This window comes from Sceloporus occidentalis, unplaced genomic scaffold, assembly GCF_023333645.1.
Source record: "Sceloporus occidentalis isolate IW3139 unplaced genomic scaffold, rSceOcc1.0.p SCAF_244, whole genome shotgun sequence".
In the NCBI taxonomy this organism is placed as follows: domain Eukaryota; kingdom Metazoa; phylum Chordata; class Lepidosauria; order Squamata; family Phrynosomatidae; genus Sceloporus; species Sceloporus occidentalis.
Genome location: NW_028317224.1, coordinates 732,197 through 804,285, shown reverse-complemented (window position 1 = coordinate 804,285; position 72,089 = coordinate 732,197). Strand labels below are relative to the sequence as shown.

At 39.9% G+C, this 72,089-nt stretch overlaps 4 protein-coding genes across 4 annotated transcripts; all 4 read right to left on the bottom strand.

Annotated features, from left to right (window-relative positions):
* Positions 1 to 28,498: 28,498 nt before the first annotated feature.
* On the bottom strand, positions 28,499 to 29,428 carry LOC149276240 (olfactory receptor 10A7-like). Its single transcript, XM_089503852.1, has one exon. It carries the CDS (start codon positions 29,426 to 29,428, stop codon positions 28,499 to 28,501), a length of 930 nt encoding a protein of 309 aa, XP_089359978.1.
* Positions 29,429 to 34,267: 4,839 nt separating this feature from the next.
* On the bottom strand, positions 34,268 to 35,188 carry LOC149276239 (olfactory receptor 11L1-like). Its single transcript, XM_089503851.1, has one exon. It carries the CDS (start codon positions 35,186 to 35,188, stop codon positions 34,268 to 34,270), a length of 921 nt encoding a protein of 306 aa, XP_089359977.1.
* Positions 35,189 to 39,605: 4,417 nt separating this feature from the next.
* On the bottom strand, positions 39,606 to 40,541 carry LOC149276238 (olfactory receptor 11L1-like). The gene has a single exon (XM_089503850.1). It carries the CDS (start codon positions 40,539 to 40,541, stop codon positions 39,606 to 39,608), a length of 936 nt encoding a protein of 311 aa, XP_089359976.1.
* A 12,988-nt stretch (positions 40,542 to 53,529) lies between these two features.
* On the bottom strand, positions 53,530 to 60,562 carry LOC149276237 (olfactory receptor 6B1-like). Its single transcript, XM_089503849.1, has 4 exons — positions 60,463 to 60,562; positions 58,321 to 58,397; positions 57,964 to 57,987; positions 53,530 to 54,471 (listed from the first exon to the last, which is right to left on the bottom strand). Exons 1-4 carry the CDS (start codon positions 60,560 to 60,562, stop codon positions 53,530 to 53,532), a joined length of 1,143 nt encoding a protein of 380 aa, XP_089359975.1.
* Between the last annotated feature and the right edge of the window lie 11,527 nt (positions 60,563 to 72,089).

Here is a 72,089-nt window from a genome sequence, read left to right as displayed (position 1 = left end):
ATGATGTCATGTATTTTACACAGTATAAAGACCCCCGCAGCAGGTATTGACTGTGTATTCCTGTTAGAGCCCAGGCCAGTAGGCCAGTCCACTCCATAGGTTCTTTTTATTAGGAATTGCTTCCTCCACCCTATTCTTTATGAACCACTGCGTGACAGTATAGTGTCATCTTCTAGCTTTGAATCCATGTGCACCTGAATTTGCATTAGAATTGCTGCTTACTTTCTCCTGCTTGGATTCCTACTTCCAACTGGATCCCAGTATTAACCTGTGGACTGTTTGGCTGCTGGGTCTTGCTCTTCCTCCTGCTAGGACATCTGTTTCTTGCCTTCTGAGGGTTTCCACCAGACTTGCTGGACAGCTTTTGATTGTTCCTGTTACTCATCTTGTTGAAGAAACGCTACTATCTACTCTACTTACTGATTGAACCCCTGAAAGGACGCGGGCTCCAAGGTCACAGGTTAGTGTTATGTCTCCCCATCTCTGTCCAGGGTAGCCTAGTGACAATTCCACTCTGATTCTACTACAGAAACTATGTGGGCACATGAGAGTACTTAAAAAACCCAGCCAGGTATTATTCAGATAGAAATGGACATGGAGATGACTCAGGAGGACAGTGGGACCCTTGGTACAATGCCAATGGTCTATGTGGGGTTGTGCGTGGTCGTATGAACTTGGAGTATGACCTAGACCCAGCTCTGCATGTTTTATTCCACAACCAGCTCACCCACCTCTACCTAAAGAATTTAAAGAAATGCGTGCATATAGGTTTGTGACACATATAGTCCACTTTCCATAAGTATTAACAGCTAAAAAGTGGTCACAGAGTACATTGGGCATTTTAGATTGATGTCAGCAGGACAAAACATTGTATGTAGAATTCATAGTTTTGTATATAATGGTGCCTGCTGTAAAACAAATAATTAATATAGTATAATAAATGCTAACTAAATAATAATAATAATAATAATAATAATAATGTAAACTGCATATCAACCCAGCAAATTGTATTATTGAATTATTATTATTATTTTTATTTTTTATTGTTTCTTTTTCAAAAATATAAAAAATTACAAATATTAATAAGTTTTATAAATACATTAAACATTGTATAATTATTTCCTCCCTCCCCACAAAAAAAAAAAAAACAACACAAGCTGGTATTTACATTTTATAATCTCTATAAACTATTTCTAACCAGTCTTTAATATTCGGGGGTGTCAGGGAAATCCAACTCCTAGTAATCATAAGACGATCACAAAACAGTAATCTATGAGGACATTTATTGTTATTATTATTATTATTTGTAGGAACTTTGTATTTGTATAAATTAATAGAATATGATTATTGTTGCATTATTTTTCTTGTAATATTAAAGAACAAATGTTAAAACTCTGTTGCCAATCTTTTATTTGGTCAACAAAAATCAATAGCAACGATTATCAATAAAAGCCTCCTAAAAGTCACCATCCACAGTATTACTGGTGGCATTAAATATAAAATCAATGATCACAGGATACCAGCAGATATTGGGCTTGTATCTTAAAGCTAGACCTTACGAGAAATGATTGTGTAATGAAAATAGACTCACTAGTGATTTTTTGAAAAAAAAATAGGGCACAAAGGCACCAAATAAGGACTAACTAACCCGCTCAGATTCAAGTAATCATTTAGTGGAATCATTGCTTAATTACAGCCATTCCTCTACTCTTTCCATTTCAAGTTTTAGGCAACTACATTTAAATTGATTGAAAAATGTTGTCAATATGATGTCCTGGGGATCTAGTTTTTCATTTTTATTTTTTCAATTATTTTTATTTTTATGTGTGTGGGGACTTGGAAGAAAGCCTTACAATTTTTTGGGGATACAAGTTGATATTTTCTCCACCCTTTTTTTGGAAGCGCTCCAGAAGGCCTGTTTAAAGAGAATCAATACCAGGGAGAAGAGGGAAAAGAAAGAAGACACAGAAAAAAGAATAGCAAAGAGAACAAGCGGAGACATGGACATGGAAGCGGTGAGATGAGAGGGTAAGGAGACATTGACAAAGAACGTATAAGAGAGCATGAGAGAGTGAATGAGAGTGTGAGAGCATGAAAGAGCATGAGACAGAGTGAGAGAACATGAGAGAGCATGAGCCTGTTAATGAGAGAGCAAGAGTGTGAGTAAGAGTGAGAATGAAAAACCAATGAAAAACCAACGAAAATTTGGAGTTGTCCGCTTCATTTTTGTTTGTTTCCTTGAGGGACCCTCCTTATATTGGGACATTCATACACATTTACACAAATCTGGATGCACAAGTCTAATATCCAACATATGTAAGAGATACTTCAATATTTACAATCGCACAAATAATACTAAAAAATAGTCCTTATTTTAAGCTTAAACTATAAACGTGTCAAAAAGATTTTTCTCCCAACTCTTGGTATTATTAAGCTACCTAATAATAAAGAAATGCATCTTAACCCTTTGCGGTCCTATGTCAGAATATATCCGACAAAATATTTTACCGCTTGTGGTCCAAGGTCGGATTTACTAGTTGCCCGCTAGATGTCGCTATTATAGAAAACTTTTTTTTTACAAATTGTGGTTCAGTGTTGGATTTCCTAGTGACCGCTAGAAGAAAGCATTCGCCATATTATTAGTACAGAGTGATTCTGAATGTGATTTTAGTGATGAAGATTATTATAAAAAAGTTTCATACTAGACTAAGATATAGTTTTAGAATAGTATTTACTGATTGCTTTGTAGTTATAAGGAAATGTAACTTTTTTTCCAAAATATAAACCGGACCTGCTTAGAACACTTAGTGAAAATGTATTGGCCAGCAAAGGGTTAAAGTTCCTAATGTGTTGGATGACCGTTCATCCTATTATTGTAATGTTTTGGTTTAGCTAATATGTTTTGGTGTTTGTGCAGGTTATAGATACTGACTGCATAGCTCTGATCTCATCTAGTGTTTGGAGGACTGAAGAGGACAACATAACCTGAGAACAGCCGCTTTTAGATGATCTCCATTGCTTTTCTTCTTTGTAACAATCACTACCCTTAACTTCGTCTTGGTTTAAAACCCAATTATCAGCTTATCCCTATGTGTCTAGAGAAACATATTGCATTCACAACTGAATACTACAGTTTCTAAAATATGATTGAAACGAACCGGACGAAACTGATGGAGATTCTGCTGTTGGGCTTTCAGAATCCTCCAAATTATAACTCTGCTATATTTCTTCTGTTCCTTGTGATCTACATCTTTATATTAGTCGGGAACCTGATGATTATTATATTGGTGTCAAGGGTTCAGAGTCTGAAATCTCCCATGTATTTCTTCCTCGCTCAGTTATCATTGTGTGATATCCTTCTATCTACAGATATTGTCCCTGAGATGCTCCATATTGTAATTAATGGAGGAAGTACCATACATTTCAATATGTGCATCACACAGTTTGGCATTTATTGTGTTTCAGAAGGTACGGAGTGCTATATTCTCGCGGTGATGTCCTATGACCGGTATTTGGCCATCTGCCGCCCACTGCATTACACGTCCATCATGAGTTTTAGGCTCTGTTTCCAATTCACTCTTTTTTGTTGGGCTTTATCAAGTATAATAACATTTACGATTACATACCTGCTTTCATCTTTACAGTTCTGTGGTCATATCATTGACCATTATTTCTGTGACTTTCTTTTCCTTCTAGAGTTGTCTTGTACAAAGCATACTGCTGCTGAACAATTCGATTTTGTGATAGGCATACCCTACTTAGGTGTCCCTTTTTTCTTTATTATTTTTACTTATGTCTCCATTTCTATCACAATCCTTGGAATCTCCTCCAACACCGGGAGGCAGAAAGCCTTCTCCACCTGCAGCTCTCACATCACTGTAGTGTGTATCTTTTATGGGACGCTAACAGTAGTTTATATTGCACCTACAAAAGGATATTCCTTTAATGTTAGTAAGGTTTTGTCTCTTCTGTTTACGGTGATCTGCCCATTTTTTAACCCAATTATATATAGTCTTAGGAATCAAGATATCAAAATAGGTTTGAAAAAATTGTTAATAATTAGCCTACGAGGGATTTAGACTAACGCTCAGAAAATAAATTACCCTAGCAAACTACCTACCTTCTTTTTTAGAACCATTTATATACCACGGTGTCTTTACATTTGTTTATTATTAATATTATTATTATTATTATTATCATGCTTCCCATGAGGCAACGAGTAAAAGCCTGCAAATGACAAAAATAATCACTTATCTATTGAATAAAATATCCTAAAATGATCAGGGAAGCTATTGATTCTCAATCTTGGTCCATGGAAAGGAGTATAAGATTGAGTGTGTGTCAGTGTAAGGTTTTGGAAAGTATGTGTAAGTGTATAGTTATAGAGTGAGAGGCATTGACTAAGGATGGACCAGATCAGATGTCCACCAGTCTTGCACACAACTTGACTTGGTTGAGGGTTGAGCAGCTCCTCCTACAACACAGGTGCCTCATTAATAGTGTCCAAAAAAGGCTTTCAATTGCATGAAAGTCTCATTTGGTTTAAAATGCAGTGCAGTCTCACTGATTCAGCTCCTTGGTGAGCAATATAGCCATGTGTAACGTCCACCATTTGCTGTTAGGGATTATTTTCACTCTGTGCTGCTCGTTTCCCATTTTCAACCACTAGTGGCCGTTCTTGTCACTCTAAAGCACTCAGAGTGATTATCAAGTCCAGCTGCACTCAGACCTGATTGCCATAACCAGGAAACAAGCTGCACCTGGACATCACAGCCTTTATAAACCGGCCCAGCCCTTCAGTCTGGGCCTTGACATTGACGTTATAGGACTTCCTGCTTTGGTTCCTGCTTTGGTTCCTGCTTTGGTTCCTGCTTTGGTTCCTGCGTTGCGGCCAGCACCCCACAAGGGGACTCCCAAGCTGAGTACCCTGCAAGTGGGATTACCTGTCGTGTGTGCCCCTTCCAGAGGGCTTCCTGCCACGTGTGCCCCATGCAGAGGGCTTCCTGCCGCGTGTGCCCCATCCAGAGGGCTTCCTGCCGAGTGTGCCCCATCCAGAGGGCTTCCTGCCGCGTGTTCCCTATCCAGAGGGCTTCCAGCCAAGAGACTTTCCTTGTTTATATGTTGTACCATCATTTGCAATACAACTATTATCAGCATATTCTGTCTGTGATTTATTTCCTGCACCTGTCTGTAACAACCCCAAGCCATCATGCATCGTGGGGTACAGCCAGAGACCCTCGTATCCCCTGCACCTGGGCTCCTATTAGACCTGCTCACCCGGTCTGTGACACCATGGAAAATTAGATAGGATGCGCTAAACTTGGGTTACTTTGACATAGTGGTGGGCTATGTAATACATGGCCATATAATAAGACGGAATACCCAATATTTATGCCTTAGGTGTTTTTATAGGTTAATGCCAGAGGAGGCCCCTGCAGGCGACCAATAGAGTCTTTCGCACGAACCTATGGATTTCCGCTCCCGTTAACCAGGGAGATTAGTAGATTAACGAAGATGAACAAATTGTGTGTCTTCGTATACATTTTGCCGCCGCCATGTTCGTTCGGTATTCGGGCTGAACAATGAAAACGCACCCTTCGGGTTCGTTTTCATGTTCGCCCGAATACGAATGCACAAGTCTAATAAACATGGAGCACAGCTCACTCTCACGTGTTACCAGACATTCTTTCTTTGACCTTTCCTGTTCCTCGAAAATTCTGCCTTTCTGAAAAAATGTTTACTTTTGACACAATTATTATGATTATTATTATTATTATTATTATACCAAAGTATAGATGCTTTTTTACTAATAGATTAGATGTTTTGCATAGGTTGTATTTAAAACATAAGAAACTTCAGGTTAGTAGAGTTCGAAATGACTACGATGTCTTGGGATGTGTCGAGTTATTATTGTCGCACCACCTGGAGTTCTCTCTGTGATACACATCCCTGGAGTTCTTCACAGAAATGATGTCATGTATTTTACACAGTATAAAGACCCCAGCAGCAGGTATTGACTGTGTATTCCTGTTGGAGCCCAGGCCAGTAGGCCAGTCCACTCCATAGGTTCTTTTAATTAGGAATTGCTTCCTCCACCCTACTCTTTATGAACCACTGTGCACCAGCATAGTGCCAACATCTAGCTTTGAACCCACGTGCACCTGAATTTGTATTAGAATTGCTGCTTACTTTCTCCTGCTTGGATTCCTACTTCCAACTGGATCCCAGTATTAACCTGTGGACTGTTTGGCTGCTGGGTCTTGCTCTTCCTCCTGCTAGGACATCTGTTTCTTGCCTTCTGAGGGTTTCCAACAGACTTGCTGGACAGCTTTTGATTGTTCCTGTTACTCATCTTGTTGAAGAAACGCTACTATCTACTCTACTTACTGATTGAACCCCTGAAAGGACGCGGGCTCCAAGGTCACAGGTCAGTGTTATGTCTCCCCATCTCTGTCCAGGGTAGCCCAGTGACAATTCCACTCTGATTCTACTACAGAAACTATGTGGGCACATGAGAGTACTTAAAAAACCCAGCCAGGTATTATTCAGATGGAAATGGACATGGAGATGACTCAGGAGGACAGTGAGACCCTTGGTACAACGCCAGTGGTCTATGTGGGGTTGTGCGTGGTCGTATGAACTTGGAGTATGACCTAGACCCAGCTCTGCACGTTTTATTCCACAACCAGCTCACCCACCTCTACCTGAAGTGTTAAAAACAATGTGTGAATATAGGTTTGTGATCTCTAAGTATTAACAGCTAAAAAGTGGTCACTCTAGTACACAGTACATTGGACACTTTAGATTGATATCAGCAGGACAAAACATTATATGTAGAATTCATAGTTTTGTATATAATGGTGCCTGCTGTAAAACAAATAATTAATATAGTATAATAAATGCTAACTAAATAATAATAATAATAATAATAATATGTAAACTGTATATCAACCCAGCAAATTGTATTATTGAATTATTATTATTATTATTATTTGTAGGAACTTGGTATTTGTATAAATTAATAGAATATGATTATTGTTGCATTATTTTTCTTGTAATATTAAAGAACAAATGTTAAAACTCTGTTGCCAATCTTTTATTTGGTCAACAAAAATCAATAGCAACGATTATCAATAAAAGCCTCCTAAAAGTCAACATCCACAGTATTACTGGTGGCATTAAATATAAAATCAATGATCACAGGATACCAGCAGATATTGGGCTTGTATCTTAAAGCTAGACCTTACGAGAAATGATTGTGTAATGAAAATAGACTCACTTATGATTTTTTTTTTTTAAATTTAGGGCACAAAGGCGCTCAGATTCAAGTAATCATTTAGCGGGATCATTGCTTAATTACAGCCATTGTTCTACTCTTTCCATTTCAAGTTTTAGGCAACTACAATTAAGTCGATTGAAAAATGTTGTCAATATGGTGTCCTGGGGATCTACGTTTTCAGTTGTTTTTTCCCCCCAATTATTTTTATATTTATGTGTGGGGCGGGTCTTTGAAGAAAAGTTTTTGGGAATACGTGTTGATATTTTCTATTTTTCCACCCTTTTGTGGAAGCGCTCCTGGAGGCCTGTTTAAACAGAGTTGATACCAAGGAGAAGAGGGAGAAGAAAGAAAACACAAAAACATTCATACAAATTCACACAAATCACACAAAGTCTAAAAGGTGACTGGTCAACCTTTTATTGTAATGTTTTACTTCAGCTAATATGTTTTGGTGTTTCTGCAGGTTATAGATACTGACTGGATATCTCTGATCTCGCCTTGTCTAGAGTTTGGAGGACTGAAGAGGACAACATAACCTGAGAACAGCCGCTTTTAGATGATCTCCATTATTTTTCTTCTTTATAACAATCACTACCCTTAACTTCGTCTTGGTTTAAAACAACCCAATTATCAGCTTATGTGTCTAGAGGAACATATTGCATTCACAACTGAATACTACAGTAACAGGCTGAAGATACTGGCCATGAGAGTAGTAATTCCTGTATTATAGTTTCTAAAATATGATTGAAACGAACCGGACGAAAGTGACGGAGATTCTGCTGTTGGGCTTTCAGAATCCTCCAAATTATAACTCTGCTATATTTCTTCTGTTCCTTGTGACCTATATCTTTATATTAGTCGGGAACCTGATGATTATTATATTGGTGTCAATGGTTCAGAGTCTGAAATCTCCCATGTATTTCTTACTCGCTCAGTTATCATTGTGTGATATCCTTTTATCTACAGCTATTGTCCCTGAGATGCTCCATGTTGTAATTAATGGAGGAAGCACCATACATTTAAATATCTGCATCACACAGTTTGGCATTCATGGTGTTTCAGAAAGTACAGAGTGCTATATTCTCGCGGTGATGTCCTACGACCGGTATTTGGCCATCTGCCGCCCACTGCATTACACGTCCATCATGAGTTTTAGGCTCTGTTTCCAATTCACTCTTTTTTGTTGGGCTTTATCAAGTATAATAACATTTACGATTACATACCTGGTTTCATCTTTATGTTTCTGTGGTCATGTCATTGACCATTATTTCTGTGACTTTCTTTTCCTTATAGAGTTGTCTTGTACAAAGCATACTGCTGCTGAACAATTCGATTTTGTGGCAGGCATACCCTACTTAGGTGTCCCTTTTTTCTTTATTATTTTTACTTATGTCTCCATTTCTATCACAATCCTTGGAATTTCCTCGAGCACCGGGAGGCAGAAAGCCTTCTCCACCTGCAGCTCTCACCTGACTATAGTGTGTGTCTTTTATGGGACGCTAATAGTAGTTTATATTGCACCTACCAAAGGATATTCCTTTAATGTTAGTAAGGTTTTGTCTCTTCTGTATACGGTGATCTGCCCATTTTTTAACCCAATTATATATAGTCTTAGGAATCAAGATATCAAAATAGGTTTCAAAAAGTTGTTATCAATTAGACTATGAGGGATTTAGAATAAAGCTCAGAAAATCAATTACCCTAGCAAGCTACCTACCTTCATTTTTAGAACCATTTATATACCACAGTGTCTTTACATTTGTTTTTTATTATTATTATTATAATCATGCTTCCCATGAGTCAATGAGTAAAAATCTGCAAATGACAAAAATAATCCCTTATCTATTGAATAAAATATCCTAAAATGATCAGGGAAGCTATTGATTCTCGATCTTGGTCCATGGAAAGGAGTATAAGATTGAGTGTGTGTCAGTGTAAGGTTTTGGAAAGTATGTGTAAGTGTATTGTTATAGAGTGAGAGGCATTGACTAAGGATGGACCAGATCAGATGTCCATCGGTCTTGCACACAACTTGACTCAGTTGAGGGTTGAGCAGCCCCTCCTACAACACAGGTGCTTCATTAATAGTGTCCAAAAAAGGCTTTCAATTGCATGAGAGTCTCATTTGGGTTAAAATGCAGTGCAGTCTCACTGATTCAGCTCCTTAGTGAGCAATATAGTCATGGAAAATTAGATAGGATGCGCTAAACTTGGGTTACTTTGACATAGTGGCAGGCTATGTAATACATGGCCATATAATAAGATGGAATACCCAATATTTATACTTTTTTATAGGTTGTTGCTAGAGGAGGCCCTGCAGGCGACCAATAGAGTCTTCCCACAAAACCTATGGATTTCCGCTCCCGTTAACCCCTGCAATGCTGCATAGATAAGGTAGGCTAGATGGGGAAAGGTCCAGGGAACCTTTCATTCCAAATGGTTATATATAGCCTTTTTCCTTTGATGAAATAAAGGATTATGTCTACTTGTGGTACTCGTGGCCCTTAGTTTGGAGATACCAGGTTGTAGCTTTGGGGGGGTAGCCTAGAATGGCTGTTCTCCCAATTGTTAATGGAGTAGTAGCTGTGTTGGTGGAAACCTTTCAGGAGGGATAGTCTTCTGATAACCAACATGCAGATGAGTGGCCAGAACCCAGACTAAATGACTTTCCCAAGCCATGTGCTTTGAGGAGTCACATCATATTATGCATGTGTAACGGGTTTTTGGGTAGGCCCATCAATATCTCTGTGGTCCTTTACCCCAGTTATCTCTTTGTGCTCGTTGCCAACGAATTTCATTATCGATTAGTTGAATCGATTTTTATCGATTATAAAATGAGGGTTTTTTCAGGGAAAATGCTCTGAAAAATACCCCTCATTATATAATTCGTTTCAGTGACTCACAGAAGCAGCTCCTACTTACCAGTCCCTCCCTGTAATCACTGTGACAACTGGCCCCGCCCCCTTCCTTCTCCCAGAAAGCCATGGCTGTGACACTCATCTAACTGTAAGTATAAAATTAATATTTGGGCTGCTAAAAGTTAGGGGAGGTGGGGTGGCATATGTGGGAGGCAGCGTGGCATATGTGGGAGGCAGCGTGGCATGTCTGGGAGGCAGCGTGGCAAGCTCAAATGTGCATAAATTGGGGGGGCTGGTTGGGAAATAAAGTCAAGAAGTGCATTTTATCAAAGTTTTTTTTATTCTGCTGTTTGTATTTAACATCATTTGTTTATTAAATTATTTTAAATAAATGAAAAATTTACATTAATTTTTTTTATCCGATTAATCGATTAATCGAAAAAATAATCGGCCAACTAATCGCTTATGAAAATAATCGTTAGTTGCAGCCCTAATTTTGTTTTGATGATTCTGTAGATTAATAAAATAATGATTGTAGTTTAATTAAGGGAAACTTTTTATTATTTCACTTGAATCAGGACCAGTCTTTATACTTTGAAGGGCCGAAGCACAGCTCACTCTCACGTGTTACCAGATATTCTTTCTTTCACCTTTCCTGTTTCCTGAAAATTCAGAAAAAAATTTCACTTTTTACACAATTATTATTATTACTATTATTATTATAGCAAAGTATAGATGCTATTTTACTAATAGATTAGATGTTTTGCGTAGGTTGGATTTAAAAGATAAGAAACTTCAGGTTAGTACAGTTCAAAAATAACTACGATGTCTTGGGATGTGTCGAGTTATTATTGTCGCATCACCTGGAGTTCTCTCTGTGATACACATCCCTAGAGTTCTTCACAGAAATGATGTCATGTATTTTACACAGTATAAAGACCCCCGCAGCAGGTATTGACTGTGTATTCCTGTTAGAGCCCAGGCCAGTAGGCCAGTCTACTCAATAAGTTATTTTTATTAGGAATTGCTTCCTCCACCCTACTCTTTATGAACCACTGTGCACCAGTACAGTGCCAAAATCTAGCTTTGAACCCACGTGCACCTGAATTTGTATTAGAATTGCTGCTTACTTTCTCCTGCTTGGATTCCTACTTCCAACTGGATCCCAGTATTAACATGTGGACTGTTTGGCTGCTGGGTCTTGCTGCTTCCTTCTGCTAGGACATCTGTTTCTTGCCTGCTGAGGGATTCCACCAGACTTGCTGGACAGCTTTTGATTGTTCCTGTTACGCATCTGGTTGAAGCACCGCTACTGTCTACTCTACTTACTGATTGAACCCCTGCAAGGACTCGGGCTCCAAGGTCACAGGTCAGTGTTATTATTATTAATATTTATTGTTTTATATAGCGCCATCAAATTCCATAGCGCTGTACAATGGGTAGACAGGACATAACAAGTAGTATGCAACATAACAAATTTACTAACAGAGACAACAGGTGAGGAGGGCCCTGCTCAAACGAGCTTACAGTCTAGAGAGATTTAGGGTGTATTACACAATAGGTAAAAGGTAAAAGTGCCATTGTTAGGGATGGACCAGCCACACTATTAAAAGTATTGCAGGAGAGGGACTAGGAAAGGTGAGCTAAAGGAATATGGGAGGGCGTTAATGTGCTATGTTGTGCTATGTGGATGAGCGGAGTGACTGGTTAGGAGTGTATTTAGAGATGAGTGAGGAGATGTAGGGAGGGGAACCGCTGTGAAGAGCTTTGAAAGTAAGAGTGAGGATTTTGAAATGAATCCTGAAGTGCACAGGCAGCCAGTGAAGAGACTGTCAGAGGGGAGAGACGTTAGTGAAGCGATGTGAGAGGAAGATAAGTCTGGCAGCAGCATTCATGGTGGATTGTAGAGGGGTGAGACGGTTAAGAGGGAGACCGGCTAACACAGAGTTACAGTAATCAAGACGGGAGATAATCAGGGCATGGACGAGAGCCTTAGTGGCATGCTGTGTTAGGAAGGGACGGATGCGGGCAATGTTTTTAAGTTTCAAGAAATGTACAGACATCTAGGTAGACAGAGATGCAAGGCAGTTCGTTACATGATCTAAGACAGAGGGAGAGAGTGATCAGGGGAGGATAGATAGATCTGTGTGTCATCAGTGTACACAGGGTATTGAAAGCCAAAGGATGAGATCATTTTGCCAAAGGAGGAAGTGTAAAGAGAGAACAGAAGGGGTCCTAAAACTGAGCCTTGGGCACCCCAACTGAGCGAGGGAGGGGAAGTGTTACTGGAGACAGAGACTCTGAAGGTACGATCAGAGAGGTAGAAAGTGAGCCATGAGAGAGCAGTATCAAGGAGGCCAAGATCATGAAGCATTTGAAGGAGAAGAGGGTGGTTCACAGTGTCAAAAGCAGTGGCCCATGGAGTTAGCATGGAGTAGTGGCCCTTGGATTTTGCAGTGAGTAAGTCATTAGTAACTTTAGTGAGTGCGGTCTCAGTAGAGTGTTGAGGTTGAAGAGGGTCAAGCAGGGAGTTGGAATCTAGAAACTTAGTTAATTGGATATAAACAATTCTTCCAAGTAGCTTGGAGGTGAAAGTAAGCAGAGAGATGGGACGGTAGTTGGAGAGATAAGTCAGGTCGAGGGAGGACTTTTTCAAGATAGGAGTAATGGTAGCATGCTTGAAAGATGATGGGATAGATCCAGTAATGAGAGAGAGGGTGAAGATATGAGTTACACTAGTGACAAGGGTAGATGAAAGAGACTTGGTGAGAGGAGTGAGGGGAGAAGATGTCAGTGGGTAGGGGGGGTGCATATTCAGATGGCGGGTGAGCGCTGGGCGGTGACTGTGCAGATATGTCATCTCTGATAGTTTAAGTTTTATTATTGAAGAATGTGGCAAAATCAGATGCATTAAGGTTAATGGAAGGGGTAGTAGGGATCGGTCGAAGGAGGGAATTGAAAGTATTAGGGTTGTGAGACAGGGAGGAGATGAGGAAGGTGAAATAGGTTCCTTTAGGAAGGTTGAGAGCAGAGTAGTAGGAACATAGCATAAATTTATAATGCAGAAAGTCAGACATGGAATGAGACTCTTGCCAACTACGTTCAGCAGTGCTATGTCTCTCCATCTCGGTCCAGGGTAGCCCAGTGACAATTCCACTCTGATTTTACTACAGAAACTATGTGGGCACATGAGAATACTTTTAAAACCCAACCAAGTATTATTCAGATAGAAATGGAAATGGAGAAGACTCAGGAGGACAGCGGGACCCTTGGTACAACGCCAGTGGTCTATGTGGGGTTGTGCGTGGTCATATGAACTTGGAGTATGACTTAGACCCAGCTCTGCATGTTTTATTTCGCAACCAGATCATCCACCTCTACCTATTTAAAACAATGTCTGCATATAGGTTTGTGACACATATTGTCAACTTTCTGTAAGTATTAACAGCTAAAAGTGATCACTCTAGTACAGAGTACATTGGACATTTTAAATTGATGTCAAGGTAGTAATAATAATAATAATTATTATTATTTTTATTACTTTTAATTATACTTTGTAGGAACTTTTTATTCATATAAATAAATAGAATAGAATTATTGTTGCATTATTTGAAAAATCTTTTATTTGGTCAACAAAAATCAGTCGCAAAGATTATCAATGAAAGCCTCCTAAAAGTCACCATCCACGGTATTACTGGTGGCATTAAATATAACATCAATGATGACAGGATACCAGCAGATATTGGGCTTGTCTCAGTGACCTATCTTAAAGCTAGACCTTACGAGAAATGATTGTGTAATAAAAGCAGTGTGACGGGAACGACCTGTACCCCGACTGGATACACCCGCCAGACGATCCTTCCTTCTCCCCATGGCCATCGGGAACACAAAATCTCAACCGTCAGGTACACATGTGCTGTGTAAAGGACGTTCTATGGTTTGCCAGGAACCTCCTGGTGTTGAGGAGGGAGCCTGTCACAGTCTGTGACTGCCGTAGGCTCATCCACAGCCTGCTGAGAGACTACTCTCTCAAGGACAGTCTAGAGGCTGAAGACTAGCCCCATTCTCCTCGGCCCCCTTTAATCTCCCCCTCACCCACCCTGACCATCCCATTCCCCCATTTCCCCAGGCTGTGTTCCACTAATGTGCTAACCATATGTGCCATGTCTGGGAATGTAATTGTACACTGCTTCTACTGAGCTTTCCATAAACTGAAGTCGTACTGAAACATGCATTGCCCTATGCTGCGTTGCAGTACTGCTTATCGACTATCTGTACCAATGTAATATTTTCAAATCAAGCACAAAAATGTTTGTTTTAGCATAATCAGTTTTGTATAAATAAACTTAAGTACAAAATTTGTCCCCCCCCTCAAAAAATGACTCAAGTCAGTCTGTGTCTGCGCTATTCGATCAGATGTCCACACAGTTCCTGGACTTGTCCTGCCACTGGTAAGAAATGTCATCCTGTCCCTGGTGTTGTAACTGCCGCTGGGGAGGTCAGGTTCCTCCGGTCCCGGAATTGGGTTCTGCCGCTGGGGAGATGGACCGGCTGTTCCACCTCCCTGCTGCTGTTGGGTAGGTGGCCCAGCTGCTGCATCTCCCTGAATCCCTGCAGCTTTGGCAGGTGCTGGACAGAGGCCAGTGATGCTCTGCCATGTTGCCAGTGCTTCAGCTGGGGCTAGGGAATCTTCTGGGCCAGCCTGCCGCTGGGGAGGGAGGACAGGTCCCTCCACTCCCGGACTTGTTAGCTGCCGCTGGGGAGATGGGCCGGCTGACGCATCTCTCTGGATCCCTGTAGCCATTTCAGGTGTGGGGCAGAGGCCAGCACCGCTCTGCCCTGTTGCCAGCACTTCAGCTGGGGCTAAGGGATCTGGACAGACTGCCCAGCATTCCAAGAACCGCAGTCTTATCCACCCCTCCTGGGTTAAATCGAATACATTCCCAGTCTCTGGATCCAGTCGTGGAGCACAATTGCACAGCTCCAGTATCGGATCTGGGCTAGCTACCCAGTATCCCTGTGATTCAGAGGTGGAGACCGCAGTCCCATCCACCTCTCCCAGGTCAACATCCTCGGAGGAATAATCCAAAAAATCTATGGTCACTGGGGCATACTATTGAACACAGTTGAACAGTATTTTACATGCCTTCTCCAGTTCACATTCCTGCGCAACTAAAAAGTCTAGATCATCTCCCAGTCCAAGTACATCGGGAAGGTCCAACTCTCTGTACTCAATCCGCCCCTTCGCTGTACTGCCAAAGTCCGGATCCTTCTGGAGACTGTCCCATAATAATCCCAGGCCTTCAAGGTCATAGCCCTGTGTGGGCTCTGTACCCTCCAGCCACGAACACTCCTGGGCTACATACCATCGCAACGTCCTGTATCCACCATCCCACGTCATCTCTGTTTGGAACAGCCCATCCAACTTGGACACCCATTCCCCCCTTGGGTTGCTCTCCCACAAACAGCATTCGTGCGTCCAGCTGGAACCAGTACATGCACCGGTTAGGAAACACTTACACTGGTAGTCCTGTTCCGATTGAAGAGCCTCCAACCAGAGCTGCCGACTGATATGATCCCTGCAAAGCAGCTCGTCCTCAGCCAATACAGGTCCATCGGGTCGGGCCCATGCCTCCTGCATACAGCATCCGGACTCCATCTCCTGAGCTGAGGATCGAGGCCTAACTCCTCCTCTGCCCACAGGGTGACCAATTCTGGTGGTGGTTTGGATGTTCCACTTAGAAGGAAGCATCCCACTGCTGCCACCAACGTGATGGGAACTACCTATTCCCCAACTGGGTACACCCACCAGATGATCCTTCCTTCTCCCCATGGCCACAGCAAACATGAAACTTCAACCATCAGGCAGGAACAGCAACAAAGACAGCAAGAATCATAGCCTTGCTGCAGTATACAGAAATAGAGTAATACAGTAATTTAACCCAATAACAAAACAAGACTTGCATCAAGGTAAAACAGGAACTCACTTTATTGAGGACGCAATCGCCACCAGCCTCCAAGAGCTTTTCAATAAGGTGGTGGTGAGCTACAACCAGCATGCATCACAACATATGTAAAACTATATGCAGATCATATGCAGATTAGTTATAACAGCACTCAAAAAGCACATGAACACAACCCTGCCATCAGAACCAATAACACTGGTCAGACAGGAATGAGGAAGGGAGCTCCGGCTCTCTCACTGTTGCCACCCTGTACCCCTAATCAGATAAAGGATGACTTAAACATAAATCCAAGCAAAGGAATCAGATATTGCGCTGTAATTAGTGGCCACTGTCGCCTGCTGGAAGTATGTAATGCAATCCAGGTGTCCACCGTCTATCATGGGAAATATAGCCTCCAGTTGCCGCCCAAGTCCATGACAAGCAGACTCACTAATAATTTTTTTTTTAAATTTTAGGGCACAAAGGCACCAAATAAGGACTAACTAACCGCTCAGATCCAAGTAATCATTTAGCAGGATCATTGCTTAATTACAGCCATTCTTCTACTCTTTCCATTTCAAGTTTTAGGCAACTACAATTAAGTTGATTGAAACATTTTGTCAATATGGTGTCCTGGGGATCTACGTTTTCAGTCATTTTTTCCCCCAATTATTTTTAGATTTATGTGTGTGGTGAGACGGTGGCAAGAAAAGTTTTTGGGAATACGTGTTAATATTTTCTCCACCCTTTTGAAGTGCTCCAGGAGGCCTGTTTAAACATAGTTGATACCAGGTAGAAGAAAGAAGACACAAAAACAAGAAGAGTAAAGAGAAGATGTGGAGACATGAAGACGGAAGCGGTCGGATGAGAAGGTGGGAGACATTGTCAGAGAACGTATAAGAGCATAAGAGAGTGAATGAGAGTGTGAGAGCATGAGAAGAAGATTGAGACCGTCAATGAGAACGCAAGAGTGTGAGTAAGAGGGAGTGTGAAAAACCAACGGAAAAAAATGAAAATTCGGAGTTGTCCTTCCTTATATTCGGACATTCATACAAATTCACACGAATCACACAAAGTCTAAAATCCCACATACGTAAGAGATACTTCAATACACTTTAAATTGCATAAATAATAAAAAAAAATGTCTTTATGTCAAGATTTGATATGAATGTGTCAAAGAAATCTGGTATTTATTATGCTTCTTGATATTTAAGATATAATAAAGTTCCTAATGTGTGGGGTGACTGGTCAACCTTTTATTGTAATGTTTTGTTTTTTTTTAGCTTTAGCTAATATGTTTACTGACTGGATATCTCTGATCTCGCCTTGTCTAGAGTTTGGACTGAAGAGGACAACATAACCGGAGAACAGCCACTTTTAGATGATCTCCATTACTTTTCTTCTTTATAACAATCACTACCCTTAACTTCGTCTTGGTTTAAAACAACCGAATTATCAGCTTATCCCTATGTGTCTAGAGGAACATATTGCATTCACAACTGAATACTACAGTAACGGGCTGGAAATACTGGCCTTCAGAGACAATTGTGATTTTAGGTAAATTCGTTCAGTTTAAACATTTCCTGTATTCTAGTTTGTTAAATATGATTGAAATGAACCAGACAAAACGGATGGAGATTCTGCTGTTGGGCTTCCAGAATCCCCCAAATTATAATTCTGCTATATTTCTTCTGTTCCTTGTGATTTACATCTTTATATTAGTCGGGAACCTGATGATTATTATATTGGTATCAAGGGTTCAGAGTCTGAAATCTCCCATGTATTTCTTCCTCACTCAGTTATCATTGTGTGATATCCTTCTATCTACAGATATTCTCCCTGTGATGCTCCATGTTGTAATCAATGGAGGAAGCACCATACATTTCAATATCTGCATCACACAGTTTGGCATTTATGGTGTTTCAGAAGGTACGGAGTGCTATATTCTCGCGGTGATGTCCTACGACCGGTATTTGGCCATCTGCCGCCCACTGCATTACACGTCCATCATGAGTTTTAGGCTCTGTTTCCAATTCACTCTTTTTTGTTGGGCTTTATCAAGTATAATAACATTTACGATTACACCACTGCTTTCATCTTTACAGTTCTGTGGTCATGTTATTGACCATTATTTCTGTGATTTTCTTTTCCTTATAGAGTTGTCTTGTACAAAGCATACTGCTGCTGAACAATTAGATTTTCTGATAGGCATACCCTACTTAGGTGTCCCTTTTTTCTTTATTATTTTTACTTATGTCTCCATTTCTATCACAATCCTTGGAATCTCCTCCAACACCGGGAGGCAGAAAGCCTTCTCCACCTGCAGCTCTCACATCACTGTAGTGTGTATCTTTTATGGGACGCTAACAGTAGTTTATATTGCACCTACAAAAGGATATTCCTTTAATGTTAGTAAGGTTTTGTCTCTTCTGTTTACGGTGATCTGCCCATTTTTTAACCCAATTATATATAGTCTTAGGAATCAAGATATCAAAATAGGTTTGAAAAAGTTGTTAATAATTAGCCTACGAGGGATTTAGACTAAAGCTCAGAAAATAAATTACCCTAGCAAACTACCTACCTTCTTTTTTAGAACCATTTATATACCACAGTGTCTTTACATTTGTTTATTATTAATATTATTATTATTATTATCATGCTTCCCATGAGTCAACGAGTAAAAGCCTGCAAATGACAAAAATAATCACTTATCTATTGAATAAAATATCCTAAAATGATCAGGGAAGCTATTGATTCTCAATCTTGGTCCATGGAAAGGAGTATAAGATTGAGTGTGTGTCAGTGCAAGGTTTTGGAAAGTATGTGTAAGTGTATAGTTATAGAGTGAGAGGCATTGACTAAGGATGGACCAGATCAGATGTCCACCGGTCTTGCACACAACTTGACTCGGTTGAGGGTTGAGGCACCTACAACACAGGTGCCTCATTAATAGTGTCCAAAAAAGGCTTTCAATTGCATGAAAGTCTGTAAAAGATTCTAATAAACCTCAATTAAGAAATGGACCATATATAATTATTGGTATAGGCAATAGTTCAATGATAGGCTTCAAGGTTTCCTTGACCTTAAAATATGGAATGAAGGATTTGCTGAACAGGCATTCTATAGATAGGATAGTAACTTGCTAATGCAGGGTATAGTTGTAACTCTAAAAGGGCATTACAGTGTGCGTACAGCTACCACCTAAAATAGGGTTTCGACGTGTAAAGATCTTAGTGAGCATTTTTACCCAATTAGGTGAAGACCAATAGACTGACAAGACTGACATCATTATTCAAACCGTGTATATAAGTTAAGGCCTTGGAGAAGCAGAGGAGGAGAGGTAGAGGGGAGATGTACTTGCCATCCACGTACTCTTCACGTCCCAACACTCCCTCCCTCCATCCTCAGGAATGCATAGGACAGATGTCATGAACTAAATTCCTCTCCAAGGTTTTGTAAGACTTGTTTCGTATTATTTTTGTTATCTTCTTTTTATATTCTTCTTCTATTTTTGTTCGTATTAAATGTTTTACCTTTGTTTGCATCTAAGTGACTCTGCCTATTTTTGACGCACATACATTGATATGTGATCCCATTATTTGAAGTTTGTATTTGGCCTATATATACATTTTATTACAAAGTCTCATTTGGGTTAAAATGCAGTGCAGTCTCACTGATTCAGCTCCTTGGTGAGCAATATAGCCATGTGTAACATCCACCGTTTGCTGTTAGGGATTATCTTCACTCTGTGCTGCTCGTTTCCCATTTTCAACCACTAGTGGCCGTTCTTGTCACTCTGAAGCACTCATAGTGATTATCAAGTCCAGCTGCACTCAGACCTGATTGCCATAACCAGGAAACAAGGTGCACCTGGACATCACAGCCTTTATAAACCGGCCCAGCCCGTCAGTCTGGGCCTTGACATTGATGTTATAGGACTTCCTGCTTTGGTTCCTGCTTTGGTTCCTGCTTTGGTTCCTGCTTTGGTTCCTGCTTTGGTTCCTGCTTTGGTTCCTGCTTTGGTTCCTGCGTTGCGGCCAGCACCCCACAAGGGGACTCCCAAGCTGAGTACCCTGCAAGTGGGATTACCTGTCGTGTGTGCCCCATCCAGAGGGCTTCCTGCCACGTGTGCCCCATCCAGGGGGCTTCCTGCCGCGTGTGCCCCATCCAGAGGGCTTCCTGCTGCGTGTGCCCCATCCAGAGGGCTTCCTGCCGCGTGTGCCCCATCCAGAGGGCTTCCTGCCGCGTGTGCCCCATCCAGAGGGCTTCCTGCCGTGTGTTCCCTATCCAGAGGGCTTCCAGCCAAGAGACTTTCCTTGTTTATATGTAACAACCCCAAGCCATCATGCATCGTGGGGTACAGCCAGAGCCCCTCGTATCCTCTGCACCTGGGCTCCTATTAGACCTGCTCACCCGGTCTGTGACACCATGGAAAATTAGATAGGATGCACTAAACTTGGGTTACTTTGACATAGTGACGGGCTATGTAATACATGGCAATATAATAAAACGGAATACCCAATATTTATGCCTTAGGTGTTTTTATAGGTTAATGCCAGAGGAGTGCAGCTGGACTTGATAATGTTGTGCCAATATTCAAAAAGGGGACAAAAAGTGACCCGGGGAATTATAGGCCTGTTAGTTTAACTTCTGTTGTGTGTAAACTGTTTGAGGGTTTCCTAAGAGATGCTATTTTGGAGTATCTCAATGAAAATAAATGTATGACTCCATATCAGCATGGGTTTACAAGGGATCGGTCCTGTCAAACTAACCTGATCAGCTTTTATGAGGAGGTGAGCTCAAGACTGGATCGGGGTGAATCGCTGGATGTCGTATATCTTGATTTTTCCAAAGCATTTGATACGGTGCCACATAAAAGGCTGGTACATAAAATGAGAATGCTTGGGCTGGGGGAGAATGTGTGTATGTGGGTAAGTAACTGGCTCAGTGATAGGAAACAGAGGGTGGTTATTAATGGTACATACTCTGAGTGGGTGACTGTTGCTAGTGGGGTACCACAGGGGTCAGTTTTGGGTCCTATTCTTTTTAATATATTTATTAATGACCTTGTAGAGGGATTGCATAGTAAAGTATCAATCTTTGCAGACGATACTAAGCTCTGTAACGTGGTTAACACAATAGAGGACAGCGCACGATTACAAATGGATCTGCATAGGTTGGAGGCTTGGGCTGGGATGTGGCAGATGAGGTTCAACACAGATAAATGTAAGGTTATGCACATGGGGAAGAAAAATCCAGGCTGGGAATATGTATTAAACGGGAAAACACTGGGGACGACTGACATGGAAAAGGACTTAGGAGTTTTAGTTAACAGTAAATTTACCTGTAGCGACCAGTGTCAGGCAGCTGCTGCTAAGGCAAATAAAATCATGGGGTGCATCAAAAGGGGCATAGATGCCCACGACAAGGAAATAATTCTACCACTGTACAAGTCACTAGTCAGACCACACATGGAATACTGTGTACAGTACTGGGCACCAGTGTACAAGAAAGATATAGTGGAGTTGGAGAGGGTTCAAAGACGGGCAACCAGAGTAATAAGGGGAATGGGAGGATTACAGTACCCAGAAAGATTATCAGAATTGGGGTTATTTAGTTTGGAAAAAAGACGGCTTAGGGGGGACTTAATAACTATGTATAAATATATAAGGGGGCAGTACAGAGATCACTCCCAGGACCTATTTATACCCAGGACTGTATCTATAACAAGGGGACATCCTCTACGGCTGGAGGAAAGAAGGTTTCTACACCAGCACAGACGGGGGTTCTTTACAGTAAGAGCGGTGAGATTATGGAACTCTCTGCCAGAGGAAGTGGTGACTCAATAAAAGAGTTCAAAAGGAGCCTGGACGTGTTTCTTGAAAGCAATAATATTACAAGTTATGGATATTAGATTAATAGGGACAGAACGTTGATCCAGGGATTTATTCTGATTGCCATATTTGGAGTCGGGAAGGAATTTTCCCCCTGGTATGGGGCAATTGGCATCTGCTTCATAAGGGTTTTTTGCCTTCCGCTGGATCAACACAGTAGGGACACAATATGTATATAGGTTGAACTTGATGGACTTTGGTCTTTTTTCAACCTTATGAACTATGTTACTATGTTACTATGTTACTATGAGGCCCCTGCAGGCGACCAATAGAGTCGCTCGCACGAACCTATGGATTTCCGCTCCCGTTAACCAGGGAGATTAGTAGATTAACGAAGATGAACAAATTGTGTGTCTTCGTATACATTTTGCCGCCGCCATGTTCGTTCGGTATTCGGGCTGAACAATGAAAACGCACGCTTCGGGTGCGTTTTCATGTTCGCCCGAATACGAATGCACAAGTCTAATAAACATGGAGCACAGCTCACTCTCACGTGTTACCAGACATTCTTTCTTTGACCTTTCCTGTTCCCCGAAAATTCTGCCTTTCTGAAATTTTTTTTACTTTTGACACAATTATTATGATTATTATTATTATTATTATTATTATTATTATTATTATTATTATACCAAAGTATAGATGCTTTTTCACTAATAGATTAGATGTTTTGCATAGGTTGTATTTAAAACATAAGAAACTTCAGGTTAGTAGAGTTCAAAATGACTACGATGTCTTGGGATGTGTCGAGTTATTATTGTCGCACCACCTGGAGTTCTCTCTGTGATACACATCCCTGGAGTTCTTCACAGAAATGATGTCATGTATTTTACACAGTATAAAGACCTCAGCAGCAGGTATTGACTGTGTATTCCTGTTAGAGCCCAGGCCAGTAAGCCAGTCCACTCCATAGGTACTTTTAATTAGGAATTGCTTCCCCCACCCTACTCTTTATGAACCACTGTGCACCAGCATAGTGCCAGCATCTAGCTTTGAACCCACGTGCACCTGAATTTGTATTAGAATTGCTGCTTACTTTCTCCTGCTTGGATTCCTACTTCCAACTGGATCCCAGTATTAACATGTGGACTGTTTGGCTGCTGGGTCTTGCTGCTTCCTTCTGCTAGGACATCTGTTTCTTGCCTGCTGAGGAATTCCAACAGACTTGCTAGAAAGTTAGAAAACAACTACTGAAGGATTTCCCTTAAGTCTTCTATATGAACCTGTTATCTTGAGCCATTTTAGACACTGAATAGCAAAGGAGTCATTGTGAATGCTGATTTAGAATCCTCTCTAAAGTTAAGGAGAATATAATTGTTGACTGTAATTTTGTTATGGTAACCTTTTCGATATATTGTTTTTACCGCCAGATAATAAAGTATATCATTATATATCATAATGTCTCTTGGTATTCGTCTTTACATAACTTAACTGTATTCTCGAATCAAATAAATGTATTGTTGTATTGTTAGATGTCTTTTGTCAAAATTGTGTATTAAATATTAGCATAATTTTGCATAAACAGGCCATGACCACAACAAGCTGCCTACCTTCTTTTATTTAGAAGCATGTATACACCACTGTGTCTTTACATTTGATTTAATAACAGAATATGATATATGTGAAAACAGTGAGAACGTTTGGCTTTTGCTGTTTGACCCAGATTGTTATAAAGTAAGAAAACTCATTATTGGTTTAGTAATCTTATGAGGTAACTTAATGATTCGAAGTAAATTACAATGCAGAAGATGAAAACGATTTATTATTTTTTTATTATACTTCCCAAGAGCAAAGAGCGAAAGCCTGCAAATAAGAAAAATAATATATTATCTTTTGAATAAATATCCTAAATTGATCAGAGAAGCTATTGGTTCTCAATCTTGGTCCATGGAAATGGTATAAGAGTGAGAGTGTGTGCGTGTATGGTTTTAGAAGGTATGTGTAAGTGTATTGTTATAGAGCGAAAGTCTATGCATGTAGTGTATGATGTGAGGGTGAGTGTATGTTAGTATATGATGCTAGCATGTCTCTATCTGGTGATAGAGAGTATATGTATGTGGTATTGTATGGCGTTAGAACGAGTGCTTGTATATGTACATGTTAAGAGTATATGTGTTAGTATATGGGAACTAAGGATGCCAATCTGTAGGGAGAATGTTTCACTGCCCTCTTCGCATGCTTCCTGGTGTGGAAGTACTCCAAGAGTCCAGAATAATGGAGACAGATCCATGGAGAAAGAAGTGCAGAAATAAGAATGGAAGCTGCAGAGAAGGAGAAGCAGAGGAGCGTGGTTGTCGGAGAAGGTAAGGAGACATTGAGAGAGGGTATAAGTAAAGTACTATGGGCCAGTTTGTAGTGCCAATTGGTTGATGCCAGAGGAGGCCCTGCTGCCGACCAATAGAGTTGCTCTCACAGCCCTTTAATTCCTGACGGCGAACCTACGCCCATTAACCCCTGCGATGCTGCATAGATAAGGTAGGCTAGACGGGGAAGGGACCAGGGGGATTAGTAAACAAAGATGAACATAAATATTCTTTTGTTCGTATGTTCGGTATTCGGGCTGAACAATGAAAATGCACCCTTCGTGTTCGTTTTCATGTTCGCCAGAATATGAAGGCACAAGTCTAGAAACTACTAGACTTGTGCATTCGTTTTCGGGCGAACATGAAAACGAACACGAAGAGTCCGTTTTTTGTTCGTTCTGAAGAAACATAGAAGAGAATACAGTGAGTGATCGTCTTCGTCTACTAATCTCCCCGGTCCCTTCCCCATCTAGCCTACCTTATTTTCATGGCATCGCAGGAGTTGACTGAAGCGGAAATCCACAGGTTCGTCGTCAGCGGTTACAGGGCAGCATTCTGTCCAAAGATTTATTAGCCATATGTGGCAGTGTGCTCATTTTCATTTATTAATTATTTAAATAAAATATATTCCCATAATCAGCTGGTCTCCCCGCTGCAACAGTTAAATAAATTAATTCTGTCGAACTTGCAAACTCTTTTTTTCTATTTTGTATTAAACCATTACACGAAAGGATCATAAGAATATATTTTATCTGAATAAATGCAAATGAGCATACTAGCATATATGGCTAATATATATTCGGACAGAATGCTGCCCTCTGTTGGTTAGATACATTGAGTAGCATAATAACTTTGGATTTCAAGCATATGGAACAATGCTACTCAATGTATAACCAATAGAGGACAGCATTCTGTCCGAACATATATTAGCCATATGTGGCAGTGTGCTCATTTGCATTTATTCAAATAAAATATATTCCCATGATCCTTTTGTCTAACAGTTTAATACAAAAAACCCCCACAATAAACAGAAAAAAAGAGTTTGCAAGTTCGACAGAATTAATGTCAGCGAGTGCATTTAACTGTTGCAGGAGGCCCCCTGCTGGCGACCAATAGAGTTGCTCATACAGACGTTTAAACTCCTGATGCCAGAGCTGCTGCGGTACGCGTTAACTCTGTATTAACTCCTTAACCGGAAAAAAACTAAGAAAAAAATGAACACGAAGACAAGAAAGGGCGAATATTCGCGGAATATGAAGATTTTTATTTTGCCGAAGACGAGCACGAAGACGAAGAGCCCCCTGGTGCCCACGTCTAGTAACTACTGCCTGTAGAACCATGCGTCCAAAAGCAGCATCCTCAGAGGCCAGAATTAAACATTCTGGCCTCTGAGGACGCTGCTTTTGGACACATGGTTCTGCAGGCAGTAGTTACTAGACTTGTAATGTTTTGCAAATCTAGTTAGGTGAGGTAGCCGCAGCTTCCGGACAGGAGGGGGCAACAGATCTAGTATAATGGGTAACAATAGAGAATGGAGGAGAGAGCTGCCAAAACATAGGATTGTTTAATAGTCTCTTTTAGCCACAAAGTCATAGATGACCTAGAAACGCTAAATCCCATGAAGAAAAGAGCACCTGAAGCAGGTAAAGGGTAAAAAAAAAAAAAAAAAAAAAAAAAAAAAAAAAAAAAAAAAAAGAGCGATCAAAAAGCTAAGCCTCGCCAATTGAGATGTTAAGGCCGCAAGTCCCTACACGTTCTGGTTTACAATATAAGGTAGAGAGGTCCAAAGTAGGGACAGGTGTCAAGCACCACCCTACTCAGCCTGGACTATGTAGTAATTATATACCCTCAGGTTTATCTGCAAACACAAGTGGCCATCCTTCTCACTCTAGAGCACCCAGAACTAATTACTAGGAACAGCTGAACCTTGTTACCTGAGTTGAGCCTTGCCTTTATATACCTGCTCTGCTCCTCAGACAGGACCTTTGTATTGCAGCGTGACCGGCTTGTTACTGTGGCTCTGCACCTGGTCCTGGATTGTTCCTTGTATCCTGTTCCTGACCGTCGGTTCCTGACTGTCACGGAACTGGGTCCATACAGACGACTGTAATGACCCAGGTCGCCCAAAGATGGTGTTCCGGAGTTGGACAGGGCCTCGGACACTTCTCCTTTAAGCAAGGACAGGACATCGTAACTGGGACATGCGGAGAGGAGAGAGGAACCGAAATCCTCAGATGATTCAGGGAAAAGAGGGCAAAGGTACATAAGAGACAGACAAACATGAATACAGGAACTTGTCTAGGACTATGTGATAACAATTGGAGATTCTGTCACATCATATGGCCATAGTATGCTTAGCCCACCACTACGCCAAATTACTCCAATATTCGGTGGGTCCTAGCACTAAATCCTGCCTACTGAATAACTAAAGCTGAAACTGAGCATTGAATCTAAACACAAACCCAAGAAGGACATACCTTTAGACTGCTGATTGAGACAAAAATTACAAACGGGTGGGGCACACCTTATAAAGGAAACAGAGTTGAAGCAAAGAGCAGAACTGGAATCAAGGAATCAGAAGCACAGAACAGAGCATTTGGAAATCCAGGAATGGATTACAGCAAAAAAGAACTGTAGCAATACAGGGGAAATCAAAGAAATACAGCTCCACAGCCTGGATGGACCCTTGACCCCGCTAGATATATTGACCTCTCTTCTGCCTACCGTTACTAGCGTTTCTAAGTACAGCTACACAGAGCGGGCCCCCACCAGATTAGCCCTGCCAGTGGGCTTCCTGCCATCTGCCATGCTAGTGGGCTTCCTGCCGTCTGCCCTGCCAGTAGGCTTCCTGCCGTCCAATCTGCTTGAGAACTTCCGAGCCGTGTGTCTTCACTACAGCTGCCTTTTCCTCGCTCCCGCTCCCTTTATTCTTTGTTCCCAGTCCTGCTTTGAGTATTAATACATACAACCGCTACATAAAGAGAGTATTGAGTGAGTAATGATGGTACAAACAAAATATAGAGGAACCTGAAGAATTATGCAAGAGATTAAAAAAACTGTTGACCCGTACCCCTCCCCCTCACTAATACACACCCGACTAATTAGTAGATATTGGTTTTGCTCCTCTACTCTGCTAATAATGAAACCAAGAGGATGATGCAAGATCAGGTTGCCTTTGATCTACAGTTTATGGTCCTCTAGATTGTCATATGAATTGCAAAGGTGTGTTTAAATAATAACAAATAGATTGTTTTTTTTATCCCTACCCAACCCTCCCAACCTGACTATGGCCCACCCTTAACCCTTAGCTAACTAATACCGTAGATAATTCCAAAAACATAAACAGACCAACAATGATGATGATAGAAAAATGGATCTGTCATCAAAGAAAGGGTGTTACTCCATTCTTAAAGAGGAATCTTTGTTGGGGATCAAAATAAGGAAAAACAAAATGGTGAGGTGAGTGGGGGGGTGGAGATGTTTAAACATTATTAATATACGTCCATATTTGTAAAACATGTGTATGTATGTGTTGAGTCTACCCAAATGGTAAATGCATCCCAATCTCAAAATTTGCTGCAAGCAATAGTATCCCGACACTCCAGAAAGGGGGAAAAGGAGAAAGCCCAGCAGGAATGGTGCTGGGCTTTACCTGATCGTTCCCATACGTTGGCAGATACAACTTGGATGTTTGATGACAATAGGTAGATTTAAAGTTGAAGAACATTACGTGGCACATATTATGATGATATCTCAAGCTCTGATGGAATATCTGGAATATCTGCACAATATTCTTGCTTCAAATTGACACGCGTAGTCTTTTGGCTCCCTCTGCGTTGTGATCTTTAGATCCACCAGTGTATGTGGAGATGCCTAGGGTCACCAAGTCGAGGGGGGGGGTGACCCGTAAGCCTCGGTAAGTATCTTTGCCAAGTCAGGTGAACTTGGTCAGGTACAGTTTTGTTTAGACCCAAATCCTCCGCAGCCCACATATTTAGAACAGCACGGTGGATGACAATGTGGAAGAGCAACCTCCACTCCAGGCCTGGTACTGGAAACGGGACCTCTGCTCCTGTGGATCATAGTAAAGTTGGTAGCTCCAAATAGCAGCAAATCCAAAATCTAGACACTAAGCTGTTGGTAAGAGCCTCATGAAGGGCTGATATTTCACCCTTTATAACTATAGAAGGCTGGCGATGGAGTTGGAACAAGAGGAGCTATTCTATAAAGCATTTGATATAAACTTTTTCAGATGTTGTTTGATATCTTGATTCCTAAGACTGTATATAAATGGGTTAGCAAACGGGCAGAGAACTGTATAGAGAAGAGATGCTATCTTTTTGATACTAAATAGATTAAGCCATTTAGATGGAGCTATATACACAATTGTTTCAGTCCCATAAAAGGCAGACACTACAATGATGTGAGAGCTGCAGGTGGAGAAAGCTTTCTTCCTCCCGGTGCTGGAGGAAATTCCAAGAATGGTGATAAATATGGAAACATATGTGAATATAGTAAAGGAAAAGGGGACAAACACAGCCGGTATAGCTAGAACAAAGTCTACAAGTTCAACAACAGTATGCTTTGTACATGATAGCTCTAGGAGGGGAGCAAGATCACAGAAGTAATGGTCAATTACATGGCCACAGAACATTAAAGCAGAAACCAGGGGGGCAATAATAAATGTTATTATACATCCAAAAAGCCAAGAAAACACAATGAGTTGAAAACAGAGCCTAGAACTCATGATGGAGGTGTAATGCAATGGGCGGCAAATGGCCAAATACCGATCATAGGACATCACTGTGAGAAGGAAGCACTCTGTACCCTCTGAAACACCAAAAAAGTAAAACTGAGTGATGCAGCCAATGAAAGATATTGTGCTTCCGCCATTAATTATAACATGGAGCATGTTGGGGGATATATTTGTGGTCAGGAGGAGATCGCACACCGATAACTGAGTGAGGAAGAAATACATGGGAGATTGCAGACTCAGAAACTTTGCCACCAATATAATAATCAGCAGGTTACCGACTAACGTCAGGATGTAGATCACAAGGAACAGAACAAACAGAATAGATTTTAAAATCTGTGGAGTTTGAAAACCCAAAAGCAGAATCTCCACCACTTTCGTCTGATTTGTTACAAACATATTTCCCAGAAATAGACAAAAATGCAATAAAATGTTCTTGTAATGTTTGACCAGGTACCTAATACTGATCTTGCATGTGGGAGAAAAATGAATATAATATTTGAAAGAGAGTAGTAAATCGTCCATCAGATATCGAGAAAAACCAGTAAGACTATGCTGTTTTGTTCAAACCTTAGAGAACTGGAAAAAAACTTGTAAACCAAACACTTCTAGCAGTGGTTCTTCAGGATGCTAAGATTGGAGATAAAAAAAACACTAACTAACAAACAATAACTAACAGTACAAAGTCAATCAACATAAACATAGAGTTAATTACAATATGCACCAAACAGCATTTAGAAGATATATTGGTATACTATGACACCAAAGTGCCCAACAGTTATCTCCATAATATAATATTACAATATATATATTGCATAAATTACATCATCAATTACATTAGTGATAACACTAAATTTCCAGTTTCTTCATTTTGTATTGGTATCCAGTCAATTTGCCCAAATCCTAATTTGTTTTGCAGTTAGAAGGGTAAAGTCGGGTTGTCGGCTGCACATTTAGTGGAAAAGTGAGGCTTGTGTTTTTGTGAACTCGTTATTTTTTTGGCGTTTTATATATTTATTTCTTATAATCAATAACAAATATGTATGGTTTTAGTGTGGCAATTCCAGGACAAGTTTTATGGATATGTCTGGATAGGGACATGTCTGAATCAGAATAGTTTGGGGCATTTTTCACCCAAAAACAAAATTTGTTGCCCGGTGCCAAGGGGGGCGGGGGGTTGGAGGAAGAAAGAAGACAGAAGAAGCGAGAGAAGAAGCGGAGCTGTGGAAAAGGCGACAAGGTCATGGAAGTGATCTGTGGAGAATGTAGGGAGACAGATTGAGAGAGTGAATGAGAGTGGGAGAGCGTGAGTTTTAGTAAAACACATATTAAGGTATTAGTCGCAATGGAAACTGAATTAATGGGTAACTATTTTTTCAGAATTTGTATTTGTATCATTTGTATTTGTCAATTCCTTCTGTTAAAAATAAAGGGGAAAAAAAAGAAAATCTGTATTGTAAATAATAATAATAATAATAATAACAATACTGCATACGTGCCAAGTTAGACCTCATCAGAGTGTTCTTATTTAAAAAAAATTGTAAATTCTAAATACCACCATTAAATTAAAACGGATTTAAAGTACTGCAGGAATATACAGCAAGAAAAATAAGAATTTAATATTCTATAATATTTCCTTGGTAATAACATAAATATTGATAGGTTCAAAAATCACAGAAAACGTTTTATTACATGGAAATGTATATACACTGACATGAGTTATTCAGCAAAAGAGAGGAATTTTATAATTGATTTGAGACCAAAGAAACATATTGCTAGACAGACACCAAAAGGAGTCATGTATAAGTTTGTATGCATATTTCTACAAAAAAACAAGAGTAATTTAGTCAGCTTATTCCTCTGTTTTAGGCGGAAAATACAGAAACATGATAAACCTACCGGCTTGACCTATCCTCTTATGTCATCATGTAGAAGGATAACAATAACAGTCTCCACACATGTATGGAAAAAAAGCAAGCAATGAACAGTCAGTAAATGCTTTAGAGGTCTTTATAGGGTGCAGAACACATGACATCATTTCTGATGAAGTCAGGAAAGCCCAGGGAATATCAGGAAAGGCATGTGGGTATAGCTATAATGGGAATACACAGCCTGGTATGTCTTAACTCTTGGTCTACTGCAACGACTAAGGCCATTAAATTTAGAAAATCTGTACAACATGGCAGTAATTATAGCAGGCCGTGCCAGAAACGAGGCCAGACCCCTCATGAAACGGATGAAAAGGAACCAAAAGCGTAGGCCCACATTCACGTACACTCTCATTAATTCTCTCACAGTCTCTCTCATGCTCTCTAAATGTTTCCCTACAACTTCCACTTATGCCAACCACTTCTTAGTCATCTTTTCCCTTCTCTTCTCTCTTTAAGCAGCTATTTTTTACCTTCGTCCGCATCTTCGCCTGGCTTAACCTTTTGCCAAAATGGTAGCACTTGCAGTGACTAACATTCCACATCCGATCAGGGGAGGGGACATCACTGCAAGCGCCACAATATTGCGCTCAGGTGAACTGGAAGAGAAGGTAGGGAAACATTTAGAGAACATGAGGGAGAGTCCACTAGAATGAGCGTGTGAGAGAGTATGAGCTTTTTGCATCATTTTCATCCGATTTGTTGGGGTCTGGCCTCGTTTTCAGGATTTCCTGCGAATCACAGAATATACCAACATTCTGTAAGTTTGTTATTCGTACGAATTTGAATGCACAAGTCTATTATGTATTGCTCTGATATTAGTGGGAGCGAAATAAGAAAATATATTACAAATACACATTCAAGGTCTCCTGACTAGCACAATAACCTGTGTGATATATGACATAATCCCAAGGTCATAACATGCCCCAAATCATGAGTATACAAATCGGTTTCAAGCTGAAAAATTGGGGTGAACCAAAAATGTGTTGCTTTTTATTTTGGAAGAATAACTAACTCTAAATAATACCTGCAAATGAAATATTTTCTAAATGCAACCCCCCCCCACAAGGATTGTTGCAGCTTTATCAAGGATTGCAATTTATCCTCCGCCAACCGACAAACCATCATGTTGGAATAAATTTTGATGCCCAAGAAACAAATAATTGTTGTCGAACACTCTTTTGTTTTTTTCTTAGGCAACCCAAAACGTGCCATGATGGCTTGCATTGTGCTCAATAATATATATATAAATAAACTGGCGACTCAGAAGGGTCAGCAAAAATAAAATGCCCTAAAAAGGACATATGGGGGTGGGCGGTCTGACAAGAAGGTAAAATTCTAACTTGAAAAATGCACACCTCCCAAATATGGCCTTTTAGCCCCCCAAACAACCAGGCAAACCTATGCGTAGATGATATCACTGTACTCAGGAGATGTTAGTGAATAATATATGCCATTGGATATTGGCTATGATATATATCAGGAGCTGTAAATTTATACCTGAACCACAATTTGTGTAAAAAAACCCCACAAAATAAATTACTACCACAGAGCTTGGTATTAGACTTGGCGCATGAAAAGTCTTAAAATGCAAGCGTTTGAAATACCTTGGGGTGTCTAGTTTTCTAAAATATATGGTAAATTGAACTGGCCCGCTTCAAAGATGTCCCAAAGAGGAAATGAGGACAGGATTACCAGATTTGAAAGAAAATGGTTTTGAAATAGCAAAAACTACTTGTACTTATTGCCCTATAACTTGCAGAAAAAGCAAAAAAAAACAAAAAGCATTGGTTATTTGTAAACTTAGGACAAATAGCAAACTCTATTTAGCAGGGTTTTTTAAAATTTGATTTTGTAGATGAGTAAAAGATTTTTCAATTTATTTTTTTTATATATAGGAAGTTAGATGATATGATCAAAAATTACATCTGAAGAAAGCCCTTCTGGTTCTGAAAAAAATATAAAGTGTGAGTAAGAGAGGAGCGAAAGGAACAAAATGCAAATGAGAAACATGGACCTCTCTGCTTCATTTTAATTTGTTTCATTTTTGGACAACAAAAAGTTGTGCAAATCCAAATGTGCAAGTCTGATATGCATTATACTGAATTAGATGGCAAAATAGTTGTTTGAAGTATTTAACCCCTTCTCGGTCAGATATTTGATATTTTTACCATATCTTTATTCAACCATAATTCTTCTTTATTAGTTTAGCGTAACCACACAAATTATGTATTGTTTTCTCTTCATGACACTTTTTGTATAGTTTTTCATTCAATATGAATTATATGTTAGAAAACAAACCAAAATTTGGGAAAAAAACCACAATTGTATGTAGGATTTATTTTACAAATCATCTTCTGATTTATGTTTAGTAACATCCTCTGAATAGAATAATACCCCACATGCTCCCTTACATACTACCTGACTACATGACTTTTTAGAAATGCTCCCTTACATACTACATGACTCTTTGTGGTCTTGGAACTCTCTTGGAACGTGGGATCACTGAAGTCCGTTCAATTATCATTGAATTTCATTTAATTATATTTTTAGTTATTTCTCCCTCATTTTCACTTTAATCCCCATCGCTGCTGATCACAGTGAGATCAGTAAGCAGTGCTCCATTGCTCTGCATTACCTGTGGTCAACCTGCTCATCAGAGGTATCAAGATGTTCTAGGTAGACCCTCTGGGAACCTTTTCAATTTTAACACCAGCAGAAATATGTATTATTCTGGTGTAACAGAAGCTCAGCATGAAACAGACTCCTGCTGACTGGGGAGTTGTAATGACAGCCTGTTCTCCTGTGTACCAGTAGGGGGAAACCGTAGGATGTACTATTATGTCCTTGGTCCTCTAGGCCGTGTTTTATGGGATGTAATACTATTCCATATGGTCACCAGATGTTAATTAACTCTTGTATAATATTATGTAAATTATTATGCCTAATAAGCTTAGTTGATAATCTAATTGAATGTGCCAACATATTCAGTAACTGTAAAATTGCATTGTCACAGATTATTCAATTCATTTACTTTCTTCAAACATCTGGTTAGGGAGAATTAGTTAATTAAAAGTGTGTTTATTTGTGCTATGATATTATATCAGTAATTTCCATCTTCTGTATTGCACTTCAGCCTCACTTTTACATTACACATTTATTTATATACATTACCTGACAAGCTACAGCCACAACCACCTTGTAATATATCATCTAGCCAAACACATGATCTGTTAATAAATCATCGGGTGATAACACGGTGGTATCTATGGAGGGAAGGTTAATTGAATTTATATGCTTCATTCTAAATTCATTTAAGGCTATTTGAAATAAGCCTTTTGCAAGCTTCTTTGATATCCTGATTCCTAAGACTGTATATAATTGGGTTAAAAAATGGACCTAGCACTGTATATAGAAGAGACAATACTTTATTAGCATTAAATAGATGTCCTTTGGTAGGCACGATATAAACGACAATTAGCGTCCCGTAATAAGCAGACACCACGATGATGTGAGAGCTGCAGGTGGAGAAGGCTTTCTGCCTCCTGATGCTGGAAGAAATTCCAAGGATTGTGATAAAAATGGAAACATATGTAAAAATAATAAAGACGAAAGGGACAGCTACGCAGGGTATGCCTAACACAAAGTGTACGCGCTCAGCAACAGTATGCTTTGTACAAGACAACTCTAGGAGAGGAGGAAGATCACAGAAATAATGGTCAATGACACGACCACAGAACTGTAAAGCAGAAACAAGGGGGGCAACAATAAAAGTTAGTATACATGCTAAAAGCCAAGATAAAACAATGAGTTGGAAATAGAGTCTAAAACCCATGATGGACGTGTAACGCAGAGGGCGGCAAATGGCCAAATACCGGTCGTAGGACATTGCTGCAAGAATAAAACACTCTGTACCTTCTGAAACACAATAAAAGTAAAACTGAGTGATGCAGATACTTAAGTATATTCTGCTTCCTCCATTAATTACACCATGGAGCAACTGAGGGGCAATATCTGTGGTCAGAAGGATATCGCACAATGATAACTGAGTGAGGAAGAAATACATGGGAGTTTTCAGCCTCTGAAACTTGGCCACCAATATAATAATCAGCAGGTTTCCGAGTAATGTCAGGATGTAGAGCACAAGGAACAGAACAAATAGAAGAGAGTTTAAAATGTAGGGATTTTCAAAACCGAGCAGCAGAATCTCCACCACTTCTGTCTGGTTCATTTCCAAAAAATTTTTTTACACCAATTAGAGAGTATTTGAACTAACATAATTTACCTAAAATCCCAATCGGGCAGGTTCGTACCAACTGTAGAGTTCAGTTGTATAAGTAGTATTTTTGTTATACTTATGTAAACTGTAAACGGTAAAGCAGTTAATTGGGTGGTTTTACACAAAAAAAGAAGTGGTGATTTTTAATGTCATTAATGAGAAAAGTAATGATGATTACAATCTAAAAGCAGGTTCTTCTCAGATTATGCTGTTCTCTTCATCCTTCTATACATTGGCAAGCAAAAAAATTTTAATACAAGAAAATTCAAGTCTGTAGCCATGACCTATGGAAACAAAACGTTAGGAAGAACAGATTACCAGTCAACAAAACATTAGGTTAAATATAAAATTGATTATCATTAATTTTTAAATGTAAAAAAAACGTGAGCAAAAGAATGACTTTTGGAAGCAACGAACAAGACATTAGGAGCTATGGTATTATATTTATATTTTTTAACCTAAAGAGGCATATCTCTCAAAACCCCAGTGCTTTAGAGTGCAAATAGAGCTATTTACTAACAACACATGGCTACACAGGTGCAGAATATTATATCTAAATTTGAGGGGTTCTTGCTGATTCCCTTTTAATATCAGATTAAAAATGAGGAAGCTTTGTATCCTTACCAGTCTACTATCCCGTTAGACCACCAGATAGGAACATCAAAGAAGACCACAAATGCTGAAGAAAGATTCTCTGGTAAGGTTCCCAAAGGTTCTGTATCAGAGGTACAGTGTAACAACTGTTTATACTGTGCAAAAAAACATGACATCATCTCTGTACAAGAACACTGGGGATGGGTATTGCACAGAGGATTATAGAGAATGAGACTGGGAGCAGCAATAATGACTTGACACATCCTTATTTAGTTTAATTCTTTTTAACCTGCAATGAACTGAATATTTTTTTATTTTATTTTTTTTATTTCAATCTACACAATTTTACATCAAAACGGGAAATCCATCAGTGCCAAAAGTGTGCTGAATAATAGTATTTTGGTTCAACAGAAAAAAGAGAAAGTATACTATATCCAGAAATGTTTGTTGAGGCCACAATGAAAAGAGTTGTGATTTGTAACTTTGAAGATGAATATTGAACCTGATTGTAGTAATGTCTGGGACAAAAAATGTTGTCTGAATATGGGGGAAATCAATGGTTATCTCAGCTAGAATCAACTGTAGCTGCATGTCCTCTCATGCTATCACTCACAGATCCACTAATATATGCTTTGTAATTTCATGAGTTAGAGGCGAGGGCAAGCAAGTTGAATGTGAACTACCGTGTCCTCAACATCAACTCTGAAAATGACTACCCTCTTCACAGCTAAAGATAAAAAAATAACAAAATAAATTAATCATTTAAAAAAAATCAAGTTAATGAATTTGCCCAGTATTAAGAATTCAGAATTTCTCTTTGAAATGACCAAGATGGGACCTTGTATTGAGTGTGCAGACTCCATAGGCAGTATGGGGCACAAATGTACATAAATAAAATTTATGTGCTGATACCACAATTTTTTGTGTCTTTTCTTACTTTTTAATTTTCATCTTTGGATGGCCTCAATCACTCTCGCACCCTAATTCATTCTCTCTCAAAGTTTTGCTACCTTCTCTGATGACAACTTCTGTGTCCCTGTCTCCTTTTCCATTAACCAGGTCTTCTGGAGGTCAGAGCCTCCACCCACACATAGAGTTGGTGGGCTACTGTTTTGGGAGAACTGGAGGTATAGAGTATTGTTACGCTTCAACAATGCAGTGTTATTGTTAGATGTGGTAGTGATGTCATTGTTGGTATCACTTGTAATGTAAATAATATCATTTGTGGTAGCATTAGTATGAAATTAATCATGACCTTTGTGATGTCATGTTAGTTACAACAAGAAAATCAGTATTGATCTATAGGTTCCATCACAGGTCCCTTATCTATTTATAAACTTTGCGATTGGTCAAGCCTTCACTGTATATTCTAGAATATTATGTCTCAAAACTGGCGTTTCCAGAGACAATACATTCAATAAATTGTTGAAACCTAGTAATGCCCTTCTTCTAATAAATGTTTGACTTTTTGAGAAAGACAATTTAGCTCAAGGCTGTCCATAACCTGATACATTTAAATAAATATGTCAAGACATAAAAATAAAAAATAAAATCATAATAGGAGTTGCAAAGTGTTTTTCTTAGATTCATGATTTTCCCTTATTGGATTTACTTCTACCATTTCTGCTTGAATGCAAAATTATGTATCTACTACCCAATCAATAAAGCAACCCTCTTGTTTTAGATAAAGACCTTTTGTTCTAATGTTTCTCCTCATCTGAATCAAAATTCTCTCCTTCATTTTGTTTCTATCACATCCTTTATCTCTCTTTTATTGTCTAAGACATTGAGATTCATTACTCTTTCCTGCAATCATTTCACAGTTTTAGTAGCCCTTCTCTGAACTTTCTCCAGGACATCTACCCAGTTGAAGCCCTCTGAATCATCTGCAAAACACATACTTTACCTTTAAGGCAGGGGGTTAAATAGAAACCACGGTGACCCTGGTGCGAAAAATTGCCCCGGGCCCCCCAACTTCAACAGCTGTTTTGTCTAAAGGCTGTCTTGTACAGCGGGCAATTACTTTCAAGGGATCCATGTATAAAGTGGATATAGAGGCAAAGATGATAATTGTTGACCTTATTTGCATGCGCCTACCCAGAATCACTTGTGGTTGTGGTAGCACCATGAGATTTCTAAGGGAAAAACAAGCCTTCTGGTTTGTCTGGTGTCTGTAGATGAGTTTTTAATAATACTTCTACTACCCCTTAAATTTAAGTGGAAGGGTTTCCATTAGACTTGGGCACCAGGGGGCTCTTCGTGTTCGTCTTCGTGCTCGTCTTCGTCAAAAAAAAAATCTTCGTATTCCATGAATATTCGCCCGTTCCTGTCTTCTCTTTGGGCGAATATTCGTTTTTTCTTCGTTTTTTGCGGTTAAGGGGTTAATACGGGGTTAACGCGTACCGCAGCAGCTCTGGCGCCAGTAGTTTAAATGTGCGTATCAGCAACTCTATTGGTCGCGAGCAGGGGGCCTCCTGCTGGGGACCAATGAGCACACTACCATATATAGCTAATATATTCTCGGGCAGAATATTATGCTACTCAGTGTAAAACCAACAGAGGGCAGCATTCCGTCCGAAGATATATTAGCCATATGTGGCAGTGTGTTTATTTTCATTTATTAATTATTTAAATAAAATATATCCCCATGATCCGCTGGTCTCCCCGCTGCAACAGTTAAATGTCTGCACTCGCAGACATTAATTCTGTCGAACTTGCAAACTCTTTTTTTCTATTTATTTTGGGGGGTTTTTTGTATTAAACCATTACACGAAAGGATCATGGGAATATATTTTATTTGAATAAATGCAAATGAGCACACTGCCACATATGGCTAATATATGTTCGGACAGAATGCTGCCCTCTGTTGGTTTTACATTAAGTAGCATAATAACTGGATTTCTTTCAAGCATATGGAACAATGCTACTTAATGTAAAACCAACAGAGGGCAGCATTCTATCCGAACATATATTAGCCATATGTGGCAGTGTGCTCATTGGCCACAGCCAATTTGATACTTTTATCACACCAGCCTAAGGGCTGAGGCTTCCTTCTGGAGCACCTTGTGAACAGTTCGCTGCGCGCGCGTGCGTGCGTGCGCGCGCGCGAGAAATACATCTATTCGGAAGGCACAGTATACGTATGGAAGACACCGGAAATGCCAAGGTAGAGCCAGGTCCCCTAAAAAGGTCTGGCTTTCCTGGTGAGGAGGGGAGTTAGGTAGCCCTTCTGAGGGCCTCCTCCTCCACTATCGATTGTTTCAGTAGTCCCAACCCTTGCAGGCAGGGACAAAGAAGATCCTTCCCTCCTTTAGGCCTTATGACCGGGAGGGAAGGAAGGGGTCGCGTATCCCTCGTAGAGTGTGACCCCTGAAGAAAAGGAAGAAGAAGACTTGGTGTCCACTGTGGCCTTATGACACATTTGGCAATAGTCACTATTTTTGTGTTTCTTCACAGCGGAGCCGTTCAGGCTTCAAAAAAATATTTTTTAAAAATTAGGAAGTCCCTTTATTTAGACAGTGTTGAGCTACAGTTGCAGAAGAAGTATTCTCCTGAGGCCTAGCCGAACTTAAAGGTCCACCATTCTGGCCGGTTGTCTTCGCTCCAAGCGTTCGAAAGGATCCTGAAGATTGGGTTTAAGATTTGTTTGGTGGTCCTAAAAGGCCAGTCCAGTGAAAATGACCTGGTAGGTACTACATCATCATACAGGGTGAATACCAAGCCTTGATAGAAGGCAAACAAGGAGAATTGATTTTTAATCACTAATGCTAAATTTCTACTCTACTCTAAGGGTAGTTGAAATAAACTTTTTCACACCTATTTTAATATCCTGATTCCTAAGACTGTATATAATTGGGTTAAGAAAAGGGCCTAAAACGGTATAAAGAATAGATAATACTTTATTAACATTAAATGAATGCCCTTTAGTGGGTGCAATATATACTGTTGTTAGGGTCCCATAGTAGGCACAAACTACAGTCAGGTGAGCGCTGCAGGTGGAAAAGGCTTTCTGCCTCCCAATGCTGGAGGAAATTCCAAGGATGGTGATAAAAATGGAAACATATGTGAAGATAATAAAGAAGAAAGGTATACCTACGTAAGGGATACCTACCACAAAGTCTACAAGTTCAGCAACAGTATGCTTTGTACAAGACAACTCTAGGAGAGGAAAAAGATCACAAAAATAATGGTCAATGATATGACCACAGAATTGTAAGGAAGAAACCAGGGAGGCAACGGAAAATGTAACCATACATGATAAAAGCCAAGAAATAAGAATGAGTTGTGCGTAAAGCCTAAAACTCATGATGGAGGTGTAATGCAGCGGGCGACAAATGGCCAAATACCGGTCATAGGACATCATTGCGAGAAGGAAACACTCTGTGCTTTCTGGAATAGAATAAAAGTAAAACTGAGTGATGCAGCCTGTAAGCGATATTGTGCTTCCTCCATTAATTATAACATGGAGCAAATTGGGGACTGCATTTGTTGTTACAAGGATATCACACACTGATAGCTGAGTGAGGAAGAAATACATGGGAGATTTCAGACTCTGAAACTTTGCCACCAATATAATAATCAGCAGGTTCCAGACTATCGTCAAGATGTAGATCACAAGGAACAGAAGAAAAAGTAAAGAGTTAAAAATCTGGGGATTCTGAAAACCCAACAGCAGAATCTCCACCGCTTCTGTCTGGTTGGTATCAATCATACTTTACTTTATTCACCTTTCCACTGGAGCAATAAGATATTCATGTAGTACTTTTCTCAATACACATGTATTATTTTTATGTAGGTGAAATAAGTTAATTAGGTTTTGTTACATGAAGATGAATTTGAAACGAATATTTGTTACAGTCGTTAAAAAGAAGAATAATGGTGACAACAATCTAAAACCAGGTTCTTGCTCACGTTATGCTTTGTTGATTTGTTAATCCTAAAATCAGAGATATCAGAGATTTTCAGTCTGTATCTGGAACCTGCAAAAATAATTAAATATAATAACCCATCGAGAAGATTAGGAAGAACAGATGAGCATTCAACCTACATTAGATTCAATAGGCGTTCATGTTTAAAAATATGCTATATGACCAACGTACTGTATAAACCTATAAAGATACAAATTTGAGAAAAGCATGTAAAATATTTTTCTTCTTAACAATAAATAATAGTAGAAAATATATATATTCACAAAGTATGGATGATACTTTTATACTATTTATAATAATCATAATGATATTGTGGTTATTATTCATTATTTTCTAAGCTTAGGTTCTTGGGAGGTCTTAAGGTAGTCCAGCATGCAAATGGACCAATCAAAATAGTTGTTGTGCAGGCAAATTCATAGAGCTGGGATTAAGGGCCCCCACGTTCAGCATGACGGTGTACAAGCCAAGTAAGCCACTAGACATGGTCATCCTAGCATATGCTAATGTTTCTTTGTACATCTAAAAAATTCATAAATCTTAAATTTGACAGAAACTATTTTATATATTCTCTTTTTTAGTATTTCTCTAAATTTGAAAATGACACATAAAACAGTAAAATTATTAAGAAAATCAAAAGTCCCATTTTAGAAAGCCCAGAGTTGGCAATACCAATATTCTGGTCTTACACTATTGGGGGCAAGTGTCTGGTTGTAAGCAAGATACTAAAAGGATTTTTGGAGCTGCAGGATTACTTTAAGATTTATTAACCTTAAGATGAGTCATCTCCAAAAATGCCAAAGTGTTTCGGAGCACAGATAAAGTTAATTCCTTATGAAATCATGGGTTAATAGGTAGAGAATATTAAATTCCATTTAACAAATTAAAATAAAAAAGGTTGGTAAACTTACCACTCTGTTACACCGCTGAAAAAGAAGGAATGAATAAGGAACTTCACAAATATTTTGGTTAAATTGATGATAAATTGAGAATATTCTTTTCTGGGGATGCCTCACATTGTTTCAGAAGTGCAGAACAATAAACAGTCAAAAACTGATTCAAAGGCTTTATATTGTGTAAAGAATATGATCATCACTGTGAAGAGCACTGGGGATCAGCATTGCACAGAGAATATAAGGGAAGAAGGCTCAGAGCAGCAATTATGACATATCTCAAAGCAGCTTAATTCTCTTCAACCTGTTGTTACACTCACTTTAAATTCCTTAAAGGCTAGTTGGAGTCAGCTAACCTGGAGTCCAATCGTTGAGATGCAATTGGAGCTGCGGGTCAGAGTTTGAGATTTCTATTCACAATAGACATTGCCTTATGTGAACAATGCTTCAAATAAAGAAGCTCTCTAAAGACGCAAGATGAAGAATTGCTTAAAGTGAGAATTGGCTATAAAATATCTTTAAAAGCCTCAATGTTCATCAATCCACATAAGACAAATTGTCTATAAATGTTGACAGTTGAGATTGTTGCAAGAGCAGAAGAGCCAAGAATGTTGTTAGTAGACTTGGGCACCAGGGGGCTCTTCCTGCTCGTCTTCGTCAAAAAAAAAATCTTCGTATTCCACGAATATTCGCCCGTTCCTGTCTTCTCTTCGGGCGAATATTCGTTTTTTCTTCGTTTTTTCTGGTTAAGGGGTTAATACAGGGTTAACGCGTACCGCAGCAGCTCTAACGCCAGTAGTTTAAATGTGCGTATCAGCAACTCTAAGCTCACTACCATATATGGCTAATATATTCTCGGGCGCACTTGCGGACATTAATTCTGTCGAACTTGCAAACTCTTTTTTTTCTATTTATTTTGGCTGGTTTTTTGTATTAAACCATTACACGAAAGGATCATGGGAATATATTTGAATAAATGCAAATGAGCACACTGCCACATATGACTAATATATCATCGGACAGAATGCTGCTCTCTGTTGGTTTTACATTAAGTAGCATAATAACTTATTAAGCTACTCAATGTATCGTACCAATAGAGGGCAGTATTCTGATATAGTAAGTTATTTATGCTAGGTTAAATGTCCATACCAGTGACTTTGTTGGTCGCTGGCACGGATTTTTAACTGTTGCAGCAGGGTCCCAGGCTTTTTTCTTTTCTGCATAGCAACTAGTGATAAGGGGCCGTGCGAGTGAGCCCATTGGTCGCTTGCACGGCCCTTTACCCTACGGATTTCTGCTCCTGTTATCCAACGCAGCATCGCAGGGGTTAACGGGAGCGGAAATCAGGAGTCAAAAAGGCTGTGCGAGTGAGCCTCTTGGTCACCTGCAGGGTCTTCCTCTGGCATCAACCATTGGCTGATGCCAGAGGAAGACCCTGCAGGTGACCAATAGGCTCACTCGCACTGCCCTGTAACCCCTGACGATGAACCTCCGCTTCAGTCAAGGTAGGCTAGATGGGGAAGGGACCGGGGAGATTAGTAGACGAAGGCGAAGATTCTTCGCGTGTGAGTCTTCGTCTTTGCCTACGTTTTACCGGCACTGTCTTCTCTTCAACGTGTCTTCGGAAGGAACACGAAAACGCACTCTTCGTGTTCGTTTTCATGTTCGCCCGAAGACGAATGCACAAGTCTAGTTGTTAAAGACTTACAGAAAGAGACATTCAAAGTGTGAGAGAGGGAGAGAGAATGAATGAGAACGTGGACAAAAAGAGTAAAAGAAAATGTGAATGAGAAGATGGACAGTGAATGAGTGACAACAAATTTAGTTTTTGAATGTAAAATGCTCCCTAAGTTTCATCCAAACCGAAAGAGCAGAAAACGTAATTAGTTGTCGAAAAACGAATGGACCAAAAAGACGAATTTGTTGTCCAAAAATGAATGGACCAGAAAAATGAAACAAAAATTTGTCTGAATCATTTGTGGTACATTTGCACAAGTCTACGACATATCAACATCTCACTGCTACTCTAAAGGATGGTGGAAGAAACATGATATGAGTCTACAATGCTACTAAGTAGGGCCTGGGTAGCTTGCTATCAATTAGGGGAAAAAATTATAAATAAGATTTCCCAAGTTGATGCAATAAGACAATGATCCACATTGAACTTCCATGCCCTCTCCTGTAAATTGCAAAAAGTTGCAGATGCTCCTATACCCTCGAAATGGCTTCAGAATTGAAGTTGAGTCTGACCTAAATGTTAAATAAGGCTTTATTACTCAGTTTATGGAGCTCAGCTTTATAGAAACAAAGAACTTGATGGCAGAGAAGATCCGTTTGGCACATCTAGTCAAACTTTAATCAGTCCTTGGCATTGTTGTAGAGTCAGGATGGCTTTATGCCTATTCCATTCATTTTAAATTATCTCTCTGTATTAGCCTTCTCCACAATGGTGGGCCATTTATCTACCACCTTCCCTGTAAGAAGTAAAACTTCTTTATATTACATCTAAATCTCTCACCCTTTAGTTTTAGATTCTTACCTCTTGTTCTAACACTTCTCCTCCTTTGAAATCACACCCCTACCTATAATTTGTCAAATGCCTTAAATATTTGTATGTTTCTATCACATCTCCTGATCAAAAGTAGGTAGACATCTGGCACACATATTAGCTCGTTGGACATCATATTATAAAAATACTATGGGCATTTATATGGAGTCCCAAATTCCCAAAGACACAAAGAAGAGTTAAAGCTGTTATAGCCACAAAGAAGGTCGGGGGGACCTTCTTTGTGGCTATAACAGCTTTAACTCTTCTTTGTGTCTTTGGGAATTTGGGCCCATTCAGCCAAAAGAGCATATCTTCTCATCCAACATCAGTAAAGTCAGGGACTGATGTTGGATGAGAAGGCCTGACTCGTAGTCAGTGTTCCAATTCACCCCAAAAGTATTCAATAGGATTAAGATCTAGGCTCTTTGCAGGTTATTTGAGTTCCTAAATACCACACCCATCAACCAATATCTTTATGGACCTTGTTCTGTGCCCAGGGGCCACAGTCATGCTGGAACAGAGAAGGGCCCCAGGAAGATTCTAAAGAATCATTTAGTGCATTTGTAAGTGGAGGAAATTTGAAGATCCCACACAGCCATCATATGTATTAAAGACATTTTAAAATCTGGAAAAATGAAAATGTAGGGCCTCAAAATCAGTAGAATAAAGTGGAAGACCGTTGTAATTAGTAAATAGTAAATACTATACATGTTGTACTTGTGCATACAAGAAATATGCTTCTTAGGGATGATATGATAACATTATTAAAATACATATATGGCCAAAACAAACTACTCTGTTGTGACCAATTGACTTACAGTTATGTACAAACAACCAGAGACTGTCCACCTTCAATTCACAATCGCATACAAAGAAGAATTTAAGTGAGGGAATGAAATTAGTTGTCCGTAAATGAGGCAAAAATGTACCAAAAATTAAACAAGAACGATTTGTTTTTGGCCCATTTGCATGTGTCTACTTTCTAATAAGAAATTTTGGCTGCATGGACTGCCAGGCAATATTTTGTTGTACAGAGACACTAAGTTTATGTGTAATTTATTGGCTGTGTTTCCCAAAGGATTATATATTCAATGTTCCTTGTCAACTCCCTTTTAGCCGTATTCCAATGGCCAAACTGAATGTACAAATAAAACCCTAGAACAATATTTCTCCTCTTGCAGAACTTGCCTGAAATAACAACTTACACAGGTCCATAGGAATTTTGCCATTTTATGCCTCGTACAGTTGTCACATTGGATTTTATCTGCTCTGGTCAATTGGAAGTATTTTCCCTTCACCACCAATCTGATAAATCTCAGTTCATAGAGAGAAAATGGTTGAGATGTACAGTTATTGCGGTACATTATATGCAGGGCCGGACTGGGACTGAAAAGCAGCCCTGGAAAAATTTGGAGACCAGCCCCATATAGTTTATCTCACGGTGAAGCTCTTATACCCACACGCACCCCTTATACACACCCGAGTCACACTATGTGCAATTCTTTTTATCTCATTATTTGTATTAAAATGCCAGAAAGCAAAAGTGTTAAAAGGCCCTAATAAATGAAATACATTACACAGAATAGGATCAAAACATTTGCTACTGCGAACATTGTTAGATGAAAGAGTTCCATTTTATTTAGTGGAACAAAACACTGATCACATTATTCTTCACGATATTCTGGTAAGAAACTTTTATTTCTTTATTAATTCATGTAGACTATTTTTTTCCATATTTAATAAAAGCTATGATTGAGACATGTTTGGTTTTTATTTCCTTTCATTTGACAACCTACCCCCGAGTTATGCACCTCTGCCCCCAGGCTTGCCACTCTGCCATATAGGGGGTTAAAAGGCATATCATGGGGCACTCTGCCTCCAGAAAAGCCTTATGCCCCACTATATGCCACTCTGCCTCCCTGATATGCTTTATACCCTCTCTTTATACCCTCACTCTGCATCCAGAAATGCCTTATACCCCTATATGCCACTCTGTCCCATGATATGCCTTCTAACCCCCTATATGCCACTCTGCCATATAGGGGGTTAAAAGGCATATCATGGGACAGAGTGGCATATAGGGGGGTATAAGGCATTTCTGGAGGCAGAGTGGCATAAAGGGGGTTAAAAGGCATATCATGGGGCACTCTGCCTACAGAAAAGCCTTATGCCCCCTATATGCCACTCTGCCTCCCCAATATGCTTTATACCCTCCTATATGCCCCTCTGCCCCATGACATCCCTTTTAACTCCCTATATGTCACTCTGCCTCCAGAAAAGCCTTATACCCCCCTATATGCCACTCTGCCTCCCTGATATGCCTCAACCCTCCTATATGCCACTCTGTCCCATGATATGCCTTCTAACCCCCTATATGCCACTCTGCCATATAGGAGGTTAAAAGGCATATCATGGGACATTTTTGTTTACTTTATATGGCAAGCCGATCCAGCTTGCCATATTAAATAAAAAATAATATATGCCACTCTGTCCCATGATATGCCTTCTAACCCCCTATATGCCACTCTGCCATATAGGGGGTTAAAAGGCATATCATGGGACAGAGTGGTATATAGGGGGTATAAGGCATTTCTGGAGGCAGAGTGGCATGAAGGGGGTTAAAAGGCATATCATGGGGCACTCTGCCTCCAGAAAAGCCTTATGCCCCCTATATGCCACTCTGCCTCCCCGATATGCTTTATACCCTCCTATATGCTCCTCTGCCCCATGATATACCTTTTAACCCCCTTTATGCCACTCTGCCTCCAGATATGCCTTTTGACCCCCTATATGTCACTCTGCATCCAGAAATGCCTTATACCCCTATATGCAACTCTGGCATATAGGGGGTTAAAAGGCATATCATGGGACAGAGTGGCATATAGGGGGGTATAAGGCATTTCTGGAGGCAGAGTGGCATATAGGGGGACACACTTACATACACACACATGCCGATTTTTTTTGTTTTTAACAAATACAAAAAACATTCTACAGTACAAAAAATACATTATTTTACTCACCTTCTACTTCTCTTGACTTCCGTCCTCTGGTAGCTGCACACTGTTCTCCTCTATGCTGACAGGATGTCACTGACCTGACATCCGGTGCTCCAGCAGGCTGAGTGCGAGGGGGTGGAGCTTCCACCTCACGCTGCTCCCATCACTATGCAGCCATCAGACTGCTGGGAATGTAATCTAAACGGCCGATGCGTGCTGATGCCGCCGGCCGGAGCTACTTTAACACTTTTTTTTTATTTATATGGTAAGCTGGATCGGCTTGCCATATAAAGTAAAAAAAAAGTATTAAAGCAGAGGCGGCCGGCGGCATCAGCACGCACCGGCCGTTCAGATTACATTCCCAGCAATCTGATGGCCGCATAGTGATGGGAGCAGCATGAGGGTTGAAAGGTCAGTGCGAGGGGGCGGAGCTTTCACCCCTCACACTGCTCCCATCACTAGACGGCCATCGCACACGGGATTTCGGGAAGCCTGGGGGGCAATTGCCCCCCTGCCCAGCCCGCCCCTGGCACCGAGGGAGGCGTTCATTGCCATTTGCAGCCGCTCAGCGGCTGTCTTCTTGGTAAGTCTGCAGGCCGCCCAGCCCACGGACCTTCCGGCCCACCGGGAAATTTCCCGGTATCCCGGTGGGCCAGTCCGGCCCTGATTATATGCTCCGTGTTATAATTAGTGGAGGAAGCACACTTTCTCTTACTGGCTGCATCATACAGCTTAATGTTTTGGAGTTTTAACAGGCACAGAGTGTCTTCTTCTCACGGTGATGTCCTATGACCGATATTTAGCCACTGCCGCCTGTTACATTACACCTCTGTCATTGGTTTTAAGTTCTGCCTCCAACGTGTTCTTTTTTCTTGGTTTTTAGCATTTACAATAATATTCATCACTGCACCATTGGTTTCTGTTTTACGGTTCTGCGGTCATGTAATTGACCATTATTTCTGTGACCTTGGTCCCCTACTAGAGTTATCTTCTACAAAACAAACTCTTACAGAGCTTTAATACTTTCTTTTAGTCATACCTTTTGTGACTGTCCTTTTTTCTTTATTATTTTCACACGTCACCATCTTTGGAATCACGCCCAGCATCGGGAGGCAGAAAGCCTTCTCCACCTGCAGCTCTCACCTGACTGTAGTGTGCGCCTACTATGGGCAATCATTTAATGGCAATAAAGTACTTTCTCTTTTATATACAGTGCTAGGGCCATTTTATAACCCAATTATATACAGTCTCAGGAATCAGGATATCAAAATTAATTTAAAATGTTTATTACAAATAGCCCAACAGGAATTTAGAATACTCCCTATAAATTAAATCCATTTTTCATCCCTTCATCTCACAAAAGAGAGATGCAGACCAGATTATGTGAGTTATTTTAATAACCTCCTTGCCTTAAATTAAAATAAAATCCATGGCAGTCTTAATCAACAGAAAGCAGTGAGTGCTCCTTTTTTCCCTACCCCCATGATTTGCCCAGCAATGTTGCCCCTTAGATTTACCAACTAACATATTACACCATTAGAATTAGTGGCAATGCCACAATATTCTGAACCAGAATACAAAAAGTGCTGCAGATTAATTAAATTTCTTTTGAACCAAACTTTTGGTTCCTTTATTTTTCCTTTCATTTAACCTGGATCATAAATTTTGTGAAATATCTGAAAGCAAGCATGCCAATCCTGTATGTGAAAATACTTAGAAAATGGGTACATGGAGTTTGAGGAATTTCATTGTTTAGCATGAAGATGATTTAATATTTATATGTATAACAGTACAGAATGCCATGTGAACTTTGTTTAGGCTGGTGACAACCACTGACATCAGCGGGAACACCGCAATGTCAACAGGACCACCCACAGACGTCGGTGGGTCAGCCCACTGACAACAGGGGCAGTCCTGGCCGCATCCCACAAGGGTAGGTTCCGGGTACTCAAAAGTACCCAGGTATGATTTATGTAACGGGAACCAAGGGTCTACTGGGATGTCTCTCGTGGTTGCCGCCACCTTCCTACAAGATGGGTAGCCGCTCCAGTTCTTGGAGTAAAGGTGCTCCACCGAGGAAAAAAAGGTCTCTCAAAGAAAACACACCAATCAGGATGCAAGAAAACAATCTCGAAGTATAGAAGTCTTATGACATGGAAGAGAAAATAGTGGTGTGGGGGATCCTAATTTTGGGTAATACAGATCTTTTAGTTTCAAGATGCAGGTTGTGGGTATCAGACAATAGATTGTAACACCCTCTGAACAAATTAGATTGTATTGAGCATTTTAGAGTAGGTTTGCATAACACAGGATGAAAAATTCCGGGGAACAGGTACAATATGTATAAAATCCTAGATATGCAAGTGGGCTGAAGAGAGGTGGAAGTCAAGGGGAGAGCATAGTTGGGGGTTAAGAGAGTATTTAGAAATAAAAGCAGATATGTATGTGGTGCAGCTTTACCAAGCGTTCACGAGGCAAGCATCAACGTTTATATTCTATAATGGAGGGTATTGGGAGCCAGTGGAGGAATTAACATAATGGGGCAGCTGATGAAGAGAAAAGGGATGATAAAATTAGTTTGGTAAATATGTTTAGAATGAACTGGACTAGGCACAAATGGAGGCCATTTTAAGGAGTATTACAAGGGAATTCATTTGTATTTTAATTGTGTCTTGTGCAAGAGAAGGCCAAATTCTGGAGATATTTTGAAGGGGACAGTGGCAGGGCTTGGGATGCCACTGGATATAAAAGATTAAAGAGAGTGAATTCAATTGTAACTAGACTTGTGCATTCGTCTTCGGGCGAACATGAAAACGAACACGAAGAGTGCGTTTTCGTGTTCGTTCCGAAGACATGAAGAAGAGAAGACAGTGCAGGTAAAACGTAGGCGAAGACGAAGACTCACACACGAAGAATCTTCGCCTTCGTCTACTAATCTACCCGGTCCCTCCCCCATCTAATTTACCTTATCTTCACAGCATCGCGGGAGTTGACTGAAGTGGAAATCAGAAGGTTCGTCGTCAGGGGTTACAGGGCAGTGTGAGTGAGCCTATTGGTCACCTGCAGGGTCTTCCTCTGGCATCAAACAATTGGTTGATGCCAGAGGAAGACCCTGCAGGTGACCAATAGGCTCACTTGCACAGCCTTTTTAATTCCTGATTTCCGCTCCCGTTAACCCCTGCAATGCTGCGTTGGATAATGGGAGCAGAAATCTGTAGGGTAAAGGGCTGTGCAAGCGACCAATAGGCTCACTCGCACGGCCCCTTACCACTAGTTGCTAGGCAGAAAAAAAAAGCAACCTGGGACCCTGCTGCACCAGTTAACTTAAAAGTCCGTGCCAGTGACCAACAAAGTCACTGGTACGGACATTTAACTGACACAGCAGGGACACCAGTGGTCTCCCCACTGTGTCAGTTAAATGTCAGTGCCAGCGACCAACAAAGTCGCCGGTACGGACATTTAACTTAGTATAAATAGCTTACTATAACTTCGGACAGAATGCTGCCCTCTGTTGGTTTTACATTAAGTAGCATATGCTTGAAATCCAAAGTTATTCTGCTACTCAACGTAAAACCAACAGAGGGCAGCATTCTGTCCGAAGATATATTAGCCATATGTGGCAGTGTGTTCATTTTCATTTATTAATTATTTAAATAAAATATATTTCCATGATCCGCTGGTCTCCCCGCTGCAACAGTTAAATGTCCGCACTCGCGGACATTAATTTTGTCGAACTTCCAAACTCTTTTTTTCTATTTATTTTGGGGTTTTTTTGTATTAAACTGTTAGACGAAAGGATCATGGGAATAAATGCAAATGAGCACACGGCCCCATATGGCTTATATATCTTTGGACAGAATGCTGCCCTCTGTTGGTTTTACATTAAGTAGCATATGTTTGAAATCCAAAGTTATTCTGCTACTCGACGTAAAACCAACAGAGGGCAGCATTCTGTCCAAAGATATATTAGCCATAGTCTAACAGTTTAATACAAAAAAACCCCTAAATAAATAGAAAAAAAGAGTTTGGAAGTTCGACAAAATTAATGTCCGCGAGTGCGGACATTTAACTGTTGCAGCGGGGAGACCAGCGGATCATGGAAATATATTTTATTTAAATAATTAATAAATGAAAATGAACACATTGCCACATATGGCTAATATATCTTCGGACAGAATGCTGCCCTCTGTTGGTTTTACGTTGAGTAGCAGAATAACTTTGGACTTCAAACATATGCTACTTAATGTAAAACCAACAGAGGGCAGCATTCTGTCCAAAGATATATAAGCCATATGGGGCCGTGTGCTCATTTGCATTTATTCCCATGATCCTTTCGTCTAACAGTTTAATACAAAAAAACCCAAAATAAATAGAAAAAAAGAGTTTGTAAATTCGACAAAATTAATGTCCGTGAGTGCGGACATTTAACTGTTGCAGTGGGGAGACCAGCGGATCATGGAAATATATTTTATTTAAATAATTAATAAATGAAAATTAACACACTGCCACATATGGCTAATATATCATCGGACAGAATGCTGCCCTCTGTTGGTTTTACACTGAGTAGCAGAATATTCTGCCCGAGAATATATTAGCTATATATGGTACTGTGATCATTGGTCGACAGCAGGAGGCCCCCTGCTGGCGACCAATGGAGTTGCTGATACACACATTTAAAGTACTGGCGCCAGAGCTGCGTTAACCCCGTATTAACCCCTTAACCGGAAAAAACGAAGAAAAAACGAATATTCGCCCGAAGAGAAGACAGGAACGGGCGAATATTCGCGGAATACGAAGATTTTTTTTTCCCCGAAGACGAGCACGAAGACGAACACGAAGAGCCCCCTGGTGCCCAAGTCTAATTGTAACACTGTGGCCGTGAACTTGGGCTGTTGAGTAGAATTATGGATTCTCGACAATGAATTTGAGAGACGGGGCAAATAACTAAAATTTCAGCCTTGGAGATGTTGAGCTTTAGGTGATGGGGTGTTATCTAGGATGCAACTTAGATCTGGTGGGTAATTCCAATGGGGGTTCACAATATTTACATTTTGAAAATGAAATGTACATTTACTACTTAATGTAGAGGTTAAAATACATTTCCCTAAATTAACCTTAAAGACCCCATCAACCATAACTTCTTTTAAATTAACCCTAAAGACCCCATCAACCATACCTGCCCCTAAATCAACCCTAAAGACCCCATCAATCATAACTGCCCCTAAATTAACCCTAAAGACCCCATCAACCATAACTGCCCCTAAATTAACCCTAAACACCCCATCAACCATAACTGCCACTAAATTAACCCTAAACACCCCATCAACCATAACTGCCCCTAAATTAACCCTAAAGACCCAATCAAAGATTTGTTTTGCCTTCTTTTGGATTAACAAGAAATACAGATATGGGAAGGCTGAACTATGTAACTATGTAACCATAACTGCCCCTAAATTAACCCTAAAGATCCCATCAACCATAACTGCCACTAAATTAACCATAGAGATCCCATTAACCATAACTGCCCCTAAATTAACCCTAAACACCCCATTAACCCTAACTGCCCATAAATTAACCCCCACCTCCGCTAACTTTCAGCAGCCCAAATATTCATTTTATACTTACTGTTAGATAAGTTGCTGAGCAGTGTGGATACTATAAGGAAAGGGTGGGGCCAATCATCAGTGTGGCTGTAGGAAGGACTGGGAAGCAGAAAGTTGTTAGCCTACCCGCTTGTGTCAGTCACTGGAGAAGGCGGGAAGACTCCAGGCTGGGCGGGCAGTGTGTTGGCTGGGACCTCCTCCCCCGCTCGCACATCTTTTACTGTGCGAACGGGGATCAAATGGGCGGCTCAGCCGGGGATTTATCAAGCGTGGCAGCAATTGAGCCAAATAGGTTCTTTCTTCCTATAGCGCATGCGATAGGCTTAGGCAGGCTACATCAGGGGACAGGAGGCTTCATGGCATGTGGGCACTTGGGGGTTCACGTGCGCTTGTGCTCATCCACTGGATTAGACAGTTATTGAGGTAAGTTAGAAAAGAGGAAGATGAAAAGTAAATTTTAGGATGCTTTTTTACTTTTGGGTCAGGGTTTTTGCTTTTATATAATTTTTTTGATGGCCCATTTCCTTGGGCTGAAATTAAGGTTCAATGGCTTCACTAATCATCTCTAGATGGAACTGTAAAAAAGGAGAATTCTGCCCAAGCGACAATACAGGAAATAATATAATTAAATAGCATATATGTTTTTCAAGGACATATTATTCCTTTAGGTGAGAGGGCTATATATTATAAAGAATATTGGATTCCCTGACTAAACTACATGACACAAAGAAAGATTAAGGAACAAGGGCTAACATGAAGCCACACTTTTTCATGGCTTCGTGGATGTCATTATTTCTCAGGCTGTAGATGATCGGGTTCATCATTGGAGTCAACACTGTATACAGCAAGGAGAAGACTTTGCTGACATTCAATGATTTGCTTTTGGCTGGAAGCATATAAATCCCTATCAGGGTCCCATAAAATATGGAGACTACAGTCAGGTGAGAGCTGCAGGTGGAGAAGGTTTTCTGTCTTCCACTTTTGGAAGAAATCCTAAGTACAGCAAGGACAATATATGCATAGGAAACTACAATAACGAGCAATGGAAAAACAGCCACCGGTATACATAATATGAGAAGTTCCATCTCAATAAAAGTAGTATCTGAACAAGAAAGATCAAGTATTGGAGCTAAATCACAAAAGAAATGATCAATGGTATTTGGTCCACAAAACTGAAGTTGAGTTATTGAGACTGTGTCAGTCAGCACCGCAAAAAAACTTAATAACCAAGATATGGAAACCAACGTACTGCAAAGCACAGGGTTCATCAGATAATTATAGTGCAGAGGGTAACAGATGGCCAGATACCGGTCATAAGCCATTACAGACAAAATTAAACACTCTGAAGCTTCAGAACTAGCAAAAAAATAAAACTGAACAATGCACCTTGAAAAGGACATAGTCCCTCTGCCATGCCATATAAGCCACAGGGCTTCAGGAATAATATTAGAAGTCAGAAATATGTCAGATAGAGACAGGTGTGTAAGAAAGAAGTACATCGGAGAATGTAAAGCCTTGTTGGATACAACCAACCATATAATAAGAAGGTTTCCAGATAACGTTACAAGATGGAAAATCAGAAGTAAAAGAAAGACGGGTATCTTGAAGCTTTGAAGACCTCGAAATCCAAGGAGAATGAACTCGGTGACTGTGGTCTGGTTCTTTCCAAAGTTTACCTGCAGAGATAGAGGTCTTTTCCTAATGTCATTAAAGACTGGAATATATAATAATAATAATAATAATATATAACATAATATTGAGACCTTTTTCAGAAAAAATCGTGACTTTTGGCAAACCATTGGGTATCATTCAGAAATATTATGCTATCTGGGCAGAAAATACATGGAGCAATAATGTGTAAGAAAAATAATGTACTAATCACAATAATTACCAGGTATTTCCATGATGAGTTTTACATTTAACAATATTATTTTGGACTCAAAAATATAGAAACAAGAATGTGAATCTTACTTCTGGAATCACAAGGCTGTTCCGAAGCGATAGTTTGGTTTGTCCAGATGTCATCTCAATGAGGTTCTACTACAGAAATCCTATTCCCTTCACAGAATGTGATGTTTTGATCCTTATATCAGATCTTCCGAGGTGCATTTCTACAAATGTATTGACAAAATCCCTTGAGAATGCCGTGAGATTCCCTAAAGCGTAGTGACTAACCCAGGGAGAGACAGGAGACAATATCAGTAAGAATAATAAAGAATAACAAATACCACAACATATTTTGGGTCTTGTCCCAAAGGAGTCAAGTGATCAGTCGAGTTAAGGGTAAACGTGACTAACCAGGCTTCGCTGAGGTTGCATGAGGGGTAAAACCCCCAAATACCAAAAAACTTTAAAAAAAACTATACAAAAGCAAAAAAAAAACTTCCACTCCCCCTGAGGAGGTAGATACCACATACAGTTAGGTCCGGAAATATTTGAACACTGACAATTTCCATCATTTTGGCTGTGTACGCCACTACAATGGATCTGAAATGAAACAACCGAGATGAAATGGAAGTGCAGGCTTTCAGCTTTCAAGAGGTTGAACAAAAATATTGTACGAAATATTTAGGAATTGCAACCATTTTCATACACAGTCCCCTTATGTTTTTTGGCAAAGTCTAATCTGGCCTTTCATTTCCTGAGGCTTATAAATGGTTTGCACCTTGTGATAAATCCTATGGATTTGCTGTTGTGAAGTCTTCTCTTTATGGTGGACTTGGATAATGAAAAGGATCCTCCAAAACATTTTGCCTGCTTAATTGATTATAGGATAATGACGAAGGGATAACCCACACCTGTCCATGAAACTAGTGTAAGGGGTAGCACGGGACACTGTTAGTGGTTTGTGAAAGCGTTAGGTACGGTTCGTTGCTAGGATTGAGTTACAACGATCATATTAGGTCACTGTCTATTGATCGGTGAGACTAATCAATGATAAATGACCTAAAGGGTAAATAATCAGTGGTTACATAGTATTTTATAAGGTAACAAATATTATATATAGTAAATTAGAAACACTTAATTAGATGACCTGTAAGTGACTCGAAAGTGCCAATAATACCTGATCATGTTGTAATAATTATGTATTAAAAATAAAATGTTTTTTTTTTTTTTAAATTTGGATTCATCCTCTCTCTGTGATCAAAGACTTAATTATTAGTGATCGCTCCCATAGGAGCATTCAGAGGGTTGACGGGTGCCCTCTTTGACTGTTGCCTGAACCCCTGGGCAGACAGCAGAAGCAGCATCCCCATGATTGCCACAATTGTGGCAAAATGGAGGTACATTCTAATTAAAAGTACAAGGTACATCATTGGTCCGCAAAGGATAACTTACCTGTCACATCCTTGGTCATGAAGGGGTTAAATGACAGAAGGCTGAACAGCCTCTGTTCAACAAATCAAACTATGCTCACATGACTCATTACTCTATAGTCCCTATCTCCCTGAATCCATTTAGCTTTGGCAGGTGCTGGGCAGGGGCCAGCAATGCTCTGCCCTGTTGTCAGTGCTTCAGCCGGGACTAGGGGCACACCATATGCAAAACATAATATGCAGATCTTACACAAATCAGTCATAACAGAAAACCACACCAACTTATACAATCCTGCCATCACAACCAATAATATTGGTCAAACAAAGAAGACGCGGAGAGAGGACTGGGATTTTGAGGTCTCGGGGCTTTTCACTGTTAAAGTGAATATCCGCATGCATCGCACCATAGGTAAAATGCAATATTCAGATCATATGCAAATTACTTATAACAGAAAACCACACCAACTTATACAATCGTGCCTTCGAAACCAACAATATTGGTCAGACAGGCAGGTGGATGGGGGAGAGAGAGAAGTGGGTTTAGAATGCGCTGGTGCTTTTTCCTGTTGGGTTCTGGATTTCTAATCAGGAACAGGTTGATTTAAACATTAATTCAAGTAAGGAGGCAATGTATTGTACTGCGATTAATGTCCACTGTCACCTGCTGGAAGTATGTAATGCAATCTGGGAGTCCACCATCTATAATGGGAAATACAGCCTTCAGGCGCCCTCAAGCCACGGAGGCTCCCAAGACAAACATTTTTCCAGCATCTATCATAGAGCCAACTCTTAATTTGTATTTTTTAAAAAAAAAATTTGGATCCCCCTTCTCTCTGTGATCGAATACTTAACTATTAGTGATCCATAGGAGCATTCAGAGGGTTGACAGGGGCCCTCTTTGACTGTTGCCTGAACCCCTGGGCAGACAGCAGCAGCAGTATCCCCATGATCGCCACAATTGTGGCAACATGGGGGTACATTCTAACTAAAAGTACAAGGTATGTCATTGGTCCGCAATGGATGTTTTTTTGGATACCTTACCTGTCACATCCTTGGTCATGAAGGGGTTACATCACAGAAGGATGAACAGCCTCTGTTCAACAAATCACACTATGCTCACATGATTCAATACTCTATAGACCCCACTAGCTTTTTAACCATTTAATAATCTGTAGCCAGGCCAAAAACTACATAATAAAGCAATATTGGTACTATTTAGAAAAAAAGGTACAGTTGCACTGGTCCAAGAGAAGAGAGAGTTTTAAGTGAAAGGCCAATGTTTGGCCACAATAGAAAAGATTTTGGCCATAAATTTGTCAAGAGTGCCCTGTCCTACAACATGATATTGCAGAGAAAAATGTACAAAGGAATGGTCAAGATTTACATTTTTAGTTTTAGAGCTGACTTGGTCAAAGCACTCATAAATAGCAGACAAAAAAAACAGACCTTACAAAATGAAGTCATTGTGAGAAATGTTATGTAAAGGGGAAAATTATTCAACTTATTGGAAAAGGCCTTCTAACATTAGATAAGATAGGTGAGGAATATTCGGTTGGAATTTAGGTCAAGCTCAAGACATCTCCTCTTGGTTGAATAGTGGTCAACAAACCACAGGAAACCATGTGATAACATTGTGACAGGAAGGACCTGTACCTCACCTGGGTACACCTGCCAGACAATCCTTCCTTCTCCCCATGGCCACTGGGAACATGAAACTTCAACCGTCAGTCAAGACTAGAGTTGAAGACACCAGAAAACATAGCTCTTTAGGAACCTCGACATCAGTGTAGCTTGCAGGAACATAGCAATTCACCGCTTTACTGCCCTGACAAGGGCAGTATCGAGACTTACCTGAATAACAAGACAAGACTCATACTATGGTAAAACAGAAAATGTCTTTATAGATGAAATAATCACCACCAGCCTCCAAGAGCCTTTCATAAGGCTGGCAGTGAGTTATGACAAGCATGCATCACACCATAAGTAAAACACATGCATGCAGATCATACACAAATTAGCTCTAACAGAAAACCACACCAATTTACACAATCCTGCCACCACAACCAATAAAATTGGTCAAACAGAAAGGCGGGGGGGACTGGGATATAGCGGTCTCTGGCATTTTCACTGTTAAAGTGAGCATCAACTCGCAAATTAGTTATAACAGAAAACCACACCAACCTATACAATCCTGCCTTCGAAACCAACCATATCGGTCAGGCAGCTGGGGATGAGGGACTGGGATCTAGAAAGTGCTGGCTCTTTTCCTGGTGGTTTCTGCATTCCTAATCAGGAACAGATTGATTTAAACATTAATCCAAGCAAATAAACCATGTATTGTACTGCAATTAGTGTTTACTGTTGCCTGCAGGAAGTATATAATGCAATCTGGGGGTCCACAATCTATAATGGGAAATACAACTTTAGGGTGTCCTTAAGTCACGGAAGCTCCCAAGACAAACATCTTTCCAGCATCTATCCTAAAAGTAGAGCCAATAGAACTAAACCTTTTACACCTTGGTATTTATTGGTCAACATTACACTATATGTGAAAGCCATGATAAATATTATATTAAATGAGATCTGTGTCTGTAGTAACCTTTGTCTGTAGTAACCTTTGTCTGTAGTTCTATTGCCTAATTGATGACTATGGGTTGACAATTGGTATATTTAAATATGCCTGAATACCATAAGGTTCTTTAATAACCTCTAACAGTGTTTGGCCGTTATAGACATAGGATGGCACAGATTGCATTAGAATTGCTGTTGGTTTCATGGGTCATTGTATCATACAGAAAAGTTCCATTTCACTTGGCAATTCATTCTCTGATGGTGTAACAGACGTGGGAGATTCCGCAATGCAAACAAACCGGATTAATTGATCCCATACAGACCCATCAGCGCAGGAGGTCACTCGGGGATCTCCTTGTGTATCATTAGTAATTGTTTCTAAACTCTAACAAGCTGCTAATTTGTAACGTCCTCGTTTGAACTAAGTGGAAACCTCAAAAGGGAATCGTGGGAACAAAGTGAATTCAAAGCAGAACTGTGTGCGATTAACCATTCACCGTGCTTCATGTTTTAAAATATCAGATCTGTATTGATAATATATATACTGAGATTACAGATAGATACAAAAATATACTCCAAATAAAACATATATTAATCAATATTCTGTATTAAAGCACCTATACATAACCTACCATACATATTGGATATTTTTTTTTGTGTCCGACTTTTAAGACAAGTGAAACCAGTAGCAGCTTTTCCTTAGTTCTGGATTCAATAAATGACCCTTAACTCTTTCCTAATTAAATGACTAGATAGAAGTACTGATTCTGCAAACCTGTATGTAGAAAGAGGACCTCAAAACAGCAGCCATTTTTTAAGCTCCCAAATATCTTTTTCTTAGAAGTTGTTCTTAGGCCCACGTACTAGTCAAGTCTTCATCTGAATTGCATTTTTTTGAAATATAGAAAATGAGGGTCTCGTTACTTCAGTAATCATTTACTAAAATACAAAAATTTGTAAATCCAACATTAAGTTGCCATGGATAAGGCCATAAAGGTAACATTCTCAGATGCAAACCTTTTTTAAAAAAAAGCCCAAAGGAAGTGGCAGCACCACGTGATTTCTGAGGGAAAAACCAAGCCTTCTGGCTTGTCTGGTGCTTGTAGATAAGTGATTAATAAATCTTCTGCTAGCCCCTTAATTTTAAGTGGAAGGGTTTTCCATCACCTTTACCCACCATAACTTATGTAATGGTATTTATCATGCTACCCCAAGCCTCAACTATTAAGCCTGTTTCATGAACTCATACTGATGGGTCCTGTGCTACCCGAAGCCTCAACTATTAAGTCGGTATCACAACCTTGTGCTGATGAGTTCTGTTGCTGCTTCTCAGCTTTTTGGCTAAGATCAAGTGTAGTGGTAGGGGGGAAGAGCTTAATTCTCTGGCCTTTAGGCTAAGATTGCATGGAGCCCCAGAGACATTCTGGATCAGGTTCACATCCCTGCACTTATCGTTGTGAAATCTGTGAGCACGAGGGGCACTGAAGGCCAACGTTACAGATGAAGTACCTTTCGCTCCAAACCCCTTTGGGCATGTGTGTGTATATTTTTTTCTTTTTCGGCCTCACAGAAATGGCTGGACACTTATTTATTTTCATGAATTGCACTTTCCTTTGGTGTGCTATTAATTAGGATGGATCACGGACTTTTGATCATGGCCTGAATACGTTTTTCTTTTGGCCACGTTTTTAGTTTGACATTTTGGAGCACTGTACCGCAGTGAGGACTGGTTTCCAGTCGTTTGTTGGGAGAGGCAGGGGAAGTCTTGTGGCTGCCCACCTTTTTCCTTATAGTGGTTCTCCTCTTCGGAGGGAACAATGAAGATCTGACCCTCCTGCAGGCCTTCTAGCTGGGGAGGAAAGGCTCTGGCATATGCCATGGGGGGTTGCTGAGCAAACAGTTTATCGACAGACCTGAGCTTCGCTGCGATCTCTCACAGGATTCACGGAGCACACCCAACGAGAAGCACGACACCTCGGGCTTCAAAAAAAATAAATAAAAACACAGCTGTCAATGAGTGGCGATTTGGTTACTGCATCTCTTAGCCGAGTTTTGTCTAAAGGCCGTCTTGTATGGCAGGCAATTACTTTCAAGGGATGCATGTATAAAGTGGATATAGAGGCAAAGGGTGATCATTGTTGACCGTAGTTGCATGCACCTACCCAGGATCCCTTGTGATTGTAGCAGTACTACGTGATTTGTGAGAGAAAAAAACAAGCCTTCTGGCTTGTCTGGTGTCTGTAGATGAGTGTTTAACAATGCTTCTACTACCCCTATAATAATCTGTAAGTATGGACTCCTTTACGAAGTTATGCGATTATTTTCTGCATTGGTCATACCGGCCTTTAAGTCACACAGTTCCATTCTCTATAGATCTTTTGATCTATTGATCACTCCTGGCTTAGGGTCAAATTATTCTAAGGTTAGCAGGCCATGTTACATTCATGGTCATACTAATATATAGCCTCCATAAAGAGCAGAAGTTGACCAAATAATGTAATTTGATACTCTATATATGGTATTTTAGGTCATGAAATTCAGTATGCTGTAGCTAGGTCCAAAATAGCAGTTTTTGATATCTTAGAAAAATGAATACAGCTGTATTGGCCCAACAGAATTTTGAGTTTTTAACAAAAGGGCCATGGTGGGCTTACATAGAAAACATGCTTTATATAATCTTCCATACATTTGTCATAGGACACACTTCTATACCTAATATAGATTTTAACACATCTCTGACTTTCTTGTAGGTCATTCACGTGCCATGTTTGTAAGTAAAAGTTGCAAAGAAACAGTCAGGCTTTTAGTTGTGGAGCTGACCAGACTAAACTATTAGTAAATACCAGACCGATAATAACAGGATTAAAGTTCAAAGCCCATATATCCCTCTTGCTTGTATTTGAAACTGCAAATATTTCCACTAGTGGTCAAATAACCATAGCAGACCAGGAGATAACATCTCTCCACCTCATGGAACCAACAGAACCAAACCCTTAACACCATAATAGTGTTTGGCCAACATTATATATATATCTTTTTAAAAATGACCAAAAGATACAGAATTAATGTCAATATTACCAAATAAGAGCAATGGGTTTGGTAACCTTTGTCTATAGTTATAATGTCTAATTTATGGGTGGAAATTCTGGTATGGTTAGATTTGCCTCAATACGATAAGGAAGTGAAGGTGTTCTTTAATAACCTCTAACAGTGTTTGGCCGTTATAGACATAGGATGGCACAGATTGCATTAGAATTGCCGTTGGTTTCATGGGTCATTGTATCATACAGAAAAGTTCCATTTCACTTGGCAATTCATTCTCTGATGGTGTAACAGACGTGGGAGATTCCGCAATGCAAACAAACCGGATTAATTGATCCCATACAGACCCATCAGCGCAGGAGGTCACTCGGGGATCTCCTTGTGTATCATTAGTAATTGTTTCTTGATTCAGAGTCTAAACTCTAACGAGCTGCTAATTTGTAACGTCCTCGTTTGAACTAAGTGGGAATCTCAAAAGGGAATCGTGAGAACAAAGTGAATTCAAAGCAGTACTGTGTGCGGTCAACCATTAAATGTGCTTTATGGTTTAAAATATCAGATCTGCATTGATCATATCCATACTGAGATTACAAATACATAATAATAAACTATATTCCAAATAAAGCATATATTAAACATCCATTAAAGTGTCTACACCAAAAACAAATGGAGTGCATCCATTTCAGATCCTTGACCCTGTTGGGTGAACAGGCTAGCTTACCAATGCACATTGACTTAATAGTCTGATCTCCCTAACTGGCCTATTTAAACTTTTGATGATTGTGCTCAGCCAGTACAGACTCCATACCGTACCCAGTGAAGCTTTTCCCTCTGGTGGAACCATGGGATATGATGTCATATAGACAGCTGTACTTGTCAAAGAGAAGATGGAATTTTGAGTCAAAAGCCAAAGTTAAACCAACATAGAAGAGAAATTGGCCTTCTCAGGGAGCTTGTAAATAGCAAACCAAAGACTGCGATTACAGTTCAATGCACACCTATCAAAAAAGTATTACACAGAAAGCACATCAAGGATCTTTCAAAACACATTAAGTGAAATGTGACTTACAGACATACACTATTATGACTTTAAAGACTCCATATAACATTAAGTAACTATTAGAATCTGTTGTTTTTTATAATATATGTGCTGACCCATTAAAACAGGAATGCTCAAGACATTCGACATTCTGTCGAACTTGCAAACTCCTTTTTTCTGTTTATTTTGTTTTTTTTTGTATTAAACTGTTAGACGAAAGGATCATGGGAATATATTTTATTTGAATAAATGCAAATGAGCACTCTAGCATATATAGCGAATATATGTTCGGACAGAATGCTGCCCTCTGTTGGTTAGATACATTAAGTAGCTTAATAACTTTGGATTTCAAGCATATGGAACAATGCTACTCAATGTATAACCAACAGAGGGCAGCATTCTGTCCGAACATATATTAGCCATATGTGGCAGTGTGCTCATTTGCATTTATTCAAATAAAATATATTCCCATGACCCTTGCGTCTAACAGTTTAATACAAAAAAAATCCCAAATAAATAGAAAAAAAGAGTTTGCAAGTTCGACAGAATTAATGTCTGCGAGTGCGGACATTTAACTGTTGCAGCGGGGAGACCAGCGGATCATGGGAATATATTTTATTTAAATATTTAATAAATGAAAATGAACACACTGCCACATATGGCTAATATATCTTCGGACAGAATGCTGCCCTCTGTTGGTTTTACATTGAGTAGCATAATATTCTGCCCGAGAATATATTAGCCATATATGGTACTGTGCTCATTGGTCGCCAGCAGGAGGCCCCCTGCTGGCGACCAATAGAGTTGCTCATACGGGCATTTAAAATCCTGGCACCAGAGCTGCTGTGGTACGCGTTAACCCCGTATTAACCCCCTAACCAGAAAAAACGAAGAAAAAACGAACACGAAGAATATCCATGAATATTCGCCCAAAGAGAAGACAGGAACGTGCAAATATTCGCGGAATACGAAGATTTTTTTTTTGCCGAAGACGAAGAGCCCCCTGGTGTCCAAGTCTAGTTTTTATTCAATATGTTCAATAAGTACTAGGCAGCAAGTAATCATGTCTCTATAATAAGACAGAGTTAGGTAACTAACAGTAATGGCTTCAACAGGTTAAAGTAAAATATATTGGTCTTGATCCATATTTAGTCCGGGACAATTGTATGTCAGTTTTTCTAGAGCTACAGCTAAAAAGGCAAAAACAAGGCAAGACAAGGTGAAAATTATTCAGACTCTCACTTTTTATTAGGAGGAAAGGATTTCATTGGATAAGCCAGAGATCTGTAGCATGGTCATAAAGAGTCAGCTCAGTGTTGAAATAGAGAAAGTCATCAAAAATATACCATGGATAAAGCTGTACAGATCAAACAGAAGATGGAATATTTAGTCGATGACCAAAGTTGGGCCACCATAGAAGAAGATTTGTTAGCTTAGGTGCATTCATAAATTTAACGATTATCCTCACTCAAAATGTGTTAGATTGTTTAATTCTTAATATCACACTTCTCATGTTTGTTAAATGAATGGTCAGGTTTCAAAATTTAAGTCATGGAGTCGGACTGCCCAAAGCTCTCAGACCCAAAATAATGGGATGCACACACAGCAAAAAAAGTATTATGAAAAGAGCTCATGAAATGGATTAATGACCGCATTTAATAAGAAACGTTAATCATTAAGACAACTTTTTTTGTGGACAACCCTATAACATTTACAAAAGATGGCTGGAAACCAGTAGAATATGCTCCTTTTTAAGATAGGTGCCAAGACATTAAAAAGGACCAAGAATGGTCAAGACATCCCCTCTTGGTTGTATTTGGAATTATAAGCATTTCCATTACTGGTCAACAAACCACAGCAGATCAGGGGACAACATCTCTCCAGCATCTATCCTAAAAGAACAGCCAACAGAACCCTTTACACCTTGGTAATTAATATTATATTAAACAAGATGTATGTCTGTAGTAAGGTGACCAGATCAGCCATGTTTTCCAGGACACCTATCATTTTTACATATTGTTAATAAAGTGTTGCCACACAGTATAACTATTTATAGTTATAATGTCTAATTTATGGGTGGACTTTCTTGTATATTTAGATATGCCTGAATACCATAAGGTTCTTTAATAACCTCTAACAGTGCTTGGCCGTTATAGACATAGGATGGCACAGATTGCATTAGAATTGCCGTTGGTTTCATGGGTCATTGTATCATACAGAAAAGTTCCATTTCACTTGGCAATTCATTCTCTGATGGTGTATCAGACACAGGAGATTCCGCAATGCAAACAAACCGGATTAATTGATCCCATACAGACCCATCAGCGCAGGAGGTCACTCGGGGATCTCCTTGTGTATCATTAGTAATTGTTTCTAAACTCTAACGAGCTGCTAATTTGTAACGTCCTCGTTTGAACTAAGTGGGAGTCTCAAAAGGGAATCGTGGGAACAAAGTGAATTCAAAGCAGAGCTGTGTGCGATTAACCATTCAACGTGCTTCATGTTTAAAATATCAGATCTGTATTGATTTCTATTGTGAGATTTCAGGCCAATGTAGATAATGGTATAATGATAGTGATATCATAGATTTTTGACAGCAGATAAGAACCATTTGGTCCATCTAGTCTGTCTGCATTGGTTTCCCTGCACAATGAATGAAATCAGAGTACTAGTTATGAAATTAACCCCTTAATGACAAAGGCATTTTTTACAAGGATTTTCTCCATGCTATGTATATATTCATCCACAATATCCTTCTTCCTCATTTACTAGACCCTGTTCTGCTGGGTCTTTCCAATATCTACTCAAGAATGCAGGCACTCACGGGTCTTTATAATAAAGTAGCTTTTTTAATAAGTGGCATACATACAAAAAAATGGGACCCATGAGTGCCTGCATTCTTATATAGGAGGAATAGGGCTTAGTTTTAAAATGATACTCATCTATATAATCCATCCACCTGAGTTTAGCTACACCTCATATGCTAAGGACTTATTTTCACGGTTATACGGCACATTGCCTCCTTATTGCAATAGGTAGTGGGTGATAGAACAGATAGCATTGGGACCAGCAATGTTTTTTAATTACCTTTGAACTAGACTTGTGCATTCGTCTTTGGGTGAACATGAAAACGAACACAAAGAGTGCGTTTTCATGTTCGTTCGGAAGACACGAAGAAGAGAAGAGAGTGGCGGTAAAACGTAGGCGAAGACGAAGACACACACACGAAGAATCTTCGTGATTGTCTTCGTCTACTAATCTCCCCGGTCCCTTCCCCATCTAGCCTACCTTATCTTCACGGCATTGCAGGAGTTGACAGAAGCAGAAATCCGCAGGTTTGCCTTCAGGGGTTACAGGGCAGTGCGAGTGAGCCTATTGGTCGCCTGCAGGGACCTCCTCTGGCATCAACCAATTGGCCTTTTTAACTCCTGACAGCGAACCTACGGATTTCCGCTCCCTTTAACCCCTGCGATGCTGCGTTGGATAGCAGGAGCAGAAATCCGTAGGTTAAAGGGCCGTGCAAGCGACCAATAGGTTCACTCGCACGGCCCCTTACCACTGGTTGCTATGCAGAGAAAAATAAAATAAAACAACCTGGGACCCTGCTGCAACAGTTAAAAGTCTGTGCCAGCGACCAACAAAGTCGCTGGTACGGACATTTAACTTAGCATAATAATTTATTATAACTTCGGGCACAATGCTGCCATCTATAGGAAAGATACATTGAGTAGCATAATAACTTTATGCTACTCAATGTATCTTACCAATAGATGGCAGCATTCTGCCTGAAGATATATTAGACATATGTGGCAGTGTGCTCATGTGCATTTATTAATTATGAAATAAAATATATTTCCATGATCCGCTGGTCTCCCCGCTGCAACTTGCAAACTTTTTTTTTCTATTTATTTTGGGGTTTTTTTGTATTAAACTGTTAGGCGAAAGGATCATGGGAATATATTTTATTTGAATAAATGCAAATGAGCACACTACCATATATGGCTATGTTGAGTTGACACAAGTTGAGAATATCTAAATGTGAGTGTAAAACTTGATCATTTGTCACATCACAAATCATATGCATCCTCTACACTCTAATTATAAAAAGGCCAAACTATACATCAAACATGGACACCATTTTACATTCACACACTAACGTCTCCAGAATTATAACTCAGTGCTGCCATCTTTTTGTCTCATATTAAAGGTCAGATTTGGTACTAAAAAACACAGTCTACATTAAAAGTAGTAATATTTTCCACACCCCAGTCTTTAGGTCATGTCATTATATGTTCCATAGGCCACCCTTAGACTTTGGATTCTAAGATTCTTCATCCGTTCGACCACTTCAGGTAATGTGACTATATGCTGCATAGACCACTCAGGTTTGCAGAATTCAAATCATGTGATTCTATATTTTTTGCTCAAACCACCTTGTGGTAAAATCCCATTTCAGCTTTTAGGCCATGTGATTCATTGCTCTTAGGACCAAAATAGTTTCCAGGTCATGTGATTCTATGCCGTGCCAACCACACCTGTAGAGCTTTTTGTACTCTGTGGGACCAGAGCCATTTTCATTTTCTTGCTGTGTATTTCTTCAATTCTTTCTTTACTCTTTCTCATTTAGTGCTCCCACACAAATTATATATATATAATTTTTTTTGGGGGGGTGAGTAAGGCTTTTTGGTTTTTTTTTGACACATTTCTTCACAGTTTTACAGGAATAGAAATGATCCACAGCTTATAAAAATCACAAGAAGTACTAAAATATAACTGTTAACTTGATTCGAAAACCACCCTATATTCCTCATGGATTTTTCAATTTTTTTAATTTTTTTTTTATCCACCCCTACCTAGCCCTAAACCTCACCCTATGTAACTTATTCCCCACTAACTAACCCCCACCACACTAATGACCCAGTATGCTTTTTTAAATTTTAATGCATACACATGCATGGAAGTGCAGGGGATTATTTGTAGGCTGACCGCGCCACTCATGGAGCAGTCACTACAACGATGACACCACGATCACTGCGCCATTTTTAAAGTCATTGCTCATAAAGGGTTTAGGCTCCATTCTCTACAATTGGTCCCACATACCTCAATTATGTCGGTAGACCTGAATGAAGTATATTCAATGTTATGGAATATGCAATGCAGCTCCCAAACCTCACTCTCCTACAGAACCAGTGGCCCCTTTCTTTGGGCTGAAAAGGAGGATGGGTGGCTTGGGAGATTATTATTACTATTTATTGTTGTTCATAGCTTACAGAGTACCAAGGTGGTAAACAATTTTCAATGGGTGATCGGACGGAAGAATGGGATGAGAGGTTAGACGTGACATGGGATACATGGGGTAATTTTATTAATTTAATGCCTCTGAGCAGGGGATGAAAGTTAATTAAAATTCTGCAATGGATTCCCACATGTATCTTGGCTCCCTACAAAACTAAAGTCGGAGGGGTGGCAATTCATTAGCAATTAAGCATTGGTTGAGGCACTTTCCCTCCCTGACTCTCCCGTCTATTCTTGGGGCTTACAATAGGATGAGGACCTCTCTTCCTGCCACAATGTGTAAGGAGATGTTTTGCAAGATATTGCATAGGGCGTACGTTTCGCCTGCTCCTAGTCACTGTATGGGTGAACATGTGTCCGAAGTGCCACAGGCCAGCTGCAGACCTTTTCCATTGTCTCTGGCAATGTCCACAGGCCTTTTGGAGGCAGGTGCAGGGTTTTGTGCTATCCGCTTTGCGTGTTACCCTGACACTAACTCCCGAATACTCTGTGTTTGGCATTCTTGCATCTCCCAGGCGGGCCACCTTGCAGCGTATTTTAGGTGCAGTGGCTCTCAAACCTATCCTCCACCATTGGGTTGACCCACGCAGCTGCCGCTCTCCTTGTCTCATTCTTAGCTATTCTTTCACTTTCGAATGTCGTGGCTAACAGCTCAAATGGCGAAATCGACAGGGAAGTTCATCACTGTGTGGCAGCATACCATTAACTCGCTTCCGCCACCTACGTGCAGGGCGGTCAAACTGACCTTATTTACCACTCCCTGGTACATGAAGGCAATAACGTGTCAGCGGGATCCTATTCGGCATTAATTGAGATGTTTTGACTGCTGGTGTGAGTGATTGGCATCGTGGCTCTGCTTTGATTCTGGCTGGGGACTGTGAGAGTTTTGAGGCCTACATTCCTGTTTTTCTTTATACAATGTTTTCAATAACTTTTTGTTATGCTTGACCCAGTTGTACAGACTTGCCATGCTGACATCTTATGTGATGATTGGACGGACAAAGTTTGTGTCTATGGTGCATATTATGTTGTTGCATCGTGTATTGGGGAAATAAATCTAGTGAATTTCTGACAGAAACAATCCTCACAGCATTTTATGGCTAAGTAGTCACCAACTCCAACAATGCCCCAACTACTGATACAGACAAACAATGCATTCAAAAATCAGTGTCAATGTTTATATGCCCGGTGGCCTGATCACCCCAGCATAGGTATTGAACTCCTGTAGGCCAAGAAACCTCTAAGACTAAATTATAGACAAATTAAGATTTTTAGCCCAAATACAGAAGAGGAGGTCAAACTATTACCGAACTTTCCAATATCAAGGCTCCAGACCAAGATGGCTTATAAAATTCTAAATGAACAAATCACTCCTTCTTAATCCTTTTAGCTTAATTCAATATTGACCCAGGATACCACAATTTTAGATAGGACACTCTCTCTTCTGCTTCTTTCATGTCTCCATTTTGCTTGCCCTCTTTACTTTTTTTTCTGACCCCCTTTACTTTTCCTTCTCTTATTCTGCCTCCCCTCCACACTGTACATACTATTTTGCAATCTCAACCCACCTCCACTATATATTGCATTGTCAGCCTTATGCCCTTAAACCTGCCCCCACCGCACCCATTATCAGCAGCTGTGCACAGCAATTACTGGACATGCTGGGTTCCATCAGACTGCAGAAGTTGCACTTTAGGTAATGCCCATGGGGTCTGCATAGACCAAAGGGGGGCCTGACTGGGATGCAGAGGAAGGCTAGGCCAGGCAGTCGTATAAAGTTCAGAGGTGAGGGGGAGGACGTAAAGGGTGTAAATTCTATTCTGTTATAGGTATTTTGTCACAGCCGTGGGGTGTTATGTGGTGTTGTATCCACTGGTGGTAAATTGTTGGTGGGAGGTTCCTGGCTGGGTGTGTTTGCTGGAAGCTCTGATGGGGAGGGGCTTCATGGGTTGCCCTACAATAGGTGACGTTTATGGTTTGGCCCGGTTGACCCTGACAAGCTTGTGAGGCTTGCTTTACTTTGTGCATGGTTCTGGGTCATTATGTTAACGCACCTTTTATGTTCACAGGTTGCATGGCAATGACTTTAATAAATCGGCCTGTTCGTTCCACATTGGTGTCTGTGTTTTTATTTGGGCATGGCATAGCCCGGGAGTCGGGGCTACTTCTGTCATGAACCTTCACATTAAGCAACACTTAGCATTGCATAGTGATAATGATATTACTGATTTGACAGGTTTTAATTTATTTGTCTAAAGAAATGGGTTTTTTTGTTTTAACAATGTCATTTTTACCCCCACCACTACTTTAATTTCCTGTGAGCTATACCTTATTAGTCTCTATCATCCTCAGTAAACCCTATACTGCTGCCCCTGTCTTACTTAGATATTTTGTGGTTAGTATTGATGAGTATTTGTTTGATTTGTTAAAGTTGAATTTGCAGTACATCACATTCTATATACATAGACATTATTATGAAGTTTTACATTATTATTTTGCAGTTACAGCAGCTTCCACTCTTCTGGGAAGGTTTTCCCACAAGAATTTGGAGCATTTCTGTGGGACTTTTTGCTCATTCATCCAGTAGAGCTTCCATCAGAGGTCAGGCACTTATGTGGGATGAGAAAGCCTGGCTTACAATCTCTGTTACACTTCATACCAAAGGTGCTTGATGGGATTGAGGTAAGGGCTTTGTGCGACCAGTCAACTTCCACACCAAAATCATTCAACCATGTCTTTATGGACCTTGTGTCAGGGTTAGCCCCAGCCCTGCAAACTGCCAGGCGTGGCCGCCCCTTTAAGTGGTCTGCCTGGAGTTGAACTCCTCTCCACAGCTTTGTCAGATATTTTATCATAGAAAACATGTATTCCATATATTCTGTACTTTACATGAACACAAAATGGAGTCAGAGCCATTTTATTTTACTTAATCATGTAGTGATGATTTCTTTATGTGTTTGTTCCCTCTATAATAGAGAACAAAGGAGTATTCATGTATATAGATGTTTCAGTATGTATGATACAATTAATGTTATCTTCCATGAGAAAGTTAAGGAGTAGACGCTGCATATCTTTAGAAATGTAACTTGGAATGGGGGATACATGGTAAGACTACCAAGGCCTGAGTTACTATCTAGGAGGTAACACCTGGTGATTAGGGTGACCAAGGATAAATTCCAAACACATATGTAATGGTTTTAAGTTAATTCTTAGACCAGAGCGTCTCTCACAGGTAAATTAAGAAATTACAACGGTGTAAATATGAGTAGAAATCCTAATTTTAATGGGTAAAACCCACCGTTATGATTGGAGAATTCCAATCAAGAGGTGGAGGCTATGATAATAAGCTCTGTTTTTAAGTTTATGTCTTGGTTAATGAAAAAAAAGGAAAAGGACGGACTGATTCACCAAATTTACCCCAGAAAATTGGAATCTAAAGATCCTGGCACCATATTTCACTCTTAGAGTTACTTGGAGTCCTAACCTATATAACTTTTAGAAAGTTATATTCTTTCCCACTTAATTTCTTGCCACTGAACCTGGATTAACTTCTACAAGGACCAGTTGGACAACAGCAACAAGTGGTGGTAAATATAATTGTTTTATTATTCTGAATAGAGATGAATTTTGTCTTCTTCATATAGAATTCCCTGTTTCTGGGAAATAATATATTGCATTATTGTATATGGCGGCTTGTGAGACTGCAGCTTATAACCCGTGATAATAACAATAATGAAAAGGTATTTTTACCTGTAGATGAAGTTTGACATAATTTGCATCTATTAGGAATTTCACTAATACTCGTAGACATTATTAAATTACTTTTTAATTTGTCATATTAGTTAAACTAATATAAGAGAGATAGTGATATCTGTATTACTGCCCGGATTATTATCAATTTTTGGTTGCTGAGTGGACTGGAAATTAATTGTGTGTTAGACTCATATAGTACTAATTCATATTGATAACTATCGATAATATATTGTATTTGAATTGATTCAATTTTGACATGTTTTAAGAACGTTGTGTT

Excerpts from the sequence above, each read along its gene's own strand:
- LOC149276240 (XM_089503852.1), bottom strand. The coding sequence starts at position 29,428 with ATGTTTGTAACAAATCAGACGAAAGTGGTGGAGATTCTGCTTTTGGGT.
- LOC149276237 (XM_089503849.1), bottom strand. The coding sequence starts at position 60,562 with ATGGCATATGCCAGAGCCTTTCCTCCCCAGCTAGAAGGCCTGCAGGAG. Across the intron at positions 57,988-58,320 it reads CCAGCTGCCTGACCGATATG|TATGAGTCTTGTCTTGTTAT; the intron begins GTTGGTTTCGAA and ends GTTTTACCATAG. Across the intron at positions 54,472-57,963 it reads AGTCTTGTCTTGTTATTCAG|GTAAACTTTGGAAAGAACCA; the intron begins GTAAGTCTCGAT and ends CTATCTCTGCAG.
- LOC149276239 (XM_089503851.1), bottom strand. The coding sequence starts at position 35,188 with ATGAACCAGACAGAAGTGGTGGAGATTCTGCTGCTCGGTTTTGAAAAT.
- LOC149276238 (XM_089503850.1), bottom strand. The coding sequence starts at position 40,541 with ATGATTGATACCAACCAGACAGAAGCGGTGGAGATTCTGCTGTTGGGT.